The 59,570-nt window shown below is 34.7% G+C and overlaps 2 protein-coding genes across 2 annotated transcripts; one reads left to right on the top strand and one right to left on the bottom strand.

Annotated features, from left to right (window-relative positions):
• Window positions 1–1,083: 1,083 nt before the first annotated feature.
• LOC107222897 (ALK tyrosine kinase receptor-like) lies at window positions 1,084–44,072 on the bottom strand. The gene is made up of 26 exons (XM_046745025.1): window positions 43,408–44,072; window positions 35,847–35,863; window positions 35,232–35,416; window positions 34,966–35,161; window positions 34,003–34,130; window positions 32,031–32,162; window positions 31,358–31,513; window positions 31,117–31,247; window positions 28,672–28,838; window positions 27,717–27,811; window positions 27,178–27,273; window positions 26,700–26,901; window positions 22,555–22,702; window positions 21,467–21,616; window positions 21,011–21,167; window positions 20,120–20,305; window positions 18,579–18,824; window positions 18,216–18,314; window positions 17,932–18,127; window positions 17,581–17,860; window positions 17,203–17,495; window positions 16,448–16,673; window positions 16,251–16,367; window positions 14,719–14,946; window positions 14,039–14,473; window positions 1,084–12,516 (listed from the first exon to the last, which is right to left on the bottom strand). The coding sequence occupies exons 1-26, from the start codon at window positions 43,474–43,476 to the stop codon at window positions 12,469–12,471; spliced, it is 4,383 nt and encodes a 1,460-aa protein (XP_046600981.1). The 5' UTR covers window positions 43,477–44,072; the 3' UTR covers window positions 1,084–12,468.
• A 2,816-nt stretch (window positions 44,073–46,888) lies between these two features.
• LOC107222907 (deubiquitinase DESI2) lies at window positions 46,889–58,209 on the top strand. Its single transcript, XM_015662443.2, has 6 exons — window positions 46,889–47,567; window positions 48,558–48,740; window positions 49,922–49,994; window positions 51,555–51,648; window positions 51,752–51,893; window positions 53,230–58,209. Exons 2-6 carry the CDS (start codon window positions 48,615–48,617, stop codon window positions 53,404–53,406), a joined length of 612 nt encoding a protein of 203 aa, XP_015517929.1. The 5' UTR covers window positions 46,889–47,567; window positions 48,558–48,614; the 3' UTR covers window positions 53,407–58,209.
• The last annotated feature ends 1,361 nt before the right edge of the window (window positions 58,210–59,570 follow it).

Below are 59,570 nucleotides of genomic sequence, written 5' to 3'. Positions count from 1 at the left end.
CCGCGCAGAGACGGACGCATGAATTCTGGGGGTCTCTTTCTGTACTGCCAGCAAGTGGACAGAACGCGTACGTGTGTCGTACCTACACAGGCTTATAAGTTCATACACATGTATATATTATGTTCATATACACATTCAACAGAGACATGCTAGGTTCATAAGTGAAAAGGAACGATATTTTGACTGTGGTAAGTAAGCCTGTTGTACTCTCACCTTGAGCTGTACAGAAATATTTTCACGAGTCATTGCATATATCGAATATTTTTTTTTTAAAGAAGATTCCGAAGCGGAAAATTTTTTTCTACAAAGTTTTCGTAGTTTTAGTAGTGAACATTACGTAGAGCACGTGGTCGATGACTGATGCTACGGGATTAGTAATTTTAATACTGCAATTGCATATTGGAATTTGCATCCTTACATAAAAAATGCGTCCAAACATATGTTGATGTCAGAAATTCACTTATCCACAATTTTTTTCCATGAAAACTCGTTTGTTTCTTGATGCAAAAATCAGTGCACATCGAAGCATGTTCGGACATATGTTGTACAGAAAGTGCATATGGACGCATATAAAATACGAGCGTTCTGCATACATACGTCGTTTATTATACTATATAACTATAGAATTTTCGTTCATATTTACGTATATGTCACATACGTTTCATCATGACATATTTACCACCAGCCATTAAGTTTTTAATCCGGGCGCCCGAAACGACGCTAATTCAAAGATTTTTCAATTAATTGATACATCTAACACCGTTTTATACGCACAATGTTCAGTCGTCATACTTTTTTGTCGCAGATATGATTCGCAATTAACATAATTGGATGAGAAAATAGATTGACATGTTTATTTTATTCTAATATAAAAAATATATAACGCTGGAAAAAGTCGTATATAGCTTATAAAATAAACGTGAATATTCATTTTTGAACCTATAATCATAGTTACGTTGAGAAAATAGTTTCCTCGGCAATAATGATGTCATGGATGTTGAAATTGTATAGTTATTGCGATCTTTTTGAGTCGTTCGTTTTGAGGTTATTTTCGATAAAATTGAAGTAAGCGGTTCTTGTATAAGATTTTATTTTATCCAACATGTATAATAATCTTATGATCTACTACCACAAAACATTCAAACATATATGGATATACGAAATCAACGGTAAAACAGTTTTAAATATTCATATAAACGTATATGATAATAATACTTAATAAATAGCTGCACATAATAATTATTAGTTAATGCCAATTATAGATATATGTATTAACAGTCAATAAATTTTTCAAAAAAAAAAAAATACACTGTTAAATATGATGTTTCTTATAGACTTATATTTAAACATAAATAACAAATATTTGACACATCAGTTTATCATTCGTTTAGTATGATTGTAACATTTCTTTCTTTTTTTGGCACGTAAGATAATTTGGCTTTTTTCTCAAATAATATATAGGTTCATCATACACATCACATTGTGCTCTTCAGCAACTTAATTTAATATCGTTCTTATCTTCTCTTACATGCTGAATGTTTCAGTTGTTGAATAATATGTACAAATTACAAACGGAGAGAAAGTAATCTACTGGCAGATTTGCAGCATCAAATCATCAATATTTACAATTATTATATACTATATATATATATATATATATATACATTATACATTACACAGGGTGGAGTACTTAAAGTGTTACAAAGCAATAGTGCTCAAACTGTTGGTGATAATCCAAAAAAGTTTTAGTTACAAGTTGTATTTTTCAAAGAAGACGTCATTCGTGACCGTTGTAATTTATTTTCCCATTGTAATTTTCAAATTCATGTATAATTTATTCTATTCATCATATAGTGAACTATACTATACATGCACTATAATAAATTAGGCGTGAATTTCGATGATCCTGGACTTGTGAGCCTTTGTTTATTTTCCGATAAAAAGATCATCTAACTTCAGCCAACATTTATGGTGTAATTTGGGCGTATGCAGTAAATTCTTTCTTTCATATCGTCAGGCGTGGCAGGTGCTTCCGCCATTACGCGCTCTTTCACAAAACCCCGTAAAAAGTAAGCTAGTGGTGTTAGATCTAGCAAAAGAGGTCGTCAAACTGCAGGACTGGCTCATCCTATCCACTTCTCGCCAAAAATGTCACTCGTCATCACATTATGCGTCACTAGAATGCCTTGTACTATACGTCACTAAACTCGTCCTATTGTCAGCGTCAGTAATGATGTCATGAAGAAAAAAGTACATGGTTCAATTCAAAAAAATGCAGTTGACTAACTTGGACGTTGCTTTGGCCTCTCCAGCGAAAAAAGTTACAATGTTTCTATATAGCGTCTTTATCGAGCAATACAACTTTTATCTGAAACTTTTTTTGATATTACCAATAGCTGAGTGCTATTTCTTTGTAACATTTCAAATGCCCCACCCTGCATAATATTATAATAGACTTTTTGTTCAAATTTATTCTACAGGGGTTCATATGCTTTTATAATAACTGTTGAGCACATCTACAATCCGCTTGATTCTGAAAGGATAAATAGTTTACGAGTGTTTTCTTCATAAAAAAATAATACCTTTGAAACAACATCTTATAAACTTACTATTTGATGCTGTATAGCGAAGTTTGGACATGCCTCAACTCCGTCTTGAGAATTTGAGATCTTTTGAAATTTGTAACTATCTTAACTATGTATTTCGACGTCCATATTTAAATGTTAATCAACCATACCTATAAGATCTCTAAAAAATTCTCTTAGCGCTGGCTACAAACATTAATCCGACGAAATTGTTCACTTTGTTGTCATAAAATTAGGCTATATTCTTAGGTGTTACAATATGTTTTTCGCGAGCATTTATGTGATGAATAATTACAATTAATACTATGCCATCACCAGCACAAAACTTTTCATGGCATTTTTGCATTGACATAACAAGTTAAAATTATTGGATTTTTATTCAATTGGTTACTTGCCAAGGATCACCGTCGTCTATACCATATAGTGTATAACATGGCCTGATACTCGTTTCAAGAAAACATGCCGTCGTTGATTCCACAAGTGAGCCGAAAAAAATGCTGGAAAATCAGATGTCATTGACACCATAATGACTTTCAATCTCTAATTGTAGGGATACGTGTGTGAAGAGGAGGCAAATATCGTGTTTTCGTCAAGTGTCCTTGAGACAATGCTTTGCGACTAACTGTAGAATCTGAAATGTTAGACACCACTGTTTGCACGAGCTAAATTCCAGGATCCTCTAGATTGTTAATAATACTCTATTGCTGTCCTGCTAAATTTTCCATACTCGTAGTTAATAACAGAAATATGCAGACTTAGGTTCATCGTCATACAAGCCATTTGGGAAAAATTCGGGCTTTAGTAAAATAGTTCCACACGTGATATGCGCTGGTTATATTATGCTGTAATAATTTACTAGACTGATTGTTGGTGCCAATTTCTCTGTCTTTAGTAAAGCAATCCCGGTTCTGAGCACAGATTCTTATACAGTTACCGAGATTTGGGTTCGACATAAAAATTTTTCCAGAATTTATAAGGGTGGAGGATATCCTCACTCTCATTGACTTCATCGATCATTAGATAATTTCGTTACATCAAGTTACTGGCAATTTGCTATGCCTTACCATAATTCTAACCCTAATTGGGCAAAATCTTGGCATTGCGGTGTGCCGTATTATGGTTTCAGCCCCTCTCGGGCTACATCCCGTAAGTTCGACGATTCCAGAAGGTTGTTTCATCGTGAGTCAAGTTCGAGAAAGTTCTTCCATCAGTACTGACCTCCTCCGATGACCAGCAGTTCTCGGAATCGACGGGTCAAAGGGATTCAATGTGACATAGAGTTTTGGAATCATCTAATAGTTTTCGACGCGACATTGAATTCTGGAAGGTTCTAAAATTACTCCACGGTTTTTGGTGTAACGTTGAGTTCAAGAACGTTCCGAAGGTGGTTTCCAGTAGCTTCTAAAAAATCGAGATTTCCAAAAAATTTTCTCAAACGACAGATGGTAACTTGTGTATGCTGGGGGAGACATGATATTATAAAGGTATAGAAATTTATGCCAAGACGTCAATCTTGAATCTATTCTACGCTAACGAAGAGAATTCAGACACAATAATAACTCTGAGACTTAATCACCTTGTTCTTAAAAAATATTAAGAAAGTACAAAACCTGATTCAATTGAAACTGGAACTGAACCACTTAACAACAAAGTTGAAACGTTGAAATTTATGAAAGAACCTCAACTCTATACGAAAAAAATAAGTTATGAAGTTTAAAAGTAGCGTGAAGATAAATAACCGTAATAACAGACTAAAAAAAAAGAATAGAAAAAACCGTGAAATCATATTAATTTCGAGCTTGAACGAAAAAGTAACAGTTTTTACAAAAAAAAAATTACCTTATTCGTGCAATAAGAGAGGTATAAAATTACCTCCTTATTAGTGTTCTCAGTTCGTCGATAATACAAATATATGTCAAGTGACGGAAGAATATTCTCGAAACTGACTCACGGTGGAAGAACCTTCTAAAATCGATGATCTTAGTGTTTGCGCTTGGTAAGCTCGATGAGGTACGCATCGCGGTAATATGCAGTTTCTCGATTTTTCTCGATAGCGTAGGTATGTTGCACATGCAGTTTTGTGACTTTGCCAACGAGAATTGAAAACATGGTAAGGCAGAGTGTAACTCCCACTGATTGTGCCTGATGAAACTTAAAACTGAGGTAAGGCAGAGAAAATTGCCGGTGAGGTAGAGCAACGAAATAATCCGATGATCGATAAAGTCAATTATAGTGGGGATATCTCCTACTCTCGAACATTCGCGAAAGCGGTTTGTGCCTTCGCTAAGTGCCGGTAACTGTATCGGTATATAGGAATCTGTATCCAGAACCGGCATTACTTTAGTATTTTCCTCTCAAGGACACTCAAGTGCCGAGACTATTTGAAACATAAAACTGTCCGAAACATTTTTACACGAGCGTTTCTACAATTGAAGATTTCCATGCTCTCATATTCTCGATTACATTTACAAGGCGACTGATGGTAAGCTCTGTTTTTCGGTTACGGCACCGTGGCTTCTTGACAACGTCACTTGCGGTGACTGGCTCGAATATGGAATGTTTCAGAAAAAATCTTTGATACAGAGAGTATGGAAAACTTTGAAGGGTCCTTATTCTAAAATTTTATCACGTGTATTTCATGCTTGTGTCACAGTTAAGCATTCCTTATCCCTTAGGCGAGGTAACCGCCCTCATTTCTTTCCCCGAGACCACACCTGATTTTTTAACAGCTCATAAAATAGGCTGAACATCAGTTCATTATACGTTTTGTTACTTACTCGTTCCACTATTTTGTGATCGAGGATATGTCGCACGGAAAATGGATGTAAGAATATTGTTCAACCCAAGAACATTGAGTTTTATCTCCTGAATCACCGTGCTAACACAATAAAAATTCAGTGACAGGTCTCAGTTTATCCTAAATTAAACCCGTACCACAGCGATACGAGTTTTAATCATTAATTGTCACTTTACCGAATAATGATTCAATGATGAATCGTATTGTTATGAGTTTGAAAAAGTAACGTAACCTGCATGGTTGGACGATACGCTTTTGCTAATGTATATACTAAAATAAATAAATAAAAATAATCTATAAAATACTCTCACTACTATACATATGAAAATAGAATCCATAAATGTAGAGTTGTGTGCAAATTTCCTAGAGTTGATGATCAGATGATGAAAAACAGTTTTGAGAAGATCAAAACTTAGGTATATATTGATCAAATTGTATACTATTAACTGATTTTCTGCAGAGTCGTATTCAAATTTTGCGTTTGAGAATCATTACAGCTTGTGTTTATGTCATACTAATTGCACCGTCATTACAAACAAGGGTTCATTTTTTTCGAGTATTCCACTGTCAAATCAATATCCAATATCTCTAAGACTGTTGAATTCAGTAAAATGTTTCAAGTAAAAGTTGTCCTGTTTTCTGAAGCAAATAGTTACAGCACGTTCAATAAGAGATCTTTCTCTTATTACACAGAATATTGTGACTTCAACATTTATCTAGTAGACAAGTTACAGGTAGCTTCATTTTGAAAAAATAAGAGCGACAACCCTTTTTTCGCAGTAGTCGATTTTATAATATTCCAATAAAACTTGCAATTGACTTTGAGACCAATGCACCAGAATTTTTTTTTTAATTTATAATTTCTATGTATACAATCATTACAATTTTAACTGGAAGCATTTTTTTATGCATTCAAAACCAAGCATTGCGAACGGTTTTTGAGCCTTACAACTGTGTGTATATTTTCTAATCATACTAAAACAAATTTAGCACATTTACCAAGAAAAGTGAAAAACTGTTATTTGAGACAATACTAAAACACCCACATACCTTCAGATTCAAAATTTGTACATATATGTGTTTTTTTGGTTGAAAAACATTTCTGTTTATAAGCATGAAAGTCTGCTCGCACGACGAAATACCACGGTTTCAGGCGATGTAAAATCTGAGACATTGTTGTGCGTCACCTGCACCCTCAGGTAATATACAGTCTGACGATTTTTTTTAGACGCGTGCAGCACTATGGATCACAAGAAAATGACGTTGTATCAGAAACAAGATTAGGTGCTGGAAACGTTCTTGACGTGAAAAGTCATTATAATGACGAGAATGATGAGACCAACGTTATGTGTTTGAAACGGAAAATCCAAAATTACATTCATCCCTGGTGCTATTAGTAGGCATGAAGCGTGAAACATAACAGTTCCGCGGATTTATGGTCTCGGAGAGTGAGTAAAAGTCCCGAAAGCCGTGGACTGTATCGTATACTTCACATTCTTTTTCATTTATGACGGATCACGAATATACACATTCATTTAGTAAGAAATATAATAAGAAAATATACACAAACCAAATGAATATCAGCAGTTATGAAATTTAAAAATATTGTGTGTATCATATCGCGCATCAATGAAAGTTACAGTGCTGAAAAGGACGCTATAAACAGTATCGACTAACCGAGTGAAATGTTACTTACTTTGACTATTCTTGAAGTCTATAAGTATCACTGACTTGAAGACGCTGCAGGATGCGCAATTCTGCACTCCATGATACCGAACATGAACATATGAAGAAAGTCTTTTTTGCCCAACATTGATGCTAAAAAAGTCCACATTCCTGTCACTAAATTACCACTAAGCGCAAAAATACACTCCCTGCCGTTATTCTCGTACGAATGAAAAAGTGTTTGGATATTTTTGTTAGACATTGTATTCAGAATCGCGCTATCCGCGGAATCTTCACGTCAGAGATGCTTAAACCAGTTAACACTGATTATAAAAAAAAAAAACACGTGATGCGTAACCACGAACAAACCGCTTACATACCGGGACAATCTCTTGAAACTATACATACAATGCGCATGCGCCAAATAATTCAATCTCATTGGTCGGTGAAATCGCCCCGCGGCGATGTTTTCGAATAAAGCCAATTTTCAAAGAGCATTAGCATCAACTTTCCGAGTCACTATCTCGACTGTTTGAGATTCTAACCTTAAAAATTCGTATGAACTACATCGACGCCAGAAACAGGGTTTAACAGCTGAAACTCGGAGTGGCCAGCCTGCCCGGCAGCCGATAAGACTCGCGCATGCGCATTGTATGTATAGTTTCAAGAGATTGTCCCGGTACATGCATAATATAACTATCAATTAAGCATGTTCGGTATTGAAAATTTCCTATCGGCCTTTCATAGAATATGAAGCATTTAGTCAATGTCAATGATGCGTTAAAATAATGGAATACTCAAACATTCATAAACGTAACACTGTACCTATTAATCCAATTTGAGGAACTATTTCCTGAATATCTGTAGCGTAAACTTGCAAAAAACACAAGTATGAGTATTTTTAGTCATATTGAGCACCAAAAATCTAAACTTAATAAGCACTTGAATTAATAATGCAGTGGGTACCACTGCCATAAATTGAGCACCACAAGAAGAATGGATCTAAAATATACTACAGTACTGTCATGCGAGGCTGCGCTTTTCTGTTGATGAGGGAATCACCTTAAGTGACTTTGGGATAGTGAACTAAGGTATTCGCAAGCAAATTTCGGACTTAAATACCCTGTCAGCTTCGCGTGTTTTCGATAAACATTCAGTGCATACGTAGAAATATAGTTCACGTAACAGTTGCAGCATAATGAAAACTGTTAGTTGCATCACTTTGCAAGACTCCAGAAGCTCACGCAATCTTCAATGCAAACGAAGTTGTCTTGACAATATATGGGGGGTATTCCATACCAAATAAAGGAAATTTGAACAGATGTTTTGTGAAACTTTTTTAAGTGATAACACAATTCCTAAATTCCCTAACATGTTTTTGTACCATTTTCTTATGGAATTAGTTTAACTTACAAATATTTAAACCTTTAGAAAGTTCCCCCTTTCTGAATATTTAAAAAAGATCTCAATACCTCATTTTTTGCTCTGATCATTTTAAAATTGGATCCATCATGAAAAAGACTTTCGTCTTTTTTTATACTTTGCGAAAAATTTTGGATTTATAAAAATCAATGCTTGACGAAATTTCGAAAAATTCCTGATTCTGTTAAAAGACGTCACAATTGTGTGGACTGATTTAGTTTCCTATCTTTCATCATGTTTCTAATGGATTTTATTGTTTATAAACAAAGTTAACATCTTATGGATGGATTTGATTATTTATTTTTCTATTTTTACAAGGATTTCGGTAATTCCCATCGATAAAATCTATTTCTGATTATAAGTCTCCAAAATTTGTAAAAAATTCAGAAAAATAAAATTCACCTTCAGCATAATCGTATCGGTTGTAACTTACTTTTCATAAAGTGTAAAATGTTTCATACTTTTTATGATATTTCTCAAAGGTTAAACATTGATTTTTGTCAGCGAAAATTTAATTCAAATGCTCTCTAACATAAAAAAAAACGTTTTATCATGAGACCAAGCTTAAAACGATCGAAACAAAAATAACGTGTTGGAATAATTGTTCAAAATTTTACAATTTGGCACTTTGAAAAGTTTTGAATATTTGTAACTTGAAAGAATCAGAATAAATCGAATGGGGGTCTTAGGGATGTGATTATGACCTGAAAATGTTTCAAAAAAATCTAAAATAGTGAGAATCTGAATTGGTTGATTTGACACGAAACGCCTTACTGGTATATAAGATATATACATATTTTGGTATAAAAACTACTAAAAAATCTATGATTGTGTTGAATGATATGAGAAAAGTTTTATTGATAATTTTTCAAAATACCGAACACCCCTACCAGCGATTGCGAAATCTATTAAACCGTCTATTTTCCAGTATATTTAAATATTAATATATACGGGACTGTTCAACCTAATTAGACCACCTCGCAACTTATAGATTAATCAGCTCCGAATTATGCTCACACGATATTTTTCTTGCATTGAGATTGAATTCAACACAACTCACGCCATGTACAAGTTGCTTAACTTTCAACAATCTTATACTCAATGTTTTTAATCAAAGCAAAAAATCGAAACAACAGTTGGTAAACTGCTAGATTAGAAGTACAAAATTTTTTTCTAATTAACACTATCAAAATTTTCCGAAAAAATATCTTGTGCTTGAGTCGTTACTAACAAGACTTGAATCAGAAGTGATAATTACTTGAAAGAAATGCTCTTTTTATAAAAATGCGTACGAGTTTTAAAATTTTTTTAAATGTTTCTCGTGCATCAAATATTTTCCAGGCTGACGCATATACAATATATACAATATTATAAATATTGTTGATCCGCGTTTCAAGGACGATTGATTTGAAAAATTTGGAAAAAAAAACCTAGACAAGCTTTCCAGATCGTCAAAATCCAGAAACGAAAACAAAAATTACTGTCAAGAATTCCAAAATAAAAGGTAGTTTTATTCAATAGCACAGGCCCCTATAATTCTATCGTAATGAAGTGAGCTTTTGTTCAGGAAGCCAAAAAAAATTAGCGTAACGTCTGGTGACCAAGTCTGGTGAGTACAGTTGTTTCAAATGAAGTGAGATATATTCAAATCTTACCTGTAAAGGGCATAGCCGAAAAAGTAGGTAAAAGGTCTGTATCTAATAATCTATTTTCAGACTTTAACAAAAGTTAATTGGCTCTTATGACGTGCATTTCTCTAATGCGCGTAGTTGTTTTTTCAAGATTCGACACGTGGAATGACATTTTGTAAAAATGTTTATTCATTTGTCTCAGACATTCTTACCGTGTTATTATATATTGCAAGCGTCCCGTAAAAATTTTAGTCTCATGATTTTGAAAAAAATATCACATAGAAATGGGTAAAAAAGATTATAACTTTGGATCTACACCCCGAAATGAGATAAATCTTGTAATGGCTGGTTCCGTATTATTTTATGCGTTAAAAAAATTTTGCTTATTTTGCAAAATCAGATTACGATAATATATTCAAAACTGTGTGACATTCTAAATGATTAATTGAATATATAAAAGGAAAATTATTTTTGTTCAAATTATTACGAAAAACAATCACTTGTCAGAGTATCAAATTTAACGATTACGTTTAATTCGAATATTACGTGGTGAATCTCGGAAAAAGCTAAACAGATGGATTATTCTATGAAAAATATACAACTGGGTAAAAAAATGGATGAAAATTTAAAATAACGAATAGAATAAAATAGGAAATTGTACATAATAATCACACATCTTACTGGTGCCTATGTCTTTTACCTTCTTTATATTCAGGTATACCCTCTGTTTGGTATTTTTTACTTAATGCTTTGAATAAGTTTACAAAATTATGGAATTTCGACTGAAGTTTCTGTATTATTTTGATTTTCATTGAGAGGTAGTATATTTAATCTCTATATTTGATCAAAATTTCTGCTCTTGACATGATCAAGAAACGACTTTTTTCAAATTCAGTTTCGAATGGCTGCATTTTTTCCGTGTACTTCAATCCAAGGACAACTAAAAGACACCAAAAACTGTGAAAACTTGAAATTGAAGTATACATTTTTCACTGAAGTATCCCCGGTTTCTTTCAAGTGTTTTTGTAAAAAAATTTTCACTATGCACTGAATTGTATCCTTGAAGGACAAAATAACGTTCATCAGGCGGAGCGCCCCCGTATATAAATTCCGTTATAAATTGCCAGACTTAAGAATGTTGCATTTTGAGGAAACACGATTGTACGAGTATATATACATATATACACCATTTCACTAAACTAATTATAATTAAATATCAACGACGGCGATCGAACATTATATTTTATTTTAACGCGAGCATGTTTTAAGCGTTTTTCCATGCGTGTTTTTCGTACACATAGTACCCGTTTCTATGATGGTCGAGTGAGTCTGCGAACGCGCATGCGCGAAGTACTGAAAAGACCACTTTTAACCTTTTATTTCACCACCTTTTTTTTGTAGTTTTTTATTTATGAAACTACTTTTTTGGTAACAACTACCGAGTTTTTTGGTTCCACATGGTCCCCAAAATATTTCTAAGTCTAAAAAAAAAGATGAAATTTATTTATTTATATGTTGCAAAAATATCACATGTGTACAAATTGTCGAAATTCATACTTTTCCACGGAAAAAAGCGTTTTCTGCCAATCTACACTGAAAATCCAAATGCCAATTTGTACACAAACTTAATACAGCCAAAAAAAAATTACAGAATTTTTTTTTGAAATTTTTCTTCTTTTTTTTTTGTCCACTATATTGGATCCGCCATTTTGAATTTTCGAATTTCGAATTCAAGATTCGTAATCAGCGACCCCAAAAGCCCGTGAATGGAATATTTCGAGTGAATCGCTTGTAAGGGAAAATTTAGGTATGCATGAAAGGGTTGTCTTGAGAGTTAAATGTTTTTTTCCTGTACTGCGCACATGCGCTGTCACGAACAAATCTGACATTACGCAACCCTAACCTCAATTTCGTGCTTCGTGAAAAAACGCATAACATACTCTTATTATAGAAAGAATCGTGTGCGACAAAGAGGCACGGCCTTCTCGCCTCGCATATGTATCAGTGGCTCACCTACGACTCATATTGCAAACTTACGCTGCCCCGGAAAAACCGGGTTTGCCTCTTTGTTACACAATACACTATTCCTTAAAGTTAATTCTCCGTAGCTACCACTAATTGCTTCTGCTTCTTGGCACTTTGTCTCTTTACTTCAGTTGCGTACAAAATGAAATAAGATATGGAAATGTAATATTTTACCTGTATAAATGTCTCATGCGCTTAACTAGCCTTTTCGAAGGCAGAGCAAGAATTACTCGACCGTCAGTAGAGACATATATCCAAATCCTGGCATGGAAGTTGATCTCTTTAGAAGATTGACGGCTAAGTTAGAGTCTGAGTAGCGTTGTCAGCCGCCATTAATTGAATCTCAGCAGGAGCACCCCTCTTCTCTCGGCAACTCGTGACCCACAGAATCCTTGGGAACATTCAAAAATATTTTATGCGTATCACTGAATTAACCCTTTCAGTCCAGTTCATTTTCCACTCAACGTTTTCGCCTGACTTTTGTTACTCGGGAGTTTTTGGGGTTGCTGATCAGTAATCTGAAGTTAGAATTTAATCATTTCTAAATCCAAGATGGCAGATCCAATACGGCGGATTTAAAGTCGACAAAACTATAAAAATTCGATGCCTCTAGCCAACGAAGATAGAGTCCCATAAAAGCGTACGGCCTGCAGGCTATTTGAAGCAAGAAAAGTTGGGGTGCCGGACGAGCTATCACCCCAACAGTTAATTGTGTGGCTCACGTATAGCGCTCCATACTAATGCGTACAGTGTCGGTGTGTTGGCTCCGACGGGCGAGTTGGGATGATCGTGCTCTCTACTGTTGACCGACGGTAGAGCCATCTTACGGAGTTACGAGTCGCGGAAAGTTTTGCTTCAAGCGGCCCATAAGCCGTACGCTTCTATGGGACTCTATCTTCGTTGCTCTAGCAGAGACTTGTTATTTGTGGGGTTTACGAAGTCATACGAAGTAACAAAGGCCATTTGAAGTTGTAAATAAATTGTGATGAGGTTAGGACATGGAAATTTTTGAGGTGAGAAGCTGTGACTGAAACTGTTAAAATGCAAATATTTCCAGGAATCGGTGAAAAGTGACCAAAATTCGGAGAGTTCAATTTCATGAAGGCTGAATATTACAAACAAGGTGATACCAAGAATCCATAAATTAGATAAAAGGGAGTATATAAAGAAAATCCAAAAATGATGAACACAATTTTCATTGAGGTAGTTGAACCTTCATAACAACATGTGGCATCGATCGTTCGTCGTCAGTAAATTTGACAACTCGGCCGTTCTAGTAAAGGTTTGAGCGACAACACAAAGATATTACGTAATTGACTGCCAAAAAAATCTAATTAAACTTGTGAGTAAATAATTGACATCTTCAATTTCGAAATAATTCACTATTAGTGAAGTTCAAATTCGTGTCGCCGAACGTCCTGAACTTGGATCAAAAAATAGAATCGCCACGATAGAGAAGGGTTACAATATCGTATTTTCAAAAACACGAAAATTTAGTCTGAAGAATTTCAAAGTTTAGATAGTCGAAGTATAAGAAATTCCGCATAAGAATAGGTAAAAATACAGAGAGCTGAAGTTTAGAATCATCGGCAGTAATTCAGAAATATTGAAAAGATATAGAAAATTTACCCATTCTGTTTTCTTGGCTTTTAATATTTTTACCTTCCTGCATTTCGACTTTTCTATTTTTTTATTTCCAATATTTCGAAAGTTTATGAATTGAAGTTTCGCATACTTCGCCTTTGAGTATTACACACCATATATCACGTGGCCTCTCTACTTTTTAACCCCAGTTCGATGAAACTGATTTCTAATCGTTTGGAATTATCGACCCCACCCTTCATCAAAATCCGAGTTGGATGTAAAAAAAAAATATTCAGCTTTTTGAGGAATTTCAGTAGTCAATTGCATACCTTTCTCAATTCCATACTGCCTGGATTACTCAGACGCGGAGGTGGCGGTGAAAATGCAATTTTCTCGTAGGGAATAGTCCCTCGACAAAGAGCGCTTGGATCCAAGCTAAGAGCAGCTTTGAGCGCGCTCTTCCTTAGGATGCCATTATTGTTATTCACATTAGCGTTTAAAATTACGTGATTCGGAGATGACACTCGAGTATTTGGCGAAGATAACGAAGTTTCTGTTGGGGGATTCGACGTGGGGATAGCCAAGGAATCCGAATTTGTATCTGTGTTAGTCATACTTTCACAATTCCCATTATCTCTGTTGGTGTTTCCATTTAATACCTTGTTCTGGCATTTGATTGATTTTTCCGGATTTAATTCTGTACTCACTGTTACAGCGTTAGCGTTGCTCTCTTCGGGAGGTAACGCTTTATGTCTACAAGGCACCTGCACAAAAAAAAGTCTGTCTCAACCGCATGTTTTTGATCATAAATTAAGATGCTGGAGTATTTGGAAATACAAAGCTGAGAAAACTTGTAATTATAGTTACTGTACGGTTTAACTCAGTTCAGTTTAGTAGTCAAAATTTTCTAACGGTTTGTGCCTCATTTGGTCCTTATAATCGAAAAATATAAGATAAGTCGTGGGGGATGGATGTCTTAAAACGGAAAAATAATCTTAGAGTAGGCTACCTTTTTTCCAGAGATATATTTGCTGGACTCATTATTTGCATTTTGACCACAGTTGTTATGATGCATTTTCGGTTCCGATAGTGCCGTTTCTTGTATTTTTGCGCTTTCGTTTCCGCAGTCATCACAGTGTTGCAAGTATGCGTAAACGATTCCAGGCGCTGGACCGATGCGATATGATACTGGCCGGAAGCTTGTTTTGGGTTGCATATATCCACCACATCCATCCAACTATGCAGAAATCATGCAAAATCTAAGATTCCTGAAATCACGTCTGAGACCTGCATAGCCTCCTTAGACCTAGCGAACATCAAAATAAAATTGAGTAGAGCTAGTTTTCCCGAGTACTGAATTTAGCATTTTCATCACTTACTCATAAATGGGATATGAAACAACTGTAATTTTTTAATTGTTAATTGCTGATTAGTATTTTGAGGTTCGCATTAGTTTATTCTTCATTTTACTGCGCTATGTAGTTGAAAAACATGATTATGCAGAAGTGTATCTGGTTAATGTTTGTTCGAATCGTTCCTTCAATAATATTTAGAGATTTACCACAGAATCTTATATCCATAGGAAACTATGAAAATGATCAGGCCGGGTAAACGACTGACTACGCATGCGCACACTAGTTGATCTCTATTGATCGGCGAGATCATGCCACAGCAATATTTTCGTCCGCAACGCAGGGGAGGCACCATACTCGAAAGGGGGCGTGGAGGTCGAACTCTACAGCGTCTATAATGACGAATGCTCTTATGATGAATCGCATCAGTCATCAGCGAATGAACAATAAAAGTTTCCAAAACCTTGTGCAAAATTCAAAATGGCGGATCCAATATAGAGGACAAACAAAAACAACAGGAAAATTTTTTTTGGCGCGTATTAATTTTTATAAAAACTTGCATTCAGATTTTCATGGTAGATTAGCAGAAAATGTTTTTTTTCGTCCTAAAGTGCGAATTTCGGCCGTTTGTTTACGTGTGCTATTTTTACAAAAAATAAAAAAAAATGTCATATTTTTCTTAGACTTATCAATATTTCAGGGACCATGTAGAACCAAAAGACTCAGCAGTTATTACCAAAAAAGTAGTTTAATACATATAAAGCTGCAAAAAAAAAAGGTGGGACGCTGAGCGTCCCAGCGTGAATTAAAGGGTTAAGCCGAGTTTCTGCACCAAAAATTGAAGAAGCTCGGGCATGCGCAGTCAGATGCTCAAACTGCTAAATTTCACTATTTTCTCTCGATATAGAGTGCGTTCCGAAATTAGCTCCCAGTGCTGTCAACTATTTTTTATCTCTTTTGCGCGGCCGAGTTCGTGACTAACTCTGCCTCTGTTTTAAAGAGTTTTGAGCGCTACCAGCTAGTTTCGGAACGAACCTATAATTGCAACTAACGTTTCTGGGTTATTTCTCGAGTTGCTGAGTGGGGAAACCTATAATTTGATTAGTTGGACAAGGGTTAGGGAAAGACTCTGAGTTAGCAAACTTATTATTTATGGTCTATATCTAGCTAGTAACACTGGTACACTCACGCTGCTACGTACGTTGATGCATTCTGTTTCTGGATCAGGCCGCATTATCGTTATTTCTCTCTCGCAAGCAGGGAGAATATCGTAGTTAGGCATTGGATGGTCAATAACATCAGGATCCTATCAGATTAAGGAAATTCCGTTTGCATTTATTCATAACGTTTATATGATGGCAGTAATTATACGAATCGGACAATCACCTGTAGGCAATAGCCTATCCTTTCGACAATTGTCGAAAAACTGGGCCTGTCCTCTGGATGAGGATGCCAGCATTGAGTCATTACGCCATAAATTGGATCGGGGCATCCAGCTGGCCTCTCTAACCGCCCACCGGTTGTTACCATCGACATAACTTCTCGGTTAGCACACCCTGTGTACGGCATGTAACCGAAGGACATAATTTCCCATAGAAGGACACCAAAAGCCCTGTTCAATACACAAGTATTCTCAATTAACGAAAGTTGGTTATTTTTTGTTTCGTATCGACGTTGTAGAGGCAATTTAGATGAATACATACCAGGACAATCTCTTGAAACTTGAAAATCAACTGCGCATGCGCGAGATTTATCGGCTATTCGTGCAGGCTGGCCATCCCGAGTTTCAGCTGTCAAACTGCTTCCGGCGGCGATGTAGTTGATGCGAATTTTCGAAGTTAGAATCTCAAATAGTTGAGGTAGTAACTCGGAAAGGTTTGGGAAGCATTGGTTATTGGGTTGGAAAGTTGATTCTTCAAAGAACGGTCGGAATTTAATACTTATACTCTTTGAAAATTCAAACGTACACATTTTGTGTACGTTGGCCCCCTGTATCGCAGACAAGAATACCTATCGCTGCGGGAAGATTTCGCCGACCAATGAGATTGAATTATTTGGCGCATGCGCAGATGGTTTTCAAGTTTCAAGAGATTGTCCCGGTATACCGACTGATAAATAGAGTATCTAATTCATGACTTTACCAAACGTCCGTTTTCGTAGTGAATATTCCATCAAGAAAACTTTCTGGAGGCATCCACTTTATGGGCAGCATTGCTTTTCCGCCTTTTCTGTAGTAGTCACTTCTGTATATGTCTCTGGCCATACCAAAATCAGCAATTTTCACAATACGACCCGACCCTTTGGATGTCAAAAGACAATTCCTCGCAGCAATGTCACGATGAATGAACCTGGCATCCTCCATATATTTACACCCGTTTGCCACATCATATGCACACATAACCAGATCTTGCATGGTTAACGTCGTGGGACGATCCTGTACAAAAGATACGACGTTCAGAACTATGTGTTGCTATTCTGCAAATTTCGTACATAAGTATATTCAGTAGTTTTCGTGTTACCGGCCGCGGTCTCTCTTCTCGTAAGAAATTCTTCAGATCACCACCAGCCAACAATTCTAGTACAATATACCGTGGGTGATTGTCAAATGAAACGCCGATAAAATGTACAATATTTGGATGATTAAATTTGCTCATAATAAGAGCCTCCATCATAAAATCTGCTTCGGCTTGCGACGTTGATAACGATGGCAATGTTTTTACGGCGACCGGATGTTCCTCATTTCTGTTGTATTTATATACACCTTGAAAAACCTCGCCAAATGCACCTTGTCCCAGAGGCCTAAAAAATGAAGAAACAGTTTTAAAAATGTGCAAAGGATGTGTATCAAAAAAATGTATAAATGACCGTACTTCACGAGAGATATACTGTCCCGCGGAATTTGAGGTAAATCTTTGAAGCTGTAGAGATTCCCAGCAAATTCATAGTTGGGGTTAAATTCTGTCATCATAGTGTCGGAAACAATGCGAAGCGACGTCAGCTCCGTCCCATTGCCAAACATGACTTGGCGCCGCCTTAGCAATGCTTTACGATGCTGGTATCGATTATCTATCACAGGACAGATAGATGATAATTAACTATCAGTTACAACATAATTTTTTTCCCACAGGATTATTGTTGAAAGTGTCTTACTTACATAGTACAAGACAGAGTCCAGAAAAGGCCAATAATAAGCCGATGCTCAAAACGATAAGTACTATCATAAATGTCGGATGGACCTCAGGGCCTCTGTCCACTGCAAAATTATTTAAGTAAACTGGGTACCGCAGGCATCGGAGATTGAATAAATTTTACATATCGTTACAAACACGCTAGTTAAGGCCATGTTGTCCTCATACCTTACCGACCGAGCAAAAGGGTGAGTTTGCGCGGTCGGTAATGGTAGTAGTACTACATAACCTTAACTAGCGTGTTTCTAACGATCGCCTTAACACACGATAACTAGCATTAGTCATAATAACGCTCCATTGTAATTTTAACAAAGAATTTGACAACTTACTAACGCATGACCGAGTGTCATTGCCAAGGAGCCAACCAGGTGGACAGATGCATTTGGTTTTACTCAAATGTTCGTCTATTGCAACGCATCGAAAATCACAACCACAGCCGCTGATTGCTGGGACGATATAAGCCTTCCCTGACGTCGGATTAACACCGGCAGTGAACGAGACGTGTAAGAGTTCTGGTGCTGCATATGAATATCCACCTTCCCCGTTTGACGATTTTGCGTGCCCCGTATTTCCACCTGACAAAATTTTTAACAACACATAGAGAACAGAAAAAGTACATATCGTGTGCCGTTTTCTCAAGTTTATGATAATATGGGGAATTATTTTCAAAATCGGATGGCATTTTAAGGTCAAATTTTTCTTAATCTATTCAGTTTCCTTCTACCTATTGAAACGAGCATTGACGAAATTGTTAGAAATTTTTATCCAATCTGTTTTTGAGTTGCGATTTTTCAAAGAGTTCTGTTTAAATTTTCCAGTTTAACATAACTCGAGAACGGAATTAGACATTGAAACAAGACGATGTATGTTTTTTTTTTCGTTTTTAGGCATAGATTTGTTTGAAAATATTAAATAATTGCAAATTATAAATATTACTAGCTATGTTAAATTAAAGGTAAAAAAATTATTTTATATGGTGAGGTTCTTATTTTATTTTCTTGCAGAAGATACCATCAAAATTATTAGGTTTGCAAGCATTTCAAGCCGAGGATCATTATGAGCCAGTTACTTGTTATAATTTTATTATTTATTGAAATTTGAGCGTTGTCAAGTTTTACTCATAAAACGTTCATTACTTGTCAGTTGAGATATTTATTTCATGAAAGTTGTAGTCGATTGAGTAATAGTTTACGAGGCCATTTTTTTTTTTTTTAACCACAAAATTTTCATAGAACACCAAATTTTCCCGTGAATACCAAGGAAAGTTTTTATTCAACAGAACAAAAATCAGTCCTGTAAAATATAGCTCAGTCGACTACAAATTTCATGAAATGAATCTTTCACCCGACAAGTAATAGATTTATTTTAAGAAAGGACTCGACAAAATTTGAATTTACATAACTAATATTGAGTTGGTATGTAAAAACATGAAACAAATAATCGGCCCATAAATAATTGCCGTAAAATTCATGAAACAAGCAATAGTCTGAAGAATATTTTTTGCAACAAAACAAAGACTACCCCAATAAAAATCAGATTTCTACGTCAGAAATTCAAAATATTAGTGATTTTTACAGGATATAATTTGACAAAATTAATTTCGTGAGTCTAAAACTTGAGACGAAAGAAAGCGTCGTAACTTTTTTTAATTTCTCTCCTCGTTCTCCAGTTATTTTCAATTGAAAAATTTAAACTTGATATTTTTCAAAAATCCAAGACTTCAAAATATATGAGGTTAAAACTGCAAACAAATTATGAACACTCGTTTCAATTGGCAAAATGAAATTAAAAAAAGTGATGCATACCGACGTTAAAGTCTTATTCGGTTTCCAACAATACCCTAAATATACCTATGTTCATCATATCTTACCTATGTAACCACCACCTCCACCACCACCAAGACAACCTCCACCACCAGCTCCAAAACCTCCGTCTCCACGGCCTCCAGTATTATTTTTACAAGCCGCCCCGCCCATTCCTCCAAGAATTAACGGTGTGCCTGCAGTTTTTGCACTTGTTCCGTTATTTATTGAGCCACTCCATCCACCCCCAGAACCTAAGACAAGTAATACTGTTTTTCAAGAATGAAGATCGACGTAATACGTTGATAGAGGATTGTATTCGGTATTTAATCTTCAGCCAAGGGGCCATTCAAGTACTAACTAACGCTAAAACATGGGTAGGCCATTCAGAGAAACGTTATCAAATGATACCCTAAAGTAGTATACATTCCGGGAAAGCGTTAGCTGACATAGGAAATTCGAGGTGCGTGCTCAAAGCCAAGATGCCGTTGCATGAATTGCTTGGTAATAATATCTTGACAAATATAATGTTTATTGCATGCATTTAAGAAGAAATACAATATATAATGTATTTAATACTCGATGAATAATGAATTCACGTTTTACTGAACATGATAATGTGTATAATAATAATTGATATTCAATAAAGTAGGAATAAATTAATCAGGATATGACTATAAATAGTATTACTGCCATTCCCAGATAATTAATCGATTTGTCAATAAACTTTTCAAAAAGTGTTCGTTAACGTTAAAAAAGAGTAGTGGGTAAAACAAGCAAACGTTAACAATCGTTATCACTAGGAGTGGGAAGAAAAAATTTGCAAAAAATGCGTTAGCTAATACTTGAATGACCCCCATTGATACATTCGAAAACAAAGAAAAAATCGTGCAGGCTGATTTAGCACTGAATTATTTCTTGGAGTAAATAACATATTTCCGAAGTTCCAATGCACATACCGGCCAATGCTGAAATCGATAATCCAGATTCGAATAATCTTCCTTTTGGCGCAGCACCTTTTCCATTCTGAATACCGTCGTCAAGAAATTGGCCATGCCCTAAACCTCCTCCACCAGCTGCGATCAACAAAGGTTTTTGTTCTCCATCTGGTTTCAACTGTAAAAAGTTTACCGTCACATTTTCATAAGCCTAATAAAGCTTGACTGTTTTCGAAATCGTTCAAAGATATCTCTAAATTACGCAAAACGTGTGCATTCGTTGAAATTTTATGAAAAAATCAAAATATCTGAAGTCCAAAAAGACTACAAGCAGATTGCAGAAAATTTGCGGCTAACTTTCACGGCGATCCTGAAAATTTTAGCTATAAATTCATCTCGAATCTCTTTTCACAATCTGTTGTTTCTATAATGCCGTACACTGCAAATTTTAAATAAAAGAAATTCTCAGATTCTTACAGTAAAAACGTAGGTAGCTCCTCCACCACCGCCACCGCTATCTTTCACATCGATTTTCTTCACTTGGTGTACCATCGACACGGAACCAGAGCCTAGACCACTTGTGGGTAGGTCATCGTTTTGACAACTGTAAACTTTGACTCCAAGATTCTGAAATAATACCTCGTATAATTTCATTTTCTAGGGAGCACCAAGAGAGAATATCAATCAAATAATTTGGATTCGCCTACAGGGTGTTTCATTATAATCGCCACACATCGATTGCTTTGAAACTAAGCAAGTTATGAAAAAATTTTTCGTACCAAATATTCAAGGTTCTGAGTAAAGTTGAACTTCACACCCAGTACACGTAAAATAATAAATTGTTATAATGCGTGATTCAACGTGAAACTAATGATTTAAACAAATGATTTCACGCAATATAACGCCATCTGGCGACTACCACAGAAACTAGTTGGTGAAATGCGTGATTTAACGCGAAACAAACGATTCAAATAAATGTTTTCAAAGTCAAATCAATACAACGCCATCCTGACGCCCATCACGCGATAAGATGACCGCTGGTGTGTCTTCGCAATTTGCGTCATAGTGTCATAGCAGCAGCTTTTAATTTTAGTTCCTTTCACAATTTTAAATAGTTATTATGGAAGATCAAAGTGTATAGACATTGACGACTTTATCCCTCGGAAATTACGCGCCGCCGCGCCACTGCCAATAAAAATATAAGTTATATGCAATAAAATTTACTTTCATTCAATAATATATATTCTTATTTGACTTATTTTTATTCTCTCATTATTTTTTTTTTTTAATTTTTCACCAAATATTTTTATCTGGATGGAGGGCGCGTTTGATCGCCCGCGTAAAGTTGAACTTTACCCCCTAGCTACGAAAACTATTATTTGGTATCTTGCTTGGTTTTGGAGTAATCGGCCTGGAGCGAGTAAAATGAAACAACCAGTATATTGGATTCAAAGAGATACAACAACAATATTTAGCTGGATAGAAGAGGAGGTAGTTTGATAACTTTGCATTAATATCTACTTTATATTTGACGAGAAGTTTTCTATCGCTGATATTAAAATTACCTTTGGGCAAGCGTCTGTTCCACTTTGACCAATTATGAAGTACAGCTGCTGGCCTTTCTCCAATTCAACAACTGCTCTCACCGAAGCTCCTAAAGTACTACCCATCTGGCCCGAACCCTTACCCCCCGCGGCTCCCATTGCGATAATTCTGAAGGAAAACGTTCATTTAATCATGACTTAATGTAGGGGGCTGAGAAAAACACACGAATCGACATAGTTATTCCATCAATTTTGGCCCTACACGGAGTGAAAGGATTATTTGAGTCAAGTGATATTCGTTTGATACATCTAAATGCTATACATGGAGAGAAAATTTGGAATGATTCATGTCGATACACTTTGACTGTATTTACTTCAATCACATTAACATGCCAAACCTTGACGATCGATGGAAAACAGGTGAATAATAAAGGCGGAGTACTTCAACGAAGCAACGTCGCGTCAGACCTCGACGATCGACACATCATATTTCAACAAATTGAAGTGAATTCAGATAATCCACCGAGTTAAAGCTGGCGCAGAAGAGAGGAGAAGCTCTAAATCGCCGGATTGGTGGAATTCACTCCCATCTGTTGAAGTACCGTTAAACATTAACAGAAATAGCGTCAACTAACGAGTCGACGTCATTTATTCCAAAGTATCTGACGTGAAACACTTCAATTTTTCTCTCCATCTAGGCAAACGCGGCAAGCGCCATACTTGCTTAATTCAATAAAATACTTTTGTCGGGGGAAATATTTGTGACAGTATATTATGGAATTGAATCAAGCCATTTATGCACAAATTGTGTTCTTCGAATGATATTGTTTATAATTCTGTTGAATCAAAATTTTATGGGACTAACTTGATATACCAGGTGTCCCATTTTAAAGTACCACCTAATTTATCTCGAAAAAGACTGCTCTGATCGAAAATTGACTCGAGTGAAACTTCTAGGGTTCAAAGGGGGACGTTCGAAAAAAAAATTGTTTTCAGTCTCAAATTCGAAATGGCGGCGCTACGATGGCAGACATGTTTTTTTTAAATGGGAACATGACTTTTTTCTTCTACCAAAAAATTCATCACATCAAAACTAACAACTTTTGCATGACCGTTTTTCGGGTTAAGTCCGTAATTTTTGAGTTACAACGCAATTTTTGACTATTTCAGCGCTATCTAGGATGTACCACGAGGAGGTAAGAACACGAGAGAATATGATGGAACGAATCAGAGCAGCCTGCCGAGTGATCTCAAGAGAAGTTCTACTAAGAACAGTTGACGGTTTTGAGAGAAACTACGTCCGTAGCGAGAAACTTCACCGTCTAGTGGCCGTTTATAGTACTAGTACACTGATGTTTACGACGAATATATTCTCTACTTGTTTCAAAGCATGTGGTGTTTGTTTTACCTCGTAAACAAATTAGTGCAACTGATTTCACCAGTTACGTCAAACAAGCTTCAGTAAGATGAACAAATCATCGTATTCGATCGATGTAAAGTTTTTGTTGGCTAGATTCATGTACTTATTTTATATGAAGTACCTAATTGTTTCTGTCATTGAACTGGGATTTGGAGGAACAATACATAAACTTCAAATGAAATGATGTTTAGTTGACACAATCCCGGAAACACATCAAAAAGTTCACTCTAACCAATACTTCACTCGATCGCGACAACAAAGGCTTTTGTTGAATCAAAGAATTCGCTTGGCTAAAATATTTTGACAAACTAATCGATCGAAATTATTGAATTGAAGTTATCGTATTTGGAATAAATAAGGAATACTATATTGAAGTGAATGGACTCCAACAAAATCTATTTTGTTGGTTCAAGAATTCCTTTCCCTCCGTGTACCGTATCACAAAATTTGGAGTACTTTTAAGGCGCTGGACGTTGAGTGCCACCGCGGGATAAGCCACTTATTATTTATATCAGGGCCCGGACACTCGCGGCTGTATTACTACGAAAATATGGTCACGTAATGTCGCTGGCCGCTAGTGGCACTAATAGTCGCGAGACCGATCGACTATACGTAAAGACGCCTAAGAATATATTGTTTACGTTCGGAGTTCGGAAATCAGTCACAGCCACTTCAGTATCAGCGCGGCGACATTTCGAGGACCACCAGAATTACTGTGTGCCAGGGACCTGGTTTGTACGCACACCAGATTTCAAGATTATACAACTTGACAAGAATTCGTATTGTTTTAGAAATTTCCAAGGATTCCAAAAGAATTTCAGATAATTTCGAAAGGTTTCGAGAAGTTTTGTAGGTTTTCAGGTTTTCATGGTAGAGATTATAGATGATTTCACAAAATTACACAAGATTCCATAACTTTTTAAAGGATTGGAAAAGGATTTCCAAAGATTTCAGAAATTTCAAAACATTTCATAGGATTCTAGAAATTTCATATGATTTTATAGATTTTAGATTTTAGTTTATTTCACAAGATTTCGCGAGATTTCTAAAATTCGAAATGATTTGATCAGATTTCATGAGTGGTGTACACCATACGTTAGGTGTGGTCGACTCCTCGAGTGCCATTTTAAAAAATTTACTGTAATTATAGATTCAGTCAAGCTATTGCATACACAATGTGCTGAGGTTGCTATGTAATTATCCCCAAAAGAATATATGACTTATTTATAAACAGACAGCCAAGAAGTAATATTATGGAGAAAACATAATTCCGTATACTTTACGATGGCAAAGGTCGGACACATTCTGATCGGAAGTTTGTAGTACCGATAGCGCCGATCGCAGTGCTGATTCGTCTATTGCATCGGAAATATTACACGCTGTTTTATATCTGGGTATCGGACAGGATACATATCAGAATGATTAAGAAACAAAATTCAGGCCAGAAGATAAGACTCACAAAAGTACCGTTTATGAAAAGGGTTATATTCAATTTGCTGGCGAAGGATTTTTGTTCAAATCTTTCGTAATATATTGCCAGATTGCTCCCAGATTAACCCCTTAGCAGTCAGGCAAAAATGAAATTTTCGAGCCACTTCTGTGTTGGAAAAAAAATTTCTTAGATTCATCCTGTAATTAAGAGTCCTCAAAAACGATGATGTACCAGTTATTACAGTGAAATCGATATAGTAAAAGATGTTCTGTTTCAAATGCTCACATATCTGTTCTGACGGAAAATTGACACAACTTTTTTTTCCCCATACAGTCCGCTCTTGTAATAAGCCCGGCCATGGGAGAGTAGGGAAGCATTTTTTCCTGGAACTCAGGTACCCCCACCACTGACGCACGTTCGTGCCACCGAAATTCACATCGTTCTCTTGTAATAAAGCCACCACGTAATACGTGATATTCGTGTGTATTTAGATTCGCTAATAATGCATTTTTAATTGGATGGCATACATTTTTAATTCATTGGCACGTATTTGTATGAAATATCCTACACAAAACCGAAGCACTTTAAAGTTTTCACGAAAAATAATGACAATAAATTGAATTTGAATCAGCGAATTATAGGCTATTTCATTGAGACAGAGTGTGGCCTTATTGAAAGAAATGAATATGAAACCCGAGGATATGGAGCCCGTAGTGGGGATTGCGTTCGAACGAGATTGAGGGGATGCGACCTTATTACAGGAGCGAGCCGTATGTGGGTCACTGACAGTCAAAGGGTTAAGTTTAATGTTGACGTTATTAGACTTATTTAGTTGTGATTCGTTAGCAATTTGGCACATTGTACAACAATAACATCAATTTTCTGTTACACTTAACCCCTTAACTACTAGTAACACATACATATACCTATGTATATTGGCCAAAAATGCAAAAGTATTATAAGTATAAATATATGCCAAAACTGCAAAATTGACAAGACTTTTTTTACACAGGACTATAAAAGGGTTAATTACTAACAGATAGCGACATTTAATATTAAATAATAAATTCGCGAATTTCGACAACAAAGCGTTAAGATGGCGTCTGTAGGGGATTGACTGTCAACTGTCTATTTCGTGTTGCTAGCCATCAGGCGCAGTGTAACAGACGAAACCAGCGCTACGAGCGGCGCTATTGGAACGACGAATTTCCGACCAGAATGTGGCTCACTTTTCGTGACGCGGAGATACGTGTCCTCCCTAATACTACTTCCTGGAAACAACTTATTTTATCGTGTTATATTGATGCGAATTACGTGTAATATCCACCACGAGGTACGGTCCACCGTTGAATCCCCCTCATGTGAGATATCATTATTTTTTCACCCGCTACAATGGTGGTAGCTGACATTGTTGATGGGTAAAGTAATTCTAAATCAGTTCCCCGGTGTTCTGGAGCACACTGTTCTGGTGTTGGACCAAATCTACCGAGTGCCCCACAAGTTGTTACTCTGATAACTGAAGAATATTAATTTCGTCAATGGCTGTTTTGCATATAACAAATCACAGAAGATTTTCATTTAACAAATTATGTTATTTGATCTTAAGTATGGAATATAAAAATTGTCTCTCTTCGTGGCCCCCTGAGAAATTGGAAAAAAAATTTAACCTTGCCTCATTATTTTATTTTCATTTCCACTCTCTCGCAAGATCCTTACGGTAATAAGAATTGCTGTTTTGTTTTCCATTGAACATTCAGAGAAACACGCAATTAAAATAGTGAACGTAACTTACTTGTTTCATTGGCAAAATCCATGTGCTTTTCGGGTTCGGTGTCTGGTGGCACATAGGTGTAATAATTGAAATCTCCAGCATACTCTGGCGGAACTCCTGCGCAATAGATTTTCAGTTTGAAATACAGGATAAAAAATATATATGTATTATAGATTATAAAAAAATTGTTCAAAGTGATTTCAAGCTATTTCAAACTAATTTCAAGGATTTTCAAACAATGTTAAGGTGATTTTAAGCAGATTCAAAATTATTATACTAATGCCTTCAAACTAATTCCAAGGAGTTTCAAACGATTACAAAGTCGTTTCTAACCAATTCATACGATTTTGGACCAAGTGTGATTAACAGTGGTTTGCAATTTCAACAAACTAATTTGGATTATACATAATGTAGCTGCGCGGGTGTTTTTTTTTTATTTTTTTTTCTTTTAATAAAACTTATATCTGCGTATAATAATCGAGATGCTGTCACTTTGCGATCAATATTGCTAAATCAGTTGAAAAGAAACACGCTTGAAATTGTGTATCAGCCAGACTCACCAACACCAAAACACTCGGGACTGAGTGAAAAATCATCGATAGCTACAGCGCCTTTTGAGCCGTACCCTCTGCTTGCCTCAAACCATAAAAAGTACCTGGAACATGTATTGGGTCATTTTGTACCAGTATACGAGAAGTAAATATTAATGTGTAAAAAGATTTTTCGTTACCCTTGTATTATACCGTTTCTTTATTAAATATTATTGAAACAGATTGACTAAAATTGAATAAATAGAAACATGAATCATTGATTATTGATATTATTTCTCATTCAAAATCGATCGGCTTCTTTACCTCAAGTTATTACCTAAACCTTGAAAATTTTCTTGAAAAAAGTATAAAGCTACATTTTGTGAAAATTTATTCCAATTTTAGTACATCATTCTTTGCAAACATGCGGAGTGATAGCAGAAATGTTTCATAGAATATAATTATGGAAATGCACGCTAGGTTTTAATTTAATATGGTTTCAATTCAGCATTAAAAAAATCTTTTTTTTCCCGCTCAATCCAGTATTTCAAAGGAATTTCGGCAAATGGTTAATGAACTAAGCTATGTAGTCTCCAGGTTTGTATAAGTGCAGTATTGTAAGATCAAATAAGCGATTGTTTTCGTGTTCTAGATTAAATTATTCATGTTCAACGATATTCGCAAAAACATTAGAATCAGAAAAAAAATTACCAAAGCCAAATCATTTTGAACGCTCTAATTGTAAAACCTTTTCTCAAATCGTTGGTACCACAACTTGTGTTATGCAAATTTGCTCAGATCCAATTCTATTATATAAAAGTTGTGTTGTTTCATTTGTATTCACTACTTAGAGCATGTATAGTATATCCTCTAAGATTCACTATCATTGGTGCAAACAACATTTCTTGAAATTTTTTGAACGTTATTTTCCTCTTGTTTTGACTTTTATGCGACGCCAAGACCTACCTATCCTTCATAACTTTACCTGTGCTTGACCTCTGGGAGAGCTATGGCCTGATTGTTCCATACATCACTTCGGTCACCATATAACCACCAAAGTCTGTCAGAGACGTTTTGATGCTGTTTTATTTGAACCAAGTACAACCCTAATCCACTACTCTGCTTTCCATATTGGTGGTAAAAAAATCGCACCTATAAATAGTATAAGAAAAACGTGAAAGACATATCAATGGATATTTTCCAACAAGTAACGTGTCTTAAAATTAGAGAAAGTTGTAGTTATATGATATAGTTCAATAAGAGCAGTCATTAATTCTTTGAAGATGATAATAACCTGCTGCAAATCCAGATTCATAAGTCGTTGAAGTTTTTTTTGGTAGAGACCACACTCTTCAATAAATCAACCATCCGTCGTTATAAGTTTAGATATTTGAAATTTGTGGAAGGTCTCTACACCCACTTTCAGTTTAATAAACTGCGTATTTTGTTGCCCAATACAAAACCTATCAGGTTCTCGCATTTCAATAAATCCAGTCAAATATCTCGAAAACCAAAAGTGTGAGTGAAAAAAAGTGAAAGAATATGAGAGTGTCAGATTTTTCAAGGTCAGATAAAGGCCAACTTTATAAAGTATACTTTTTTCATCGGCATCAGAAAGGGCATCAAATTCTGCATCAAAAAATACATACAAACTTACCACCTAAACTCAACTGGTAATGATATACGAGCCGGTGAAGCTGCGCAGATTTTTTTCAAGTTTCCTTATTTTTATAGATTATTTAATTTTATCAATTTATTTTCGTAATTTTCCAAAGTTGAAATTTGCATACAATCAAAATTTTCTTATCGCTAACTATATTTAAAAGGATATTTGTTTATTTTATCTCAAACTTTGAAAATAAAATGTTATTCGTTAACTGTATTTACGATAACAAGTTAGATACGGTTACAAAACATTTATAAATTGAAAAAATTAAATAATCTAGGTAATTGAAGAAGAACCTTGAAATGAATGGTGATATTTAGAGAAAAAAACATCAGACATTCTCATCTTTTTCCCTCTTTGAACCATACAAGTATTGTCTAAAACATTTTTCACTTACACATCTGGTTTTCGAGATATTTTATTCCATTAATTAAAATGAGACACCCTGTATATTTTAAACTTTCAGTTCAGGTGATTTCCAATTTTGTCTGCGATACTTTGCAAAATTTTTTTCCTGAAGCTAATTTCAAAATAAATGTTTTGTAAAAGGTTTTGCATTTCTGAACTTTACCAAGGTTGTAACATTTCAACCATTGACATTCTTCAAAAAAGCAGCAACAGCAGAAAACGTGTAAAAGGACCTAACTTTTCAGGATTGGTATATTGTGCACCTAGGGAGCGAAAACGTTACTCCCGTGGATCACACGATATTGTTTCTTACACATTAACGGAAGACCCGATTTCGGCTGCACAGAAAATTAATCGAATATCAGTAATCTACCCGGGTAGAATAATGCTAATAACGATTATTTGTATATGTATGATAAACACGGAAACCGAAAAATAGAAGCGGAAAGAAATGAGACTTTATTCATGACATTTATCTGCCGTCACAGAGAAATGAAAAATGTAATTAGCTCAATTAAAAAAAAAAAAAAAAACTGTCAAATCGCCCCGTTACATGTGTTACTTTGGATGGTGATTTCACCCCCCTAAAATGATTAATGGGAAATGAAAAAAAATACGTGTCGCTTAGTGTTTAGTCTACTATAACATATTAAAAAGAAATCAAATCGGAGAGATCGAACTGGGATACCTTTCTTGTTACTCGTGAGCGATTCGGTTCGCGATTTATGATGTCCGATGGTACTGTTTTGAAGGCAATGTGACCGTACCGATAGTCACATCGAGAGAAAAGTCTAGGAGAAAAGACTTTCAGGGCGACAACCTGGGAGGAAAGCCTTTCTGGGCGACAAAACTCGTATTTGCTCGGTGAATACAGGTAACGAAATCGGCCTTTCCGTTCATGTGTGAAAACAAATATATTGATCATCTAATCATCTGAGGTTAACGATGGTCAGTTTTTATTCAAAATACATTCCATTTGTGTAACGTTACATTGACAATTTTGTCCAATGGAAATTGTCGGATACCTACAATTAGATAACTGACGATAAGTTCACGACTTTGGATAAAACGTTACATAATTGGGATAATGCGTCAATAAAGAGAAAGAAAAATCAATGAAAATAACAAAAAGCCTAATTTTGGAAGAAGCCGCAAAGGTCGACGGTTTCATGAAGTAACATGAAGGATGGGACGTTTGTATCTGCAAAAGTTTCAACCATGTTGAAAGAACGTAGTTGGCACGTTCGGAAAAATTAGAAAAGAACATCCTTACAAATAAATAACCTTATAACATTACGCTCTTTCTTTCAGTAATTGGGTAAAAAAAAAACCGGGGGTCAAATTGTTAATACGTACTTGGCAGGACTTATAGTAGGGATTATTTGCATCACTGCTGTAAGGAGGTGTTGGATTATACACTGGGCTTTCTAGCCTCGCTCGATCTCCATAATGCAAGCTTCCCGACATATTTACATATACGTAGTTCCCTGCCATTATAGTAAACGAGAATATCATTAATGTTTCATTGCGTATAGATGCTGCATACCCAGTTTACAGTTACTGGGTGGTACCTTATTATTTCTGTGTTTGAACTTACCAGATGTGTTGCGGTAAGTGTGATCATAGCTGGGCCCGATTCTTTCAGTTGGGATTGGTCCTCTATGACGTGTCCAATTCAGAGGAAGGGAAGGATCATTTCTCCATCCGCACCAACCGTCTTCAAAATTACACTTTCCATTCTCCGGGACTTTGTCTGTTGCAGGGGAAAATAAATAGAGAGTTTTATCAGAAAGTTAAATGCAACATTGATAGGTACAGTAACTTATATTGGTTCTGACACGTTCGATATCCTTAAAAATTTTACGATCCACGGTGTTGAATGAGCACCGCTTGCACTACCGGCCACGTGCCTGCGCCTCAGACCGAGCAGCATACAAAAAAGAGTCTGCGGCGCGGTAGTATACATATATCAGTGGCGGTGCGCGACCGGCAGTACAAACGGTGCTCATCCAATACCGTGGGTCGTAAAATTTCTAGCCATATCAAACGTGTCAGAATGAATCTAAGTGCCTGTACATTATATACATTTTATTAGGCACAGTGTAATTGCATTTGTGTATTGTTCCAAGAGAAAATATATTCTGAATTGTCTATGATAAATATTTGTAGGGCTGAATGAAAAAATGTTGTTGATTTGCTACGTTAAAATGTGCGATTTCTATTCAAAAATATTTCATTTCGTAATTTCGAATTATGTTGATCAAACTCACCACATTCTAGCATCTCGTCTTCGCCATATGCACAGTCCGCGGTCAGGTCACAGATGCGAGTTTTATTTAAACATGAGCCGTTACTACACCGGAACATATCATCCGTACAAGTTACACCAAGTGGTGGTGATTCTGAATCAAATAGAAGCAAGAATTTGATTCAACTATGATTACAACTATGAACTATGAAGATTGCAACTTCACAGTGTCCAAACATGCAGCATAACCATGTAAAAATGTTGCAAGTTTCAACTTTTAATAATATTCCTAATTAAGTCTTATGACCGTGAAACGTGATGTTCCTGATATGTGGATGGACAAATAAGTGCTGTGTGCGTCTCGTCAAGTTTTAAATACTTTTGTCTCAACTGAGGAGTTATTACGGTGTTCGTTATTTTGCTCGTTTTAGATTTTTTTAGATTTGCCCCTAAAAATATATACGTATTATAGTGCAAAAAAACCCCTGTACATAAAAAAATTGTTGGATAATATTAACACGTGCCAGTGGGTGATTAAAATTTAAAATTTAAAATACATTGAAAAATTCGATCTTTTTCAATTATTTTTTTCATACTAAAATGGACTGAACAGATAAACTTGATGCTCCAGAAGAATGATTATACTTCCAACTGAACGTTGGAGTAAAAAACTTTGGAGTAAGTGCACATATTCCGTAGATAACGGCATCCAATTAAACCGTAAAAATTATGGTTTTGTGAAGTATAAGAGTTTTGAGAATCGATGAATTTTTATTTGTTCTTTTTTCCTTTGATCAGTTGGAAGTATAAACATTGTTCTCAAACATCAAATTGATTTTATCAGTTCACTTTACTTTAATTAAAAAACAAAAAAATTAAACAACATCGAATATTTCAATGTATTTTACATTTAAAATTTGAATTACCTAGCAGCACCTATTAATATTTTCCAAAAAATGTATTATTCACAGGGATTTTTTTTTCCTATAATGTGAAGATATTTTTTAGGGGAAATCAAAAAATTTCCAAATTGACCAAAATAACGGACACCCTAGAAGTTCTTCGAAAACTTTTGTGTTTCCTTGTAACCTCTTGTAATCCATTATATTTATAATGTTCTCTTTGAAATTATTTGTAATGTTTTATATTTTCTTGTAACATTTTGTAATGACTTTTTATTCCAAGCTTCATCTTTATAATTCTTGAATTGCTGCAGGTAACCTTCGTAATCATGTGTAATCCTTGTAATCCTTTACATTCTTTGAAAATTCTGTAACCATCGTGATTTCGTTGTAATCTAGCTAATAATCTTAGCAGTCTTCTTGTAATCTCTATAACTTCTGTTACAAACTTATGATCTGTATAATCGTCAATAGTATATCATTTGACACTGTACATCATTTTTACATAGTGATTAAGCTCTTGGCCACAACATTTTTTGCGTTGGCCATGAGCCGCCATTTGAATAATTGCCAACATTATATGACAAAAGTGTTACCTGCCTTGCAGAAAATTAGTACTGCACTACTATAGCACTAGAATACTGGATTTCTTATTTAACAAGCCATTTATATTCACTTTGGATTTCAAAATCACTAAGTTGAGTAAGGAAGAGGTGGGCAAAACAGAACTCTGTACAATCAAATGCGATTTCAAAAAATGTCGACAACGTTTAAAATGTAGTTTTAGGCCAACGACACAAAAATTGCACTATCGAAATTGGTTTAACGTTATTCCTGCCTTAAGGTCATCTAGTACTCCTACCTTTACCGAGCGAACAATCTCACCCTTTTTCTTCGTATATTAACTAAAGAAACGAACGGAAAAGGTTTAAATTTCGGCGGTGGATGCATTCGTTTGTTTATTTACTATAGGAAGAAAAATGGTGAGTTTGCTTGGTAGGTAAAGGTAGGAATACTACATGACCTTAAGTGGCCCATTTTACCCACGTCTTCTTTATCTGCTTCTCACTCTATTTTCACACGTGGACCCACCTGGAAAGCATTCGGAAAGCTGAATATTATCAACAGCGATACTGGAATTTGCGGATGGCGTTGTCATTTCCAATACGACTCGATATGGCTGAGTAATAATACCCAAATTGAAACGAGTCTTTTCCCATCTGTTAAAATACAAATTTTCTTCAATTTTTATTGAACAAATATTGTTATGGCATAAAATCGATTGATTTTATTCTGGCAAACTAGTCTCAAAACTCATTCTATGATAATATTACAGTTTTTCTATTCGCCTTACAATAAGGCTTAAATTTTCAGATGCTATAAACAGAGTGTTGTAGAAAATTTGTGGAAATCTTATCAGCGAGCAGAATAAGCCCAAAGTATTAGAATTGGATCAAAAACACCGCAGTTTAATTTTTTTTGAAAGTTCAAATTGTAAAACTTTTGCTGAAATTATTGATGTCTCAGCTTGTGTTACTCAATATTTTCTTACATTAAGTCCTATTAAATAACAGAAACATTGTATCATTCGTGTTCACCATCATATGCACAAATAACGCTACTGAAAAATTTCCAACTTTTTTCTGTTCCTAACTTTTAATTCCTCCTTAAAAAATCTTATGAACTTGTCTTGCGAGATGAAAACATATTTTTAAAGTAATGAAGTTTGACTCGTTTTGGTAATTAATCACTTTTAAGATAGTTCCTCCCAAAATTCGTTTTCTTGCAATCGCTCTAAAAAAAATATATATATATATATATATACTTTTGTTACAATGTTTTACGTGAACTGACAAAATCCAACTTAGCTTGGCCGTGCCAAAATCACCAGATATTAATTGTAAAAATTTCAACTCCGAACACGTGATTTCTTATCTAGCCAGCCTCCAGCGACATCCTATAGGATCTACGTTTCCATGGGAAGTACCACCTTATAAGCGTAATCCAAAAGTGATGTAAATATTTTCGAAAAAAGAAATCTTCATCTTCACTTACTGGGCAAGATTATTTCCAGATCGTTCAACAGAGACGACGCTTGTATGATTACTTGTTTCTATAACGAGACTTATGATACCATTGAGCATTTGTACTTGATGCAACGCCAACTCAAGAAGGCACTTACTTCCGGTTCTTGGAATCAACTTAGACCAAATATGGCCCTTTCCCTGTCCTCTTAGCCACAAAAAATGTCCTGTTATGAAGAAAATAATTATAGTCATAATCAATACCAAATAAAAAACAGCAATAAGAATAGCTATTACCATTTGGCAGTTTGCTAGCGTCTGCTTCGAGCCCGAACGAAGATGTTTCGGAGGCCGAAACTTTGCGGAATCCATTCGTCATGTTCCACGACCAATCGCAGGTGTCCTCAAAATCACAGTGACCCAAAAAGGGCGGTGGGGCCGCATTGAGAAGGGTCTGGAGTTCTCTAATTCCTCCTGAAAGTCTTGGAGTACCCTCGACATGAGTGCAGTAGGATAAGGTGAAGAGAAAAAAAAAACTGAGCAATACTGGGAGAGGAGCATCGCTGATTGGCCTTGTCCTTCTGTCACGACAATTTTTTAAAACGGTCCTTAACGAATTGGTTTGATAAATCAAATCCGTCCGCGCGTTGCACATTACTTCTATTTTTGATTATTCAAGATATTTAGTCAGACCCATTTTACGATATCGGCTTTTTTCCAATGCTTGGTCACTTTAAGAAGACTAGGTTTTCATTTACTTGTTTATGTTATTCTTATGTAATTTCTTGCCCACCACTTCACCTCAACTTTTAAATAACTTATTATGAAATTCAAAGTGACATTGAAACATTCACAATAGTTTTCATTTATATCAATAATTAATTAACTTTTTCTCACTGCAGTTGCTCATACCCAGCTGCTGAAGGATTCTGCAACAAAAATAAAACAAGTGGTTAAAATGAGTGACCTTATTTTTAATGTTTTAAATTTTTCAAATCAATTGACCTATAAATTCCGAAATTTATGCAGTTTTTAATTGAGGAACGTTGCGCCGATTCAGACAAAAATGATAAAAATCCGTTGATCCACTCTCGAGATATTATTATTTATTTATTTTTTCTAGACGTTGGTATCGAGTAACTCAAAAACCACTGAACCAATCATATCCTTCTAAGTGTTAGTTTGAGAAAAGCCTGTTCGATTGAGACTGAATCATCCAAATTTGTTCATTCGGGTGAAAAATACCATTTTGTATAAAAAAATGTGCGTTTACGCAACAAATTTTATATTCATAATTCCGGAAAAACTACTGAACCGATTGTAATGAAATTTGGGTGTAACATCGAGTGCTTGAAGAAAATTGTCCACGTAACTTTTCTCTGGATCATTTTTTTTTCTACCTGAATATCTGTTTGTGACAGCTTATAACGTTATTTGCAAAAAAAAAAAAAAAAAAAAATGGGTGCGTGTACTTATGTACGCGCGTGAGAAGTTATACTTCTTTGGCATCATTAAAAAACAATAAAACAAATAACGGATGTCTTACATTATATTTAAATAATCTATTAAATTTTTGTCACGAACTTTTTATTAAATGTTCTATTAAATTTATTTCTTTATTTTGTAAATATTAAAAAACCAATAATAAATATTCAACATTGATAATTTAATAATATTTAGTATTAATTATATTAAGTAATGATATTTTAATTTATATCAATAAATAATATATACGGATAACTAACCTCAATTATATTGGAGCACTTGAAAAAGTATTTTAGCACAATTTTTTCACTAATATTCACAAATAGTAAATAATATTAATCCAAATATTCAATTTAAATCACTACTGAATATATTTTATTGCCACATATATAATTCGCACTTGTATGAAAATAAAACACGTGTTGTGACTGTAAAAACTAAAACCATGTGGATAAATATTTAGCTTTTTTTCGAGACTTAATGAATTCGGTTGAGTGGGCAACTTTATCCTGTTAATTTTGTGTTACAGTGATGCGCGCGCATGAATTCGGTTGAGTGGGCAACTTCATCCTGTTAATTTTGTGTTACAATTTTGTGTTACAGTGATGCGCGCGCATCCTGAAATTTCACTCTCATCAGTTTTTCATAACGCGCCTAAAGAAGTATAACTTCAAAAAAATCGCTTAAAGCTATTACAAATACACATCGATAGAAAATAGTTCATTAATTTGCTCCAAACTTTGTTCGAAAAGAAAAATAAAGAATAATGTAAAGTAGCTTTATGGTATCATATTATAAAGTGATGCGCTAGACATTTTTTTCTAAAACATCTCTCTACGATTACTAGTCTGAAGTTTTTGTTAAAAATAAATAAAAACCACCTTTGTCGCTCACCTGCGGTTCTTATAATACAAGTGTATAGAAAAGAGATTTTAAATCCTATTACTACTGTGGCTGTAATGTTTTGACCACAAGCAGAAAGTTTAAGTTTTGCTGCAATATTTTTGCGTTGTTATGATTGCTCGTAAAAAACGACGATATTTCTGTGATATTCCGATTGTATGTGGTACAAATCATGATATCGATATATTGTGCACTACACTAGAAACGCATGGGTCGAAGCTTACATTTTCATGACCATTCCTTATTAGACGAAAGATTTCTTTCTTATTATAAGAGCTCTAGTAATAATAGTCACGTTCACGACGGAAAAGGAAATTCTCCGCACCTACTTCTTTTTATTACTAAGAGCTCGAGTAGTAGGTTTTTATTTCGCCAAAGTGAATGACACAAATGGCAAAAATATTTTAAGTGTCAAAAATGACCATAAAGTAAGAAATTAATCACATTAGCAAAAAAATTCGAAACTTTCAATGAAATGGCAAGAGTGAAAACACCTATAAATTATATCAGGAAAAATGAAGTACAAAACGCTATGAAATCAGAATATTCTGCCAAGCAGAATACATCCTTTTACATCCTGCCTTGTTTTTTTGTTACGAAGTTATATTGAGCATTTGTACTCAATACAAGTAGTTGGGATTGGTGAGAAAATAATTACGACTAGCGAAAACTCCGGTATCTCAAGTGGATGAACAGAAAGTTACTCGTATATGGTCGTAGTCGTTCTGATTTGTCGATAGGCAGGTTCCCGAACATTTCTTTTTCCCACAACTCGAGAAACATTTCACAAACGGTGTGAAATCATCCAAGTCAGGGTCAGAGCACAAAAGATCAATTAATAGACAAGTGTCATGAAGGAATTACAAGATCCAAAGGATAACATAGAAATCTGTTCTGACCAAAATTTCAACTACGAAACTAATGATTAGATAATGTTATCCGCTATTCAAAGTTTTTAACTTTTACCATCAGACGGCAGACTGTTACAAAAACTTCCGATATGAATGTGATTTTTGAAGGTTGATCATTGTCTATGGCTGTACACATGCTGACTATACGCATCTTTAGTACTAAACAAAACGATCTTCAACAAGCTTACTTAATTCATGCTATGCGTTAATCCAAGGCTTAACATCTGTGCAAAAATAGCGTAGAACCGATTACGATTACAAAGATTACAAGTTGTTTACACACGTTGCAGAAATCACAAAGAAATTGTAAAGATGGCAGTAGAATGACACAAATTTTCAAAATTATCGCAAAGATTGCACAGATTACAAAATTATCACGAAGATTATATGGATTACAAAAGTCACAAGTGATTACGATGATTTTAAGATAGCATTTCTGTTCAGTCTCACTACGTCCTTAGAATGCAAAATCAATAAGCGGCAAAATTTCGACGCCAAATATCTGTGTTTAAAATTTCAAGTCGATTGGTATACGCGGTCGATCAGAATCGTGCGGCCAAGGCACTCTGGCGTGGAGAATAAAAAAAATGTTTATTTATAATATTTGACAGCTAATAAACACGGAACCTGACCGATTTCGATCAGGTTTTAACACTGAGGTCATATAACGCCTCCTTATACACGGTAAGATAGGGAAGTAGTTCACCCGGGTAAATAATTCACGCCTAGTTTTCGCCTGCAAGGTAACTTGGAATCATGAATCTAAATATGAGCGCTGTGTGTGTTTCAGATTAAATGTAAAATTGCTGAAATTTCATCATCATTCAAACGTTACTATTTTTTTATGTTCCGAACTTTACTATTATGTATGATGATATTTTTTCCTTGACTTGGTAATAGTTTGTGATAGTTTTAAATGACTCGTGAAGTAAAAGGGCTATGTTTGCGAGTCACCATCGTGTAGGTTTATATTGATTTTGGGGAAAATAATCTTGTTTCAACAAATAAATTATTTGTATCAACAAATGAAAGAGAATAATGATATTCATCACGCTCATTTCAGTTACACTTCAAACGTCGTCGTTCATGTTAACGAGTTAAAAATTTGACATGATGTACCTGCTTTTTTTTACGTGGCAAAAGTTAGGAAAAGAAAAAAATATATTCATCAAATCTCCAGCAGTGTCATTTGACAAGATCCGTACTGTATAATAGAGATATTATTGGACAAATTCTAATAACACAAGCTAAGGTACCAACAATTTGAGGCAAGATTTTATGATTCTAACGATCAGAACTATCAAACTCTTGTACCTTTTATACGATTATAATGTTTTTGGATTTATTTCGTTCAACATGCATAGGGATCTCTAAATATCGTCTGAGATAAAATTTTCAAGTACCTATTTTCAGAATAAATAAAACCTTTTTTGTGTGGGATCGATAGAACAATTGTTTGTCAATAATTACGTTTTTTTTGGATGTTTTTTAGTCAATTTGGTCAGCGAGGACAATGAGCTCACAAAAACTAAAACTGGATCAAAAGCATTAGAGTTTGAGCATTTTTAACGTCTTATTAGTAGAACCTTTTCTTATCGTTAAACTGCTTATGTTAACCATTATTTCTCGAATTCGTTCAGATTTATTTTTATTACATAGTCAGGATATAGTTTCATCCGTGTTCACCATAATTAGCAAATAACACCGCTTCAATCGATAGAAATAGCGGTTAAACGGTTGACGATTTTTCAACGGTTTTCTTCTCAATTACTATCTTTTTTCTGTGAGACATTAAATTTAAAATGAAAATCATCATATGTTGTCATCGCATACTGTAAACTCAATCCAGCAGAATACTTTTTGCTGATCATACTTTGTGTACACAACTGAAGAAATTATCCCCAATAAAATATTCAAACTTATTCCCGAAAAATCCCAGAGAGTACTTAGAAAATTTACAAGAAATTTCTTACATCAGAGATTCCATCTTACAGGACTTCCAATCGAAACATTAACCCTTTTCGGCACAGCATCTCATATACGAGATACCTTTTTTGAATCGGTTATTCAAGATTTATATTCAATTTTTGAGATACCGCTGTTATTTTTTATTTTTTTTTTTATTTTTTTGCGTAATTGGGCTTCTAAAATGTCAACGTTGATATTTTAAGAGAAATTATGATGATTCCGCGAATATAGTGAACGCTATGAGTAATCAAAGTGTTGAAATGCCTGTTTTTACAGAATTAATGTAATTGTGGGAAAGTTCTGGGGACTAGATAAGTGGAACTCGGTAATCCTGGTGTTTTGGGGTCGCTAAAAACGAATTCGAAGTCCAAATTTCAAAATTCAAAATAGTGAACCCAATATGGCGAACTGAAAATATGAAAATTGATCCGATTCGCCTGAAATTTGTTACCCGAGGGTTTCTGGGGTCGCTGAAAACGAATGAATTGTCAGAATTTCAAAACTCAAAATGGCGGATCCAATATGGTGGACTGAAAACATAAAAATTGATCCTATTCGCTCATATTGGATTCGCCGTTTTGAATTTTGAAAATTTCTCAAATCTGGCACCATTATGAAATCAGCGACCTCGAGAACTCTTATATACCCAGTTTCAAGGAATTTGACTGCAAGGAGAAATGTATGCTTCAAAGAGTTAAACTCCATATGGGGGAATTTTTCTCCCATGTGTGGAACCCTTGACGGAACCATTTGGAATTCCCAACTTAAAATATCGATATTTAGAGAGGACCTTATGTCAAATTCCAATGTTTCTCTCCGTTGGTTCCCGGAAACATTTTTGCGGATAAGATTTTTCACAAAAGCATGGTAAATTCATCTCAAATTACGATCTTCGATTTAAGCGACAGTCCTCACCATCTCGCATTTATTGATCGGTTTGCCGCGTGGACGAAGATAGTGGGGGATGCTTCTGGTCTCCGCGACCAGGCCCGTAGTATGGAATATGTATATCTATATATGTGCAAGCCGGTGCGCAGATACAGCATGAGCGGCGGGTACGCAACCTCGATTTAACAAGGTGCGATGCGGAGCCGGTCCCGCCACTCCCGGGAAAAAATATTTCATATCTACGTAGATCTAACACGCAAGATGTACGCAGATATAAATTTTTAGATAGATCTACGTGCAGCTAATTAGATTTCCCCAGATGCAATGAAATCTGCGTTAGTGCAATTTAATGTTGATCGATGTAGTTTTACACTTAACTACACGGGGATATAAATTATTCATATATAATTATACCTACTTAAATTGGTGACAATATGGGGGAATTGAAAAGTAAAACATACGTCGACGCCGTGAGGTATCGACCCCATACCCTACGTAATATTAAACTTGCACTCCAGCATCTGAGCTACGGTGCTCCATCAATAATGTATCATGTTTAGCATATAGATTGTATAACTAGCTCTCAGACGTATTTCAATAGCACCATATTTTCATCTTCCATTTTGAATGCTTTCCAAATTTAAAATTCAGAACCGTAATCAGTGATTTCAAGAATCCGCGATTTTCAAATTTTGAGACAATCGGAGGTAATGAAAAATTTTATTGACCTATTGGATAAATGCCTAAATTGCTTGGTCGTATCATATTGCTTCGCCGGTATAATAAGTGATGGACAAATTTCATTCGCATGTTTCTTAGTGGACTCAGTTTTCATGTACATCACTGCTGTGAGCTTACTATGCGTCAATCACGGAACACCCTATATATATCGGGGATGTCTTTTGCGTGGTGCGGCTACCGGAAGTCCAGCGAACACAATTGACGTCAAATATAGATATAATATACGTATATGACATTTTGCATGCTACGGTATACTTTTAAACATGTATTCAAGGATGATATTTCTAATTTTAGATTAAGATGTTGTATTATTGTAGTGTTTATGACTGATCGTATACGACAACGGAATGTATTGCTTATTATGAAATATCTATCCTATCCTTAAAAATATATTGTAAGAACAAATGAATTTCTTTCCGCATTTAATTAATTGGAATATTTCTCTTGAATCTGTGCCAATATTGACTTGAATATATAACATGTGTCGAACAATTAACAGCACCGTAATTTGAATTATAAATAATGCATATAATTCAGCAACACGTTACCGGGGACACAAAAATATTGTATACCTCTGTATGAAATTCGACTTATTATAGTATATATCTTTTCACATCGTTCTTGACTTAATGCAATTGACGTTTGCACTGTTTCAGATCAATTACGCAGCAATTAAATCACAACACTCAGAGAGCTGTTACAAATGAATGTATAAAAGTGGTTACTCTTAGATTGTAATGTAGGTTGAATTCTAGGTTATATGATCGAAATGTTATCACTGAAAAATATGGAGAAATTCAATTTTGGAGAAAAAACCTGTTTAATGCAATGAAATATTACAATTGCGACGTATCATATGATAAGGATTGGACGATAGATAAACTCCTTCGACAATATGTACGGTGTCTACGACCCTAAAAAAAATTTTCACGTATTAAATCATAACATGTTCTGAAAGAATTCGATGGTCAATTTTGTACAGTTTTTAAGCAACTATACAGCAAAGTGTATGATTTTTGATCTAGTATATTTGATGATTCTTGTTTTTGTAATTTATCATGCGATTTCTTGCATATTTTATAGAATTTACAAAAAGTTAAATTCTTTCAAAACATTTTATGATTTAACGCATGAACATTTTCAGTAGGGAACTATTTTATCACTGTCCTCATGCGCTGTGCCGTGCTGAATTACAATTAGATAGAAAGATGTTTCACCCAAATTCATAGTGTTACTTCAAGCAATTTCATAATTTTAATTGATTCCAAGACCCTTGTATCAGTTTATCATATTGTATCTTGCATCCGATGCACTTATCCCACATTGTATAAAGTATACTGTATGTTTCAAAAATCTTTCCAACATCCGTAACAACGTTTCAGTTAAAGTATTTCGAGAAGATTGAGGTATTTGAGGAATTTTGTTATGACTGCGAGGCCGTTGCAGTTGCCGTACGGTTTTGAAACATTTCAAGCACGTTTCATAAAATATTTTAACTAAAAAAGTCTTAAAATATTTTTAAAACAAGATTTCTTTGGCTCCTCTGTGGGATTACGTAGAAAGGTATACAATCCCACCTTCAAATGTGAGTGTAAACCATGAAGAATCCCCATAAAATGATGTTCATTTGCCCGTTGTATCACCATGGACGACAGTGGATGTTGATCGTAGGTAAAGCACAAACGTTATCCAATCTCAAGAGTTGAACGACGATATAATATGAAAGGACGTCGCACAGTATCACTCGGTGTTGAAAGCTGAGCACTTATTCAATAAACATCAGACGGCATCCGTACAAGCGTTATACAGACGTATAAAATCTAAACTTGAATCTCGCTTCCCGGTCAATTGGAAACGTTTAGCTGCACTGAGCACGAATGTCTTCAGAGACAAATGTGTTGTGGGATAAATTCGACTATGTGAAAAAGATAACGTAACGCGACGTCACTGACCTTCAGATTAAACCGTGATGTGATTTATCGCGAAATTGGGAAAGAATACTTTGATCGCAATTATCGGGTAAATGATGTTTTGCAACCTCGGTGGAATATATTATCGGGCCCACGCCCCAAGATACCGAACAGCGAGAAAGAGCGGACTAAACCAAGCTATACTCTCATGTCTCGCGTTTTCGTCGTACAAGATATTTGGGGAGCTTCCTAAACAGCAACGCGATCTGTTATTGGCGAAATTCAAGGACTCCGCCCCTCTAGACTACGGCTAGGGACTCGCGACTGCGCCCCTCTGGCTCTTAACAAGAAGGAAGGGGTTGCTGTCACGGTCCAAGCTCCAGCATCCAGGGATAAACGCACTCGATGTCTACGCGCCGTCGCAATCTCTGCATTATTACAAAAATTTCATTTAACCATCTTATGCTGCATGATCTGAATTACATTTGACTTCCACGAACCTTTGACGTTTTTAGATTGCGAGTCTGGATTGAAAAGTTTGTAAGCTTTATAGCCTAAATGTTTTGTTCCGCAATTTGCCTGTTAATACCTATTTGTTTATTTCACAAATTTTATTTTTACAAATCCAGATGTTCAAATTTGTTATCAAGATTCGTTTTATAATGCACACTTAACAGGTGAAAAACGATATAGTATCTTTGTATTGTTTGGATTATTATTTGTAGTTCTGTGACGGTATAATGTAATTATATCCCGCGTCTTAGTAACGGTGTCGAAATAGGCTGAGACGCAGAGAAATAGAGAAATGAAGAGATGTTCTAATAATAAATGGGGAAATTCGTTACTGTCGAGTTCCAGAATCCATTCGAGGTGAAATTTTTTTTTTAAAAACTCGTTAGAATTTCGATATAAAAGCTGACTTGAGATGTATATACATATATACGGTGATCCAACCGGTCTATCTCGCAGTACTGAACAGTTTAATTTTATTTGTGTGTACACCTATCTTATTTACTTATAACTTCAGTCGTAATTCGTCTGCGTATCTTATTTTGAGACCATATCTCTATGTTTGAGACAGCACGCGTACCTATTTGTGTCATATGAATCTAATCATTATCGCATAGACGGGTCCAGGAACTCCAACATCGCCGGCGTGATAGGGCCGCGGTCCTGTATACAGACTCGAAACTACCCCAATTTTACGGTGGTGCGAGAGAATGTTATTTTGAGGCTAATTTGGTAGTTCTATCAAGGGCCACGCAAATCGCCACAGTCACAAAATATATTATGCAATTCACAACCGAAGCTGATGCATAATCATGGTCAAACCTGACAACATCTTCGTATTTAATTTTTGCAAATGTTTTGAAATATGTGCAGTATTCTTTCTAAAAATTATTGGGTAATCTGATAATGAAGCTAAAGGCCTGTGAGTTTCTTCTTGCACTGTACAATTTCCAAATTTTGGGGGTTTCAACAGTTGATATATTCATATTAATTTATAAAATTGTAAAAATGAGGGAAACGTAGGGTGGTCATTAGCAGCGCTCGCTTGCCGGATAATCCCAAAAAATTTCTGCAATATAGATTATATACCATTTCATAGCTCAAATAGGCTGGTCACAAAAAAAATATAATATCGAATACCGCAATATTGACATACTTAGTTTAAATTGCAATACAAATTGGGTTCACCCCAAGATGTAAAATCGTAAGGCACAACAAATATAAAATGTGTATGATTTTGAAGATACGTGTTCGAACACTGTGTTCCGCCATTATTGTTTACAATGGTCCGACAGTTCCGTAGCCCTCTCGTGGGCGTGAAACGAATTATGCAAAAATAATAACAAACCTCATCATTGTCGGGATGGGGCAGCTGGAACACCTATTATTCTTACACCGTGGCCACCCGTTAGAGAGCGCCCTTCTTTTATACGTTCCATACTATGCTTTGTGTCTATAGAAGTTTGTTCCGTACGCGGATGGAATGCCACAATGAGAGGTTAAGTTCTTGTATTCAAACACGTTAACGATAACGATTAATTGATGTAATGAACCAAGGAAAGAAACTGTTGCTTGGTCAGATAAATATAATAAGAAAAATATATTCTCCGTACCCAACACTCTATGACGTGTTTCTATCTCTTTTTTAAACAAAATTTCCCACCAGGGGCGCTTAAGGCTAGGATTTCATGGGCAACAAAAAGTAGTAGCAGCAACAGCAATTCGCTGAACGTTACTAGCACTTCCAGAGGAAGTTTTTGCTGCATGAAGTTCATTTACCAGAATCGTGACCCGAACAACAGAGCAGCAAACGCAAGACCTCCTTGCGTAGACTCGAGGGACTCTGTGCTAGCACCTGAGCTACCATCGTCCGTAAGAGTGAGAGAGAAATGTACATGTCCCGTTATAATCTGTCTCTCTTGCTCTAGGCCAGATTTACCGATACGTTTCCTCTCAGCCAATCAATTGCAGAGAGAGACGGAGTATGCCGAGTATATACCTTGTTCTCTCATCACGAGGCTGACCGCATGGTATACCTCTAGTGTATGGTATGCTCTAAGACTCTATCCTATTCCACGGAGTAGTAGGAAGGAGACAACACTCGAGCAGCACTTGGCTCAAAAGCAGGCCCAGTTTTTAGGGCAACGTAAGAAGAATTATCAAGGTGCGATTTAAGCGCCTCTTGCGGTGTAAGCCCGTATAGCGCACTCACCCCCTTCCCCATATGATCTCACGATTCGCCGTTTGCAAACCTTTACCTCGGATTTAATGTCGGTTGAGATTAGAAAAGCAATCACTGGGTGTTTACTGTTTTTTAGTCACTTCAGATGCGTATTTTACGAATTTACGGAATATTTTTATAAAACGGAGGCTTATAGGTTACGATTGCCGCCCTTTTTATTACATTTTATAGCGAAAATTTCACTTTTTTCCGTAAGAGGCGCTCAAATCGCATTTAGATAATTCCTCTTACGTTACCTGAAAACTGGGGACAAGTTTTATCGCAGAGTGTTGTCTCCTTCCTACTACTCCGTGTCCTATTCTAATGAACATAGTTGAATTCCATGATGATAGATGGCGTGGGCAAAATTTTCAACGTATTTACAACAATGCCATGACGAATCTCTCTACTCATTTCTGCTGTTTCTCTGCTCGCGATAGCTGCAATAGCCCCAGTGTTCTTCGGTATTAAGTAACAACAATTGTATGTAACAACGGTAAACCTTCACCTGTGATTCAATTGCCAATGTTATGAAAAATTGAAATACGTACTAAAAGTGTGATGTACGTAATGTACAATGGTCATGAATAAGCAAACAGAATTGAATTTATGACGAACAAAAATAAGACGACAAAAAACAGCAGAAATGCTGTTAATTAACTGATACCAAACTCTATTGTTGGACACTTTTTCGCGCTGTTAAAAATTTTCGAGGTTAATTTTCAGATCGTGCCTCAGGCATACGTATGTATTGCCGAAGTATTATCGTACGGACGGTGAAATCCTAATTGAGAAGTTACAGAGGATCGCAGCTGTTGACGTCTCGCAGCTGTATTACTCGGTGTAAACAAATCATACGGTCTTAACACATTTAATGAAAGAAAACGTACGAATAAATAAACGCAAAATAAATTGAACGCTGAATAAAATTAACAGCAATAACAATATCGTACGTAAAATAATATTACTCAATTCACATGATATATGGCTAAAAAAGAAAATCTATAAATAGACGTAAATAACAAAAAAGAGGTACCAACGAACTGCGATATGTACGGAAGATTGCGGTGAATGGTCGTTTCCTTTTTCGAAGGAGGTAAATTTTTAGTAACATGTACATTACATGCATCGTTCATCTAGGCTTATACACAATCACAATCGTAATTCCTGTAAACATGAATATAGTCAGCTTCCCACCTAACCGATTTTAAACTCAGCTATGTAGAATCCTTTGTTCTCAGAATATAACCTCTAAATAAACGACGAACAAAATCTAAGTATTTCGACATTGTTCTTAAAAATTCCAAAGCTGTAAGGAATCACGAGATTTAAGCTATCAGCATTAATGTACCGAAACATTGTTAATAAAAATATAAACAACATTGTTCTACAACGTTAGGATGACTTTGATGGAGCTGAGTTTGAAAAATGTCAGCATATTTTGCTTTATTATAGTCAACTGCATTTCAATAAATCCTCAAATTTTGAAATAACAATTTTTTTCTCAATAATGTTTCACTACATTAACGTTGCAAATTTCAACCACGATAAAGAAAATGGAATCATTGTTGAAGCATCATTATCGCACCTTATTTAGTTTGGGTGAATATTCAGCAATTGCATAGTCACCAGTGTATTTTAATGATCGTTCATCTATTTACTTATTGTTTCGTACTTCCCTGTAATGAGAAGATGTAAATCGAATACAGCATTATTCTTTGCCCATGTATTCGTTCGGCATTCACTAGCATGAAGTGTTTATACCCTGTAATAAATAGAGTAGTCACTTTATTAAATGCGAAGTGCCATGCCATGTTTGTAGATATTTTGGTAAATATTTTCTTATTACAGAATAACTTTAAAGTAGTTGAGGTTGAAAAATATGAGTATGTCAAATGCTGTATTGAGGTCCATTAAATTTTTGAGAATCCTAAAGTAGCGAAATAACGTCCCTTCCTAAAAATCCATTGCTTCACTGACATTACAAACTTCAGGCTCACAAAGTATTTTATATTATTTTTCTTCTGTTGTCCTAAGTACGTACAGATTTAGTCAATGCTGATTAGAATTTGTATCTGCTTGTTAGGTGTGAGCTGGAAATTAGGTAGCGCAAATTGGCCTCACCAGCTACAAGTATCTCTCTATGATGTTTCCGTCAGGTCTTGGCTGTAATCTCTCCTTTCCAAGCTGTCTAGGCTATCCTCAGGACAGTGAAGAACTTATTCCAAAGATGGCGCGTGAACCCATCATTTTAAATGTTTACGATATGGTGAGTAAACATTCACTGCGGTGGATATATTTTTTTGTATTTTCCACCACCCGTGTTGAGGAATTTTGTGTGAAAAGGTATATAAAAAATCGCTGCGTCTCAAGCTTATGCAACACCAAGGTAAAACCAAACTTATAGCCTCGTATAAAATGAATATTTCCTCTTATAGACAATCTGGGAATGATAAAAAACGTTTCCCATTTCTAGATTTTAAAATTACTGTTTTTTTGTTCAGTTAAGTCATACTATTCACAAGAGTTTTTGAGTAATTTGAAATTCCCAATACCATGTTGAAAGGTTATCAGGTGTTCCACTTTTGATACAATGTAATAATTAGTAGGAAATTCTATGGTTTGAAATGATAATTTATTTTCAATATGACTTCATTTTCTGTGATACACGGTGCGAGTAAACTAAATGGCTAAACTTTATCTCTGTCATATAGTAGTATAAATTACGGTTGCCTGGGCTGAGCTAAAGTTAAATATTGAATTCAAATATTCTGCTTACTTAGATGAAGTGAATTGCATATAAATTATTAAAGAATTTCCTAAACAAATCATAAATAACATAATACTCTTGGTCAAAATATTCATATTAACAAATTTTTAGCAATTAGTGTTACTGTAGTTTGTACAAAAACTTGCTACTTGGCAATATCGCAATGCATTATTCATTAAATTCCATGTTTCTGATAGTATACATAGGTTCTTTAGCTCTGCTGTTCTAAGCTGCTTGTAAAATTGTAAATTTTCTTACCGTTGTATTAAATATCTCGATAAACAAGTCTATGATCTATGCCGTTTCTAAAATAACATCCTGAATTCTTCAAGAAATATGTTTATTATTGAGACGAAGCTTTTCAAAAGTGTTTGTTCTGCAAGACGCTTTGTAGAAAATCAATTTTTTTACAATTCCCCCTGTCTAATTAGAATCATAATATGCTCTAGAATCTAATTGTTGAACTTTTATATGCTGTAATATGAATTTTTTTCTGTTGTGATCGATTTTGCAGCAGAGTTTACCAGAAAAATTACTCAAACATTGGAAGATTTTAATACAGTTAACAATTCGTGTTCAATTTATATCTCATGTTAGTCGGGAGCAAAACTGAATGCTGATTCTAAAACTTATTTCAATTAATGTTTACCAAGGAAATTAAACTTTTTTGTATTTCACAGTATTGGATCAACGAATACACGACTCCCATTGGCTTGGGCGTATTTCACTCGGGTGTAGAAATTTATGGAACAGGTAAATACAATGTCAATTAACATATTGTCTGGCCAAATGAAGAAATTCTGGAAATTGAAGAAACTCCAGCAAATACAGTTTTTCAAACCTACAGGAGAAAAAGACAAAACTTGAAATAACGCAACAGGACCCGGATATTTCGAACACTCGTAATATCCTAAAATTGCACATTATGCCCGAAAAATGCTGTATAATTTTGTAGAATCGTCAAAAATTCTTTTATCATTATAAATGAATTGAATATTCCATCACACACGATAAAAAATAAGGTTTTGCATTTGAAAACTAAAGCTGCTGATCAAGGTGAACTATGTGGATTAGATCGATGGAGTCATTTGTTGCTGAAAAGCCTGCACTGATAAATTGCTTTAATTAAATGGTGTCAGGAGTTTGAGAAATTTTCTAGCACATCTTAGTCTTGTACTCTACTTTGTATGCCAGTCAGCGAGTTCATAATTCGGATTTGGGCATTTGGCTAAAATACTAAAAATTGAAAATACCGGCACCATTTGATGGAGTTGATATTTTATGCAAATCCCAAGTATCGAAGATAAGTAAAACCAAGAATACGAAATTTTGAAGGAGTTTGTGTTCCCATTTCGAGGTTTTCCGTTTTTAAGAATTCAGTCGCACCTGACAAGCGGAATATAGATATTAACACCAAATACCGCCATATAGGTTGTAACTTTCGTGATAATTTAGAGCCTCTAGTTTGTGATTGCACCACATCAGTGGATTGTCTTTGTCCTAGTGAATTACGAAAAGATTTAATTAAGAAAAGGAACTCCTTTTATTGGTTTGGAAAGTTATAGGATCTTAGTTACCCTACTTGAGATGAAATGACTACTGATAATAAAATTTCCGCTTGCCTACAATGCCTTTTTCTTGAAAGATGAACGAGTATTTTTTTAAAACTGTACTCGATCATGAAGTAAAACTGTTGAGGCGATTGTGGATCGCTTGAAAATTGTTGCTTACACAGAGAATCGCAATAAAAATAAGATAATCATCGATCAGTGGGTAAAAAAACAATATGAAAACAGTTTCTTTCAAGTAGCATCCTTGGTGAAGAAATTCCTAATATTTTCTACGAGAAATTCCAACAATTCTTGAGAAAATTTGGAACACAATCGTAGATTTTGAAGAGAATCTTACTCGATTTTCATGGTTCTTTATGAATATTTGCAGAATGACTTACGTTTCTGCAGTAGTTGTAGTTATATCAATCATTGCAACGGATATAATTTTATCGAAATTGTGGAATACCAGCTCAATCTCTTCCACGAAACTTCAACGATGGTCAACTTAATTTCATTTGGGTTATTTTTAGACAATTATCAGTAATTTCGTTAATTTATTTTTTTTTGTTTGGGGTGGGGGATATTTAATCGTTTTCATGAAAAATTTAAGAAAAACAACTATTTTCTACGATTTTCTATTGTTTCGTAGAATGTCTTAGAAATTATTTTCACCAAGTATGGAATAAGCTTTTTTAAACAAGATGCTGCAGACACTGTAACAGATATTTGATCGCAAAATTTATACATGAACTTGTTTCAGAATGGGCGTACGGCGGACACACTCTACCAATTTCCGGTATATTCAACATCATACCACGAGCAGCAGAAGAGTTAGGGGAACAATTTAGATTTAGGTAAATATTTAACGAACCTATTGAACAGGGATACGATATTTAAATTTTCTTCAACATGAGAAGTAAGCGACGACAAACACTGCCAGTTAATTTTATTCCACAGACAATCTGTACAAATAGGCTATACCGACTTCACTGAAGAAGATGTATCTAGGATTATTGTAGAACTGGGAAAAGATTTCCGAGGGGATCGTTATCACCTTATGAACAAAAACTGCAACCACTTTAGCAGTCAATTAACCCAGGTAATACATCTTTTCCTATTCAAATCGAGTTTTCGATTATCTTAGTACGTTATATTGCTGCATTATTTAGTCACTATTATTGTGACATGATCCATAAATCTCGAAAAATCCAGCATTCCACCACACTCTATTCTTGACCTATAACTGTACGTGAAAATCCGTAACATCTTTATGATTTCTGTTACTTGATGGCATATCTGAAACTGTGTGAAATAGTATGAAGAATTTGACAAAATGTCACAAATGAAGGCTGCCTTGGGTTTGTAAATTCTTGTTGAGTTGGCCAGAACTACTAAACAGTTCTGCTCTGGTATAATTCTTTCACAAATACCATTTTTATGGTGACAAATTACCGAATTTAAATGCAATCAACTTATTTCAAGACCGTTTCACTCCTCATTCAACATCAGTTCAATAATGGACGAAAGTGTAGTTTTAACTGTTTACTTGATTGAACAATTTATATTTTTTGAAATTGTGAAGCTCAAATTAAGTTTGACTGACTAACGCTTTAGTGTAACGGTATTTTCTTCTTTCTGTTTTGTAAATAATTCACTTCAATTTCGTTACAACCAACGTTTTCGTTGAACAGTGATGAAAATCAATTACCGGAAGATGAAGGAAGTTGGTTGGCCCAAAAAAACTCTTTATTAATGTTAATACAAGATAGTCTTACATTGAGTATTAATCAAATTATTAAATTCGTAAGCGACTAAGTATATCTACCAAGATATGTTTAAACTTATGTAACTTGAAAATACTGGAATTATAAACAACGGTTTGTATTTCGATGCTTTATTTGAAATCACTTCAAAATGGTTAAAAACCTAGTATATTCGTTCGAATTTACTCTAGGATGGCTCGTTTCATTTTGAAGAGACTGTATTGTTCAAATTCACTAAAACGCTGTGTTTCATATTGTGAATATTCAATTTTACAACATTCTACCGATATTAATTGTGATCAATGAATAATACTATTGAATTAACTACTGACAAAGATATAAAACCTGTTCCTGTGAATTGGTCGAAAATAATCTTCTGAGAAAAATGAGCTGCCTTAGAGTGAAATTGCATGAATATATTTGATTTTTCATGATCTTGAAGTGATTCGAAATAAAGCATCGATATCTAAGCTTCTGTTTATACTTGAAAACTCTTCCATTTTTATAGAAGTCTGCATCTAAGTTACTAATATATTAATTAGATAAATACTCAATGTACGACTATTTTGTAATACAGTTAACGAAAACTGTGGACTTTCAGCCTTGAACTTCCTTAAATACTGATTATCATTGCCACAATATAAAATAAAAAAACTCTGTTCTAATTTTCAGATTCTGTGTGGCCTAGAGATTCCTGGTTGGGTAAATCGATTAGCATATTTCAGTTCCTGCGTTCCCTTTCTGCAGCGTTGTTTGCCCAAGGAATGGCTGACGCCTGTTGCCTTGCAACATTCACTGAGTCATGTGAGTCACCACGACAGCACACCTGCGTCAGATACTTCGTTGTAACATTTAGCCAATGACGTTGACGACGACGCAAATGTATTCATGTGTCGTAGAAGTCACACGTTTTAAGTAAATATTTGTATTTAAAGTGCGAGAGAGCGAGAGAGCGAGAGAGAGCGAGAGAGAGAGAGAAAGAGAAAGAGATAAATCAGACCAATGTTTTCTGAGGTCTCCATTAATAGATATGCACTGAGTGCGGGTTGCAAAAATTTGATACAAAGTTATAATTTAACTTAAAAATTGAACTGAAAGCCGCCTTGAGATTTTCAAAAGAATGATATAATACGTAGTTCTTGCGATTATAAAATTTTAATCCAAGAACTGGCGAATTTTTTTACAAATATTTTAAGCTCTTGTGTAATTATCCGAATGATGTTGAAATTTTGCGACTGAATCATTATTCAACATACATTGAACAACTTATATAATGCCATCGAACAAGTCTCTGAGCCACTACATGTCGAACGCAGAAATGATATTGATTATCTATTAGCAAAATCTTTGCATATGATTGCCTCCATAAATAAATACAACCATCTTAAAGTGTCTTTAATAACGATGTTTATGAAAAATATTAGACTAAGAAGTATTTACATCATTTTCACCTAAATCCATCTCATAGTCAGTAAGAATCATATTTAATGAAAAAAAATTGTTTCCATCTCGTCTAACAACTGCAGAAATAGATGACTAGTCATATTTTATAAATCATGCAAATTCATCAAATTTATTGTATAAAATTCACCTGTTATGAAACTGATGTAAATTTATCAGGCATTTGTAGTTTCGTCACTTCACGGAAAAGTTACGGATAAATTTTACCTTCATTGCCTGTTCAAGGACGTCAACATTGAGAGAAAATGATGAACTTCATAGATTAGAAATGATGTTAAGCAGGCATGGCCCACATTTCTTTTCACTGCATCGGTCTCGTGCTTCTTTATTAAATTAGATTATTTGTTACTGATATAATATACATACAAACTATACAATGATCAAACGTTTCAAGATTATACTTTATGGATTAGCTTTAATATTCAATATTTTTATCATTACCCTCCTCATCTTTCCCTTACTTACACACGCACAAATTGAATTTATCCGTCATTTTAAGATTTATCATTTAAAGAGGTTTAAACTTCGTGGAAATATATTAACTTGTTTTTTTTTTTTATTTTTGCAATAAAAACTTCAATTTAATTACACCGAAAGGTGAGTCATCAAAATGTAAACACTCATCGCCAAACAAAACTTCAACTCGTGTGTTAATAAAAAGTAATTACTAAATAAAATGATTATAGAATCCTTCAGAAAAATGATATCAGGTTAAATCGGTGTAATAAAGTCACTGTAAAAATCGATTACTTGAGCAGCTTATTTCTAAAGTTATGAAGCTTTACAAATTTCGAACATATTCTTGCCAATAAGAAACTTTTCATAACGTACCACAGTGAGTTTCAAATTTAATTTATTCACAAACTGCCCTACTAAAGATGATAAAAAGTTGATGTTGACTTGTTATTTTTAACATTAGTTTGCGGAACTTTTCAATAATTTTGTAATATAATTCTAGCATTAAATTCCAAGGGGCGACGACCCTTTTAATTAAATATTCACGGCTCATTTCTACTTTTTGATTACTTTCTGCGTATCTCAAAGTTTAGCTGAAGAAATCAATGTTATATATGATTATTTAAAAGACTACTGAAAACTGACTATTTTTGGATTCTGGACATATTTTCGATAGTTTGGGTAGTTAGTTACATTCGAAATTCTTTTATCGATTTTACAGACAGTGAGCCATTTCTATTTGATGTACAAAAGAAACCGTGTCCATTTAATTCTGAATCCCCGATTGTACAATTTATTTTGTGTTCCTGCGTCGACAGCTACAAAGTTTGCGTCAGCCAATATTTTTAGTGCGACTATCACTCGTTTGTCAGATAGACATTAATATAAAACATGCACCTGGTTTATTATTACACTTCATTACGATATTTATTTCTGCACAAATATAATGTTGAGTATCCACGTTGGAACAAATGTTTTACAAAGAGCATATAAACAAACTTACTCCTTATTTGAATTTAATACATAATTAGCGAACCAATGTTCGTCGATACATAATGGTACATCAATGATTGCATTTAGCGTATTTCAATGCACGGTAATTTTGTTCATAATGCAATTTACCAGTGATTTATAGATAGATTACCAATAACTAGACAAAAGTGGTTTGATGGTACAGATTTTTTTTTATCAATTTAATTCATGTTTAACCTCTATGATAGATTCGACAAAGAATATCTCAAGTATCCAAAACTAACTTTGACTTATACGTTTATTCTGTACTAGTGAATCGATCAATGATTAAAGTAAAAATACACTTAATCAAGAAAAATCTGTAAGATTTCTGTTTGAAATTGAAATAGACAGTATGGCTTGATGTTACTAAGGATTTCTGATAATTTTTATCGGGCAAATTAGTAAATACATACTATATACATGTTTGTATACATACGTATACATGTTTAAGATATATTTTCGGCTTTAGAATAATAATAATAACAATAAACCTGATTCACCGTATATCTATGAAGGTATAAAATAATATTAATACCCTACTGTGTTGCGTATTGTATAGAATCAATCATTCCTTACAGAGATACCAGGAGTGCGAATAGGAAAACTTGATTCTTTCTAAAGTTGGATATTTATTTAGAAACAAAGAATTCTTTCCGAAACGCAATCAAGCTAATTAGTTACAGTAGGTATCGTACATTAATAAACTTGCCATAACATTCTCTTAAAAACGTATATTTTCTATATTAGGGATTTTTGTTGCAAATGAAATTTTTGTTGAACCCTCGGCTATATGGCCAAAGAACACATCGAACTCACTTCATCCCAAAGTTTCTTATCGTAAGAACAAGAAATTTTTTGTTACAAAAGCCATGAATAGTAGTTAGTATTTCTGTGATGTATATTGAATTACGTTTGTTACATATTGCAAATTAAAATACTGAACTCGTTTAACAGTGAAGCTGAAAAAGAAGATGACAATTAATAAATAAAATAATAATCGTAAATTTATATAATCAAAGACAAAAGTAAACAACTACATCAATCTAACAAATTATCTTGAAATGATACGAAAATTTGAACAACTTGAACTATTTACAAAACATTGATGATAAATGTAAATAAAACGTTTTCTGTTAGTAATTTTCGCTTGTAATTAATGGCAAGTTGAAAATGATTGAAGTTCGAAAACTGAAAATACAGATGTTCTCTTAGATCTATAAATCAAAAACTGTATTTCGGAGCGCCGTGAGAAAAATGTCTGTATAAAGAATATTTTTTTTCCGACAGAAAGTAAGATAAAATCGCTGGTTTTTTTTAAGTCGAGCATGAGTGCTTGAGGCATTCGTTAGTTAAACATTAATTACGGCCCAACATTGAATAATGATCATAATAATACAGTCATGTATCGTTATTTAGGACACTGTTTCTGCACTATGCAAATAATTTTTGGTATTTATTCCTTGAATTCTAATCTAAATATTAAATTATATTCTCATACATTTGTAGCGTGTATTGCTAAGTGAATTTTGAAATTCTCGTTTTATTGTATAAAGATAAAGAAGTCAATGAGTCGAATGAAAACTTTTGAAACACTCGCCCAAATGACTAGAGTAATGTTACGTCCATTGGTGATAGATTATACATATATTGTATGTATAATTACGAGTTCGTGAGCATTTATTGTGTGTCAGAAATCAGGTAGAAAGAATATTTTAAAATAAAGAAAGGGTATACATCATATGAAATTGTGTATAAAACTACAAACACGAAATTTACTCTGTATGTTTTTCTGTTTTATTTTTTCAAGAGAAACGTGTTCAATATTTATTGGAAGTTTGATTTTAAAATAGAATTGCTATTGTAAAAGTATCTCGATTTTGGTAGGTATTCATATTTTGACGTTCTAATCGAATAAAAATGTTCTTTTTTTTTATTGTCGAAATGAGTGTATCACAAAATGCATGTGTAGAAAATAAATATAGCAGTACAAGAAATTTACTCAGAATCTTCAATCAAGCAATTTAACATACGTTAGAACTAACCAGAAGTTAAACTTGTATATTTGTAGCGCCTGGGCCTAATCCCAAGAAGAAAAATAGTGGATATCTTTATAAACTTTCGTTTATAGACCCACGTATAGTGTACTTTATAAAGAAACTCGCATAGGTGTACGTGTATGTACATAACATTATTTTGAAATATTACACCATTGCATACATCGACGAAAGCGATTCCAAGTTTTTGATAATATAATTACCGTGTTGTTCTATGTAACTTATTGTTCATTAAAAGGACCTGTAATGGTAGTAATATTAAAAGTTCTATATAATTGAGATATTAATAAAACGATCTTTCATTTGTACACCAAGCAAGATTAACATTTAAAATAATGTGTATCCCAAATTTGAAAGCCGTTTCCGCATGTTTGCCCATCTTTTGTATCGTCCTTACACAATAGTCATATTTTCGTGACAATAGCGCATAAAATAGGGATTTCTGGACAAGAGCTGAGGGCGGTCTCCTTTTACATCAATTTTATGCCACAAGTCGAGACTAAGTGATTTCATTGGTCGGATCTAACGGAATAGGCCAATGAAATCACTTGGTGTCGTGTTGTGTCAGAAAATTGTAAGAATGACCAAAATAATCGATTTTCGATTAAATCGATTATTTTTTCCCGATTAATCGAGTATAATAAATTATTTTTCAAACTCGATTGAACGACCGACTCGATTATTTTTCCTCACAATCAGTTTTTTACTCCCACGAACGATGCAATACAATATCAATTCATGTGATTAAAGTATCAATTCTTATCCAAAATCTTCCGAAAGCTTAGAGTCTTTTGTGTCCAATGAACCATTGCTCATCTGTGATAAAAATTATTAGCGTTAGCTATTACCACCGATATGTAGGAAACGTGGTTTTGTTTGCAGAACTATGCGAAAAATCTAAGAAACATCAGAAACCTGAACTCTAAATGTTACTCAAACCTCGACTCAAACTAATGCAATTTTAAATTTTTTAAAATCTCAATAGCTTCCAGGAGTTTAGATGTGCCGATACGTGATTTTGGAAACGGATGAAGAAAGACTAAACTATATCCCAAAATTTGCAAAGAAATTGAAAGCATTTAATTCAATTAACAGCAATAGTCGATCGCATTGCTGAACTCGCTGTAATTACTTTTGGAGTTTTAGAATTTGCTCGCATCACGCTCTCGTGACATGCGATGTATGTATTTCCACAATGGATACCAATCGCTCACTAATGATATATGTTTTCATCAACGTTCTCTACGAGTATGTAGACTTATTCCACCTCTGAAAAGTATACCTTTATTCCAAATTCCAACAAGCCATAGCTCATTCTTCGTCAAGTTTAACTCCTTTTATTGTCTAAGTTATAATTACTCTGAAAGTAACGATTCCAACATTCAATGAAACCTCAGAATCAACTTTCTACGAATAACAATTTCGGAATGAACAGTGTTTTCTTGAACGTTAAAAATAAATAATTGATATCAATATGAACTAGTTTTTCCCTCTGATACTAATTATTTTTCCGACCGTTCATTCCCTGCGTAGAGAATAAGAGACTGACAACTTTTTGCGCAAAAAAGTAAAGTCAACCCCTTTGGATTTTTGCTGAAAACTTGAACGATTTTGAAGAATGCTGAAATCAATTCTTTGATGCTTGCGCGCAGTCCGAATACGCCGCGAGCAGCCGGACCAACTGATCAAGAGTTACAGCCGAAGACGGAAGATTTTCTTTGTAATTTCTCTTCTGATGGTCCGAAGCTTTCTCGTATGGCTTTTTCAGATTCCTGAGGGTCCAATTACTGGATAGAGAGTCTTGCAAAACGATTCTGAGACGACAAATTTCTGAGCTCTGAAAATTACAAAAAAGCAAGACTAACCCGTTTGGATTTTTTCAGTTCATATTTGGTTGATTCTGAAAAATAATTAGACACACATACTCCCCAACCATTTTAGGTAGCAAAAACATTCGATTCACTTGCGTGATTGCCTATATCTGATTTGACTGTCTCAGGTTGTTTGACCCACTTGGGGTGTTTTTGG

The sequence above is a fragment of the Neodiprion lecontei genome, chromosome 7, assembly GCF_021901455.1.
Source record: "Neodiprion lecontei isolate iyNeoLeco1 chromosome 7, iyNeoLeco1.1, whole genome shotgun sequence".
NCBI lineage: Eukaryota > Metazoa > Arthropoda > Insecta > Hymenoptera > Diprionidae > Neodiprion > Neodiprion lecontei.
Note: the sequence above shows the minus strand (reverse complement) of the source record. Positions and strands in the feature narration are given on the sequence as shown.

Coding starts and splice junctions, on each gene's coding strand:
- LOC107222897 (XM_046745025.1), bottom strand. CDS start 43,476: ATGGTGATACAACGGGCAAATGAACATCATTTTATGGGGATTCTTCAT. Junction 26,902..27,177: donor GGATTTTGCCAATGAAACAA/GTAAGTTACGTT, acceptor AATATTCTTCAG/TTATCAGAGTAACAACTTGT. Junction 12,517..14,038: donor GCAGTATGGAATTGAGAAAG/GTATGCAATTGA, acceptor AATGTTCCCAAG/GATTCTGTGGGTCACGAGTT.
- LOC107222907 (XM_015662443.2), top strand. CDS start 48,615: ATGATGTTTCCGTCAGGTCTTGGCTGTAATCTCTCCTTTCCAAGCTGT. Junction 48,741..49,921: donor TTTTAAATGTTTACGATATG/GTGAGTAAACAT, acceptor TGTATTTCACAG/TATTGGATCAACGAATACAC. Junction 51,649..51,751: donor GGGGAACAATTTAGATTTAG/GTAAATATTTAA, acceptor TTTATTCCACAG/ACAATCTGTACAAATAGGCT.